General features: G+C 38.6%; 2 protein-coding genes and 1 pseudogene across 2 annotated transcripts; 1 reads left to right on the top strand and 2 right to left on the bottom strand.

Moving 5' to 3' along the window:
• Nucleotides 1-12615: 12615 nt before the first annotated feature.
• Nucleotides 12616-29180, bottom strand: LOC111891209 (formyltetrahydrofolate deformylase 1, mitochondrial). The gene is made up of 8 exons (XM_052769794.1): nt 28925-29180; nt 20912-21089; nt 13742-13892; nt 13588-13661; nt 13350-13509; nt 13177-13275; nt 13014-13100; nt 12616-12920 (listed from the first exon to the last, which is right to left on the bottom strand). Exons 1-8 carry the CDS (start codon nt 29178-29180, stop codon nt 12801-12803), a joined length of 1125 nt encoding a protein of 374 aa, XP_052625754.1. The 3' UTR covers nt 12616-12800.
• Nucleotides 29181-29364: 184 nt separating this feature from the next.
• Nucleotides 29365-41071, top strand: LOC111885819 (hypersensitive-induced response protein 4-like; annotated as a pseudogene).
• Nucleotides 41072-49214: 8143 nt separating this feature from the next.
• On the bottom strand, nt 49215-49844 carry LOC111885827 (uncharacterized). Its single transcript, XM_023882061.2, has one exon. It carries the CDS (start codon nt 49842-49844, stop codon nt 49215-49217), a length of 630 nt encoding a protein of 209 aa, XP_023737829.2.
• Nucleotides 49845-72089: the final 22245 nt, after the last annotated feature.

Raw genomic sequence — 72089 nt, 5'->3', positions numbered from 1 at the left:
GTCCGTGGCACCTGAGGTAGGGATAGCCAAGCTCAAGACACCCTTAATCGAACAAAACAAATGTGGTTGCTGAAGAGAAAGATGGGAGGCAAACATAGGAAGTGAATGGAGACTCTCGAGCAAGACAGTTAGTTTGGAAGTACGACTACAAGATATCGAACAACAAGCAGCTCGGCTCCGAGGTGCCTCCGCTTCATCAGCACCACCACCAGACACTTCCCGCCACAACTAGGGTCAACCTTTTCTTTTTTCCCCCTACTATCCGACATGACTCTCTTTCGTGTACTAAGATGGTACTTACCACTGGAACAATTATGTGGTATCCTTATTTCATATTACTGCATAGACTCAATTATATGCTCGAGGGAACCCTCAAAACCGCTAGATACTTAAGGATCTCGAAACCAGGACAACCTATATAGACGTATCGATCGTGCCAAATGTGTGATTACGTACTACCGCAAATACATCATAGGGATGTAGATGGAAGCAGTGAGAATTATACAACAAGATACAAAATTTATAGAGTACAACCAGTAATGACGATCATTGCTTACGATCTGGATTATCAACGTGCAGCAGGCAAATGCCATCCCGCAAGAATAACAAGCGCGCCCGCGAGACACCGCCCCTGCAGATGGACTCTGCTACATTTCAAGCTACTGTATTGGCGGCAGTAACCGCTGCTATGGCACTAATCAATGCAAACAACCCCAATGGAGGCGAGAATAGCATTGACAACTCCAGCCAAAGGAACAAACATGGAAACCAACAAGTGACAACCTATCAACGGACTCCAAACCCCAAGCTTAAGAGCAGGAAGCTGAGGTCTGGAAATAATAGAAAGGGACATCCCACTTAAGGGTTCTCAAGGAAGCAACATGTTGTTGTTGTTCATGCGACCATGACCCCCATTACACCAACAACCAGGAGACCATATGTTGGAATCCTACCAAAATACAACCAGTGCAAATTCCATCATAATGGAGCCTGCTGGGAGATGCATTGTATCAAATGCAACCGAAAGAATCACACCGCCAAATTCTGTAGAACTTATCCATGCCAGAATCGTCAGCCAAATGAAAACGACAACAATCGCAACAACCCTAACAACAACACCAATGGTGAGACCATTCACACCTGCTATGGGTGTGGAGGAATTGGTCACTTCAGGCGCAATTGCCCCAAGGATAACAATCAAGGAGCAGAAGGATCGGAAATGATCCTGACCTTGGGATAAGGCAAAGCAGATCAAGACCCGACAGTTGTTACTGGTATGTTCCCACTTAACAATTCTTTCGCTTACCTCTTATTCAATAGTGAAGCTGAGCGAAGCTTCGTTAGTAACAAAGTCGAGCACTTACTAAAACAACAATCCCAGAGGCTAAACTAATCCTTAACGGTGGAGATGATTAATGGAAAAACCGAATCAACCAAAGATAATTATGTAGGGAACATCTTAACACTAAACGATCATTCATTTCAATAGACTTGATGCCAATAAATACTAGGAGTTTTGACGTGATAATCGGCATGGGTGGGATAAGCCCCCACCATGCTAAGGCTATGTGTCGCGAGAGGGCCGTTTGCCTTCACCTTCCCAATCACGAAACTCTAATAACCCATGGTGACAAACCTGGCGCCAATTCTCTTCCTATCTTGTGCATCAAGGCACAGAAGTGTCTGCACCAGAAAAACTAAGTTTTCCTCACACTTGTTGTGGACAAGACCAAGGATGAAGTAAGCATACAAGGTATTCCTTTAGCATGCGATTTTCCGGGTGTATTTCCTGAAGAACTTCCGGGAATACCTCCCGAAAGACAGGTCGAATTTCAAATCGACCTTATACTGGGAACTACATCAATTGCCAATTCACCCTATAGGATGACTCTCGCCGAAAAATTCACGAGTTACCCAGTCAATAGAGAAGAATTGTTGCACAAAGGACTCATCAGACCAAGCTCCTCATCCTGAAGAGCTCCGATCTTGTTCTTCAAGAAGACAAATTCTTCAGAAGGTACATCGATTTTAGGGAATTGAATAACCTCCCCATCAAAAATTGATACCCACTCCCTCGGACTAACGATCTATTTGGCTAGCTCCAAGGAGCTAGTTACTTCTCTAAAATAGATCTAAGAACCGGTTATCATCAACTTCGAGTATGAGAAGACGACATTCCAAAAACTGCCTTCCGAACTCGTCTCGACCATTTCAAATTCATTGTGATACCCTTCTGTCTAACGAATGTTCCCACGGTATTCATGAACCTTACGAACCGAGTTTCCCAACCATTCCTAGTTAGCCCTTCATTATTTTCATCAATAACATATTTGTCTGCCCACAAAGTGAGAACGAAAAACTATCATCATCTACGACCAGCCTTGAAAGCATCGAAGCCAGAGAATATCGCGGGGGAAGCACTACATGGATGGATAAAACTCTCCAAGTCGAAAGACAAAGTTTATTGTTATGAGAGTTGAGTTGGGCGCTACCCGGGTGATCGTCGATAGGTTAACCCAATTTGCCCATTTCCAGCTAATACAGATCATGAGACTCTATGAAGTATCAGTATCTATTATCTCGGATCGAGATAACGAGATTACTTCAAGACTTTAACAGTCATTCCAGAAGACTATGGAAACATAGCTAAGTATGAGCATTGCTTACCACTCTCAAACCACTAACCAAAGCGAACGAACTATTCAACCACTCAAATTCATGCTACAAGTCTAGGTGTTTGAGTTCAACAAGTCAGGGGATACCTGGTTTCCCTTGACTAAATTCTCATACAATAACAACTATCGCACGAGCATCAAGAATGCTCCTTTCGAAAACTCTTTATAGTCATAAATGCATATCACTCGGTAGTACTCTCATGAGACCAGAAACCACTAACGAAACAACAGAGAAGATAATCCAAATCAAACCTGGACTTCAAGCATCGCGAGACCGATAAAAGAGCTATGCTGACAAGCGGCGTAAGCCATTAGGATGGCAAGTCGGGGATCGCGTGTTTTTATAGGAATCTCCTGGGAATGGAATGATTCACTTTAGGAACCAAGAAAACTAAACCCACGATACATCAGACTGTTCGAGATTCTTGTTCAGATTGGTCCAAAGACATATAGGCTGTAGCTGCCTGTAGAGCTCAGCAACGTAAACCCTGTGTTCTGTGTCTTGAATCTGAAAAGATGCATATCAGATGAGACTCTTATCATTCCTTTACGAGAAATCGGAGTAAACGAGAATCTCATGTTCGTCAAAGAACCAGTCGAGGTATTGGACAGGGAAGTAGAGCATACAAAACAAAGCCCCATTATGATTGTGAAGGTTCCATGGAACGCTAAGCGTGGACCGAAATTCACATGGGAAACGTGAAGATCATATGAAGTACCTATTCTCTCATTCACGAACCTATCCTTAGAAAGAATTTCGGGACGAAATTCCCTCTAACGGGGGGATGATGTCACAACTAGCATTTTAGCTAGGAAATTCTATTCTCATATAAACATCATCCATTGTAAAAGCCTATACTCTAAGTGAATACAATACTCTATCCTCGTTCAAAATACATCTCATATGTTCAACTAAGTGTTGGAAACCTTAGAAATCCCGGTTCAAGTTCCTTATGAACTAAAATTCTCCTATTGGGCCTAATGGACCAATAAACCTTCAAATTGACTACTTTGGGCCATGATGGGCCATAAAGGGATTTAATTACCCCTAATGGGCCCTAAACCCATTTCTTTTACCATTTTGGGCCGTGAGCCTCCTTAAGAGCCCAATGGGCCGAAAAATGATTTTTGGGCCTCATAAATTAGATCAAGACCATCAATGGGCAAAATCACCTCATCCTCATTTACCTTAGCCCAATCTCGGCCCAAGATCATTCCAAAACAAAAAAAAAGAAATAAACAAATGGAAGGAGGTTGATTTAAACTTTGCCAACACATAATTATCTAGCATATATCTAGATAATCACATACATCTAGACACTTATTACCCTCCATGCAATACTCCTTATCTCTTCTCTTTCTCTTCTTATTGCTCTTGGCCAAGAAGAGCACACACACACACACACACACTTCACTTGCAAAAATTTCTCTTAAGCTCTCAAGAACAACTCCTCCATCATCCCCCAAAAAATTCGAGATTTAGGGTGTTTACAAGAGGATTTTTCACCACAAACTCCATATTTGGGTAAGTTATTATCAAAAACCAACATCTCCTTTCAATGTAACCTTAAGAACTCCTTCTTACATAACTTTATTCCATGATCACACCTTAGAAACTTCATATGCTCGAAAACCACTTCAAGGTGTTGCTAGGACTAAAAATCTCCTCATATCTTCTTCAAAACCTAAACATCAAAGCAAAGGTGTAGATCTATGAGTATATGTATGCTTAGTGTGATTTCTATGTTTATTTACATGTTCTTATGTGATTATGGTGTTGGATCTAGTAAAAAAGAACTGAAAAACCGAGATCTACCTTAGGTTGAATGAAATAAGTATAAATCATATTATTTCATACAAATCAACTCTAGAAAAATAACCAAGTTGGTTAATATGAACTCTTTGGGCTAAAAATCCCATTTTTGGACTCAACATGTTAAAAATATAAGGTTAAAGGGCCCAAAATGACAAAATACAAATTCTGATGGTTGAGATGAGTCAAAACAGTTTCAACAATGTATTTTCTAGAAATATACTCTTTTGAAGGATCAAAATGTGAAATTTTAAGCATAATGGGCCAAAAATGAACTGTTCGGCCCAATAAGGCCCAAAATGCGAGATGTTCAAATTAGAGGAGCTGAAACAGTATCTTTCTGCAAAACAGGGGACTACTAGTGCTCCAAGTCCTTTTCAAGGGTTAAAAATACTTTTCATATTTAAAAGGGACCAAAGATGCAAAAATTTTCTATTTTGGGCCAAAAGTGTAAAACTTGCAAAAATAAAGGTTCCAGCCGAGAAAAATTCATTTTGAGGGACTAAAACTGTTTTTCAAATAATTTTGAGCTGAAAATACCTTTTTCTACAAAGTTTTGATACTAAAGTGTCAAGAAAAATGGTTTAAGGACTAAAATAGAAATTCTTTTATACAAAGGGTCAAAAGTGTAAATTGATCCAAAAGAAAGGGGCTGCAAAAAGTAAAACTCTAATGTTTTAAACAATAAATCCGACATGATGAAATACTAGTACCTCGACTATCGGTGAAATATAATACACCTTCAACACCAAAATTCGTTATCAAACGAATTGATTCGGTCTCGAATCAATAACGAATCCGAAATTAATAACACGACGATACTTCAATACACACGCGGAAACCTCGGGAATTCAATACACACGCAGAAATTTCGGGATGTCAATATACACGTGGGATTACACCAGAGGTCGATACACCGTCTTTGGGCCCGAAAGTTTCAAATCATGCTTGTTGGGCCTAGCTAGCCCAATGACATGATCTTTAGGCCCAAAGGAAACTCGCTTACATGTAGTTGGGCCTTATATGACCTAATTCCGTGTAAAAGGACTTTCAATGGCTTATGTGATGTTGGGCCCCAAGGGTCCTCTGGTACTGCTAGTAAAGTCGAGAATTCACCAAATGCGAGTCGGGCTAAGGGCCCTTCGCATTCACGATAGCCTTGAACGACTTATGGAAATATCGGGGGCTTCGCACCCTCTTTTTCTCCTCGGTTGTGGGGCTATGAGAAGTATGGGTGGTTGGATTAAGTGAATAGTACGAACGACGCCTAAGGGATCGTTTGTATAGTTGTAAACTAGTCGTTTTCATTAATGCGTGTTTATAACAATTCACACTCCATAATTAATCCAATGTCACCTGGACTCATCGAATACACACATCGTAACGGTATAACAAAATATAAAATGCGTAATTCAAAGTATTAGGAAAACATCGGGTTTTCCTAGGGTTTTCAATTCATACACCTACGAGATGCATACCAAGTTCAACCATGTTTTTTTACATTTATAGAAACAAACAAGCATACTTGCGGATCTTCACACTTTTTATACTATACTATTTTCAAAAAATATCGGAATTTGTGGTGGTTTTCATAACGATACAAAACATTGTATTTCAAACATTACTTATGAACTCACCAACATTTCATATGTTGACGTTTTTCAAAATACTTGTATTCTCAGGTAACAGGTAAATCGAAGGGAAAAATGTACTCAGTGATGTCTTGTTGCTTGTTTAACTAGTATCGAACAATCTACTTTTGGGAATGTAATGTTTTGAAACAATGTATTAAATGTAAACACTACCAGTTGTAACATTTCAATGCATGGTGATGAATGATGTTATGTTTCATGTATATTCATTGTGATGGTATTCAATTGAGTCACAATAGCCCTCGGACGTTTGCGCCGTCTGGTTCGGGGGTGTGACAGGTTGGTATCAGAGCTCTGTTTATAGTGAAATAGCATATCTAACCACACATTGATATGCAACTATAAACCAAAAGAGGGACTAACCCAACTCTGAAAAAAACAAGTAAACATAACAATACAACACCCTTGCTTGTATTAGGAACAAGGAACCTAACACCGAACCAAACAAGATAATGCTAGTATCTTGGTTAATCCACGACTGTTCTTAGTTGTATCAAGGATAGGATGTAGCCTGATCAACTACATTCCCTCCAAGGTACAACCATCACATGTCTTGAAGAAATCGTGATAGCTAGGGAACCCAAAAACATATCCCTTAATCTCCAAGAAGGGAACCTCAACTAAATCTATGCAACAGTTGTAGACTTATAGGAGTAATTGGTATGCTATTTGATTCTACTATTCATAGCCCTTCGTGCAATACGCTACAGACGAGTATCATTAGCCAGGAAACCCTACCTCCCTAGTCAAGGAATAGTCGGGTGGCTTGACTCAGAGGAGGAACCACAGGAGGAACACGAAGTAGAACTTGCAGGTGAACCCACCGAGTCAATAGTGGACCTCAAAGAGGAAGAGCCAGAGGGAAATGATGATGATGACTCGGATGTAGAATCCGATGACATCAATCCCCCATGTAAAACCAGAGTATCGACATGTCGTGTGGGCCCCGGTGGCCCCATGCCCTCCCGGGCACACAATATTTGGAGATAGAGTCACCATTAGGGAATACGACCACACTACGGTAGGAACTGAGGTCTCTTTAATTTTAGTCACAGAGGACCAGCTGACCGAGCCCTCCCAGTAGTGGTCCGTGGCACCTGAGGTAGGGATAGCCAAGCTCAGGACACCCTTAATCGAACAAAACAAATGTGGTTGATGTAGAGAAAGATGGGAGGCAAACATAGGAAGTGAATGGAGACTCTCAAGCAAGACAGTTAGTTTGGAAGTACGACTACAAGATATCGAACAACAAGCAGCTCGTCTCCGAGGTGCCTCCGCTTCATCAGCACCACCACCAGACACTTCCCGCCACAACTAGGGTCAACCTTTTCTTTTTTCCCCCTACTATCCGACATGACTCTCTTTCGTGTACTAAGATGGTACTTACCACTGGAACAATTATGTGGTATCCTTATTTCATATTACTGCATAGACTCAGTTATATGCTCGAGGGAACCCTCAAAACCGCTAGATACTTAAGGATCTCGAAACCAGGACAAACTATATAGACGTATCGATCGTCCCAAATGTGTGATTACGTACTACCGCAAATACATCATAGGGATGTAGATGGAAGCAGTGAGAATTATACAACAAGATACAAAATTTATAGAGTACAACCAGTAATGACGATCATTGCTTACGATCTGGATTATCAACGTGCAGCAGGCAAATGCCATCCCGCAAGAATAACAAGCGCGCCCGCGAGACACCGCCCCTGCAGATGGACTCTGCTACATTTCAAGCTGCTGTATTGGCGGCAGTAACCGCTGCTATGGCACTAATCAATGCAAACAACCCCAATGGAGGCGAGAATAGCATTGACAACTCCAGCCAAAGGAACAAACATGGAAACCAACAAGTGACAACCTATCAACGGACTCCAAACCCCAAGCTTAAGAGCAGGAAGCTGAGGTCTGGAAATAATAGAAAGGGACATCCCACTCAAGGGTTCTCAAGGAAGCAACATGTTGTTGTTGTTCATGCGACCATGACCCCCATTACACCAACAACCAGGAGACCATATGTTGGAATCCTACCAAAATACAACCAGTGCAAATTCCATCATAATGGAGCCTGCTGGGAGATGCATTGTATCAAATGCAACCGAAAGAATCACACCGCCAAATTCTGTAGAACTTATCCATGCCAGAATCGTCAGCCAAATGAAAACGACAACAATCGCAACAACCCTAACAACAACACCAATGGTGAGACCATTCACACCTGCTATGGGTGTGGAGGAATTGGTCACTTCAGGCGCAATTGCCCCAAGGATAACAATCAAGGAGCAGAAGGATCGGAAATGATCCTGACCTTGGGATAAGGGAAAGCAGATCAAGACCCGACAGTTGTTACTGGTATGTTCCCACTTAACAACTTTTTCGCTTACCTCTTATTCAATAGTGAAGCTGAGCGAAGCTTCGTTAGTAACAAAGTCGAGCACTTACTAAAACAACAATCCCAGAGGCTAAACTAATCCTTAACGGTGGAGATGATTAATGGAAAAACCGAATCAACCAAAGATAATTATTTAGGGAACATCTTAACACTAAACGATCATTCATTACAATAGACTTGATGCCAATAAATACTAGGAGTTTTGACGTGATAATCGGCATGGGTGGGATAAGCCCCCACCATGCTAAGGCTATGTGTCGCGAGAGGGCCATTTGACTTCATCTTCCCAATCAAGAAACTCTAATAACCCATGGTGACAAACCTGGCGCCAATTCTCTTCCTATCTTGTGCATCAAGGCACAGAAGTGCCTGCACCAGAAAAACTATGTTTTCCTCACACTTGTTGTGGACAAGACCAAGGATGAAGTAAGCATACAAGGTATTCCTTTAGCATGCGATTTTCCGGATGTATTTCCTGAAGAACTTCCGGGAATACCTCCCGAAAGACAGGTCGAATTTCAAATCGACCTTATACTGGGAACTACATCAATTGCCAATTCACCCTATAGGATGACTCTCGCCGAAAAATTCACGAGTTACCCAGTCAATTGAGAAGAATTGTTGCACAAAGGACTCATCAGACCAAGCTCCTCATCCCGAAGAGCTCCGATCTTGTTCTTCAAGAAGACAAATTCTTCAGAAGGTACATCGATTTTAGGGAATTGAATAACCTCCCCATCAAAAATCGATACCCAATCCCTCGGACTGACGATCTATTTGGCCAGCTCCAAGGAGCTAGTTACTTCTCTAAAATAGATCTAAGAACCGGTTATCATCAACTTCGAGTCTGAGAAGACGACATTCCAAAAACTGCCTTCCGAACTCGTCACGACCATTTCAAATTCATTGTGATACCCTTCGGTCTAACGAATGCTCCCACGGTATTCATGAACCTTACGAACCGAGTTTCCAACCGTTCCTAGTTAGCCCTTTCATTATTTTCATCAATAACATATTTGTCTGCCCACAAAGTGAGAACGAAACACTATCATCATCTACGACCAGCCTTGAAAGCATCGAAGCCGGAGAATATCACGGAGGAAGCACTACATGGATGGATAAAACTCTCGAAGTCGAAAGACGAAGTTTATTGTTATGAGAGTTGAGTTGGGCGCTACCCGGGTGATCGTCGATAGGTTAACCCAATTTGCCCATTTCCAGCTAATATAGATCGTGAGACTCCATGAAGTATCAGTATCTATTATCTCGGATTGAGATAACGAGATTACTTCAAGACTTTAACAGTCATTCCAGAAGACTATGGAAACATAGCTAAGTATGAGCATTGCTTACCACTCTCAAACCACTAACCAAAGCGAACGAACTATTCAACCACTCACACTACAAGAAAAACAGCCTTTTACGACGCTCATTGCGCGTCGTAAAAGGCTCAGACGACGCGCAAATGCATGTCAAGGAAGGCCCTGTCATAAAGAGAGACGACGCGCTTTTGCGCGTCGTCTATAGACGACGCGCATTTACGACGCTCATTTACGACGCGCAATTACGACGCGCATTTACGACACGCAATGCGTATCAAGGAAGGGCCTGTCATAAAGGAAGATGACACGCATTCGCGTGTCGTAACCTTATGACGCGCGTGTTAATGACACGCAATGCGTATCAAGAAAGCCCCTGTCAAGAAAGGCCATGTCATAAATGAAGATGACACACATGTTTGCGTATCGTAATTTTAAATGTTTAAAAAAAATAAATTTATATATTTATTAATTTTTAAATTAAATTTGCATTTAATTTCTCATAATAGAAATAAAATACCATATACAAAAAATACAATCCATTGCATAATATAAAATAAAATTTCATACTCAAAAAATAAAATAAATTGCACAAATTGTAATGTCATACAAAGAATCATTCAAATGTTAAACAAATATAATACATTGCTAACATGGGTTATACATTCCTATAAAACTAACAAATAATCATACAACTCTGTTTCTTACTGGAAAGGAATGTCAAACATGATTACAAGTCTCCCTTAATCTTGATTACTCACCTGCTTAAGTAGAATGTTGTTGTTGAGAAGGTTACCTAGCAACAGAGAAGTATACCAAGACATTTGTAGGAGAAGAATACTCTCAATAAGATAATTTAATTAAAAAAATGTAATGATAATGATAATGAGTTCATACCTGTGAAGTAGTGCAGAATGCTCATCATCATATGTATAAAGCTCATACTGCTTTGCAAAAGCATTTCCAAGAGAAATGACCCAATCAATGTCTTGAACAACATCCAAAGTTTCTGCAAGAAACTACAAACAAAAAAAGAAATAAATAATAATGACATGAAAAGTAAGGCTATCAGTCTATAACCTCAACAATAAAACAAAACAAATTATTATTAAAATCAAATAATGATAATACAAATTGTTAAAAATTATGGGACAGCAGGGTCTTCTATGCATGTAGATTGATAAGGTTGTTTCTTTTTTACTTAATAAAATCAAAATGACTTGTCATGCTAAGTGAGAGGTTGGTCACTTTATGTATTAAGACCCTCCCTATTACAATATTACCCTTGTTTATTTTTTTATTTTATTCAACTTTTCACAATCTCATGAAAAAGGCACTATCAAACCCAGAGCTCATATCATAAGCTGATTTCATAAAAAGATATAAAAAGAAAGACTAAAGAGCCAGTACCAGTTGATCAAACCCATGACAATATTCTAAAGAACAAAATTTGACAATATCCTAGACCAAATGACCATTTTTACCTTACATTCTAAAGAACAAAATTTGACAATATTCTTTAACGTGAGAGGATTAGGAGGAAAAAAGAAGAAGGGCAAATAGGTAATTAGTGTCTTAACCAATTATTTCATTCTGTCCAGGTTAAGTGAAAAAGAAACAGCCATGTAAGAGAAAACCAAAACTGTTGAAAATAAAAAATAACTATAAAAACAGTATACAGGGGCATTTTGGCCCAAAACTGTTAAAATCAAATTTTTTAACTATAAAAATAGTATGGAGGGGCAGTTTGGTCCAAAACTGTTAAAATCAAATTTTCTTCACGATTATTTCCTACTGCTTACATGAGACCAGATTTGGAGGTTGAGCAAAAAGAACCATATCAGCAAGTACCTACCTGTACATGGAACCATTTTACTATAAATAGAGTATTTATTTCCAATCGTATTCAAACAGGGAAGCGGGTATTATTATAAGGGAAAAAAGACTTACTCTTGGGGTTTGATGAACTCTCATAGGCCAAGAAGGGAACATGTCAAAAGTAGCCGATGGCCTTGGTACTGTTGTGTATAAAACTGCAACAAAATTACACAGTTAAAAAAAATCTTTTACAATAAATCACATCCAAGAAATTAAAAACAAAACATAATCACACATTAAAAAAGATTGAAGTGGGTAGAAAATGGATAGCTAATCCATATCTTTTGACACTTTCAAACCCTCTTTTTCTAATTAGACATACTAATAAATGTATGTTCTTGAGGGTGTGGTTTTCAAGTAACAGATAAAAGTGAACACAAACTCAAAACTCAAAAACATACAGGACAGTGAAGCAGGTCCATCCCATGACTCCATTAAAGTTGATGACCAGGGAAATCAAAACTATTATTGTTATCTTTTATAAGAAGACTTCAAGTATCCTTCCACTTGTATATTATATATTATGGGGGTGTTTGGCAAAAAAAAAAAAACTTATTGCTTATTAGCTTATAACTTATTAGGTTATAAGCTAATAAGTATGGGGTAACTTATGAAAAAATGACTACTTATTAGAGGTTTCCATCAGAATAAGTTATTTTTTATCCAAACACTTTTTTTTAACTTATATATAGCGGTGTTGAACCTCTAATAAGCTAATAAGTTGTTTTAATAAACTTAGCCAAACACCCCCTATATCAATCAAAATCAACAACAGTTTCCCTATTTAAACAAGTATCACACTAGAAAACACAAAGTTTGACAGAGAAGAAAACTCCAACAACAATGAATTTAAGGAGAACTGAGAATGCACATATATCTTATTATTATGAACACACAATGACTCTTAATTTATCTTATTATTGGATTGGAACAAGAACAACTTAAATTAGAATGAATAATTAAAATGAAATACAAAAACTTTGCAACACAAGGAATATAATGGACTCTGTAGTTTTGATCAGCATCATTTTGAGCTTACTCAAAATACAACAGTCCTGTTGTGTTAAGGTAGAACGCGTAACTCACAATATGACTTGATTGCCTTCATAAGGCATTGTTTTTCAAGATTCTCAGATTTCTGAATAAAACTCAGCAAATTATCCTTGTGCGAGACTCTCTCAACCTGCAAACCCAAACAGAAACTATTTGACTTTTCACCTTAGCATATATATACTGCATACTACTGATACTGAGAAACTTAAAACTCTTTGATTACCATCTGCTCAATGATTGGGCCCCCATCAAGCTCCTCCGTGACAAAATGGGTTGTGGCACCAATCAATTTGACCCCAGCTTCAAAAGCCTGTCATTCTCTAGTAAAAAACATAAAAACATAAAAAGCTTAAAACAGAATTTGGAAATTGGAACACAGAACCTGCCTGCCTAGATGGATTTCCTCCCTTGAATGATGGCAATAAGCCATGATGTATGTTGATCACATCCTTCCCATATCTTTTCAAAAAGTTTCCAGACAACACCTGTCCTGGGTAAATAAACAAATAAGACCTTTTTCCCAATCCTGCTGCTATACTACTACTAGAAAAACATTTACCTGCATGTATCTAGCAAGGACCAAGAAATTTGTATCTTCAACCAACCCCAATATCTCATCTTCTACATTCTTCTCCTTTGACTTGGACAGATAATGATATGGAATCTCATGTCTTTCAAGGAACCGCATCACATGGGTATTCCCCACCCTATCATGATTGCTGTTCAAAATACAGACATATTATACACATCATTTACTGGTCAAAGATAACAAATAAAAAAAAAGTTCCATGCTTTACCTGATTACAGAGCTTATCTGAACCGGAAGTTTTCCATCTTGCCAAGCATGCAGTAGATCAACAAGACAATGGTCCTGCACCAACAACCTCCTTACTAATGTAATACTATTTTTGGTTTTCACTAACAATTTTTTCTAGAAAGAAGAAGAAGAACCTGCTTAGAAGCAAGAAGAGCAATTTTATATTTGGGGTCTACAGAAGGCACTCGAACAAGCGATTTAACTGCATTGAACATCTTTGATAGGTCAAGTAAGTCCTCGTTCATTTGCATCCGCTGCCATTTAATTGGGTCGAACACAAACTCACTGAAAGACAATTTATTCTTACTTGTTACTTATCAACTTCATGTCAAGTTGGGATTATTAGTAGATTAATATACTTGCACTTGTAAAACCAACATACAGGGGAAAAAATCCATTCATTGATTGGGATAAAAAAAAGAAAGATGCCCAACGTATACAGGGGAAAAAATCCATTCATTGATTGGGATAAAAAAAACATACAAAAGAAATACGAACCTCCTTTGAAGTCATTCAATCTGGCTAATGCAGAAAACGGATCGTCGTCGGTATCAGCAAGTGATGACTATATTCCTTTTTCTCTATTTCTTCACATCACCATGGCACCTCCGACCCACCACGACCGTCGATGAACACCAACAGCAATCCCTTAAAATGTTATGAAATTAAGGCTGACCCGCCACCGACTGAATCGCCACAGTAGCATATCGCCTGGAGAATCCAAATAAGAAAGAAGAGGTGGGGAAAGGAAGCAGATGGCAGAAGGAAAGGAAAAGAAAGAAAATAAAATAAAAGGAGTCGAGACGAAACCTGAAAGTATTCCACTGGACCAAGAAAAAACCCTAAATCTTCTCATTTTCTGCAATCGATTGTAATAATCACATCAACATGGCACCTCCGACTCACCACCACCGTCGATGAAGACCAATCGGGAAATCGAAGCAGATCTTTACCATTTGCGTTCATAAGAGGTCGGAGTGGATATTAGCGAAAGCAGCGATGGTGGAGAAAATGAGAAAGAGTTAGGGAATCGATGCCCTCTACCAATTAGATCACACGGGACCAACAGTTTTTCCTTCCTCCCAACCCCGAAAGACGTGGAATCAATGCCCTCTATTTTTGGAAGTCGGATCGATGGATACTCGTCCTTGTTAGATTTTTTTAGGCTTCAAAATTGATAGATTTTTTTTTTCGATTCTTTCAAGTTTGAATCAGAAAATGAGAAAGAGTTAGGGAAATCAAGAGTGCAATGCTCGTCCTTGTTAGGTTGAAGATGAAAGATAGATAGAAGATAGAAAAAAAAAGGCGGGTTTTCAAAATTTAGGGGATTTCATTTCCCCCCTTGTCTACTAAAAGCGCGTTTCATTAAAATTATAAAGCGACAGGTACAGACGATGCGCGTTTAAGATAAAGCGCCCTCCGTGTTTTTAATTTTTTTTCTTGAGACACCAAATTAAGGGCACGCAATAAAGCGTGACGTAAATCCTTAAATTTTTTGGAGAGATGACACTATTTTAAGGGCACGTCCTTTTGCGTATCGTTAATTATCGCATGTCGTAAAAAGCGCGTCATTAAAGATCTTTTTTCTTGTAGTGTCAAATTCATGCTACAAGTCTAGGTGTTTGAGTTCAACAAGTCAGGGGATACCTGGTTTCCCTTGACTAAATTCTCATACAATAACAACTATCGCACGAGCATCAAGAATGCTCCTTTCGAAAACTCTTTATAGTCATAAATGCATATCACTCGGTAGTACTCTCATGAGACCAGAAACCACTAACGAAACAACAGAGAAGATAATCCAAATCAAACCTGGACTTCAAGCATCGCGAGACCGATAAAAGAGCTATGCTGACAAGCGGCGTAAGCCATTAGGATGGCAAGTTGGGGATCGCGTGTTTTTAAAGGAATCTCCTGGGAATGGAATGATTCGCTTTAGGAACCGAGAAAACTAAACCCACGGTACATCAGACTGTTCGAGATTCTTGCTCAGATTGGTCCAAAGACATATAGGCTGCAGCTGCCTGTAGAGCTCAGCAACGTAAACCCTGTGTTCTGTGTCTTGAATCTGAAAAGATGCATATCAGATGAGACTCTTATCATTCCTTTACGAGAAATCGGAGTAAACGAGAATCTCATGTTCGTCAAAGAACCAGTCGAGGTATTGGACAGGGAAGTAGAGCATACAAAACAAAGCCCCATTATGATTGTGAAGGTTCCATGGACGCTAAGCGTGGACCGAAATTCACATGGGAAACATGAAGATCAGATGAAGTACCTATTCTCTCATTTACGAACCTATCCTTAGAAAGAATTTCGGGACGAAATTCCCTCTAACGGGGGGATGATGTCACAACTAGCATTTTAGCTAGGAAATTCTATTCTCATATAAACATCATCCATTGTAAAAGTCTGTACTCTAAGTGAATACAATACTCTATCCTCGTTCAAAATACATCTCATATGTTCAACTAAGGGTTGGAAACCTTAGAAATTTCGGTTCAAGTTCCTTATGAACTAAAATTCTCCTATTGGGCCTAATGGACCAATAAACCTTCAACTTGACTACTTTGGGCCATGATGGGCCATAAAGGGATTTAATTACCCCTAATGGGCCCTAAACCCATTTCTTTTACCATTTTGGGCCGTGAGCCTCCTTAAGAGCCCAATGAGCCGAAAAATGATTTTTGGGCCTCATAAATTAGATCAAGACCAACAATGGGCAAAATCACCTCATCCTCATTTACCTTAGCCTAATCTCGGCCCAAGATCATTCCAAAACAAAAAAAAGAAATAAACAAATGGAAGGAGGTTGATTTAAGCTTTGCCAACACATAATTATCTAGCATATATCCAGATAATCACATACATCTAGACACTTATTACCCTCCATGCAATACTCCTTATCTCTTCTCTTTCTCTTCTTATTGCTCTTGGCCAAGAAGAGCACACACACACACACACTTCACTTGCAAAAATTTCTCTTAAGCTCTCAAGAACAACTCCTCCATCATCCCCCAAAAATTTCGAGATTTAGGGTGTTTACAAGAGGATTTTTCACCACAAACTCCATATTTGGGTAAGTTATTATCAAACACCAACATCTCCTTTCAGTGTAACCTTAAGAACTCCTTCTAACATAACTTTATTCCGTGATCACACCTTAGAAACTTCATATGCTCGAAAACTACTTCAAGGTGTTGCTAGGACTAAAAATCTCCTCATATCTTCTTCAAAACCGAAACATCAAAGCAAAGGTGAGCTTCATACCCCCTATTTTTCGGTTTTTATAAGTTTTGTGGGGGGGGGGGGTAATACAAGCAAATGTGTAGATCTATGAGTATATGTATGCTTTGTGTGATTTCTATGTTTATTTACATGTTCTTATGTGATTATGGTGTTGGATCTAGTCAAAAAGAACTGAAAAACCGAGATCTACCTTAGGTTGAATGAAATAAGTATAAATCATATTATTTCATACAAATCAACTCTAGAAAAATAACCAAGTTGGTTAATATGAACTCTTTGGGCTAAAAAGCCCATTTTTGGACTCAAAATGTTAAAAATATAAGGTTAAAGGGCCCAAAATGACAAAATACAAATTCTGATGGTTGAGATGAGTCAAAACAGTTTCAACAATGTATTTTCTAGAAATATACTCTTTTGAAGGATCAAAATGTGAAATTTTAAGCATAATGGGCCAAAAATGAACTGTTCGGCCCAATAAGGCCCAAAATGCGAGATGTTCAAATTAGAGGGGCTGAAACTGTATCTTTCTGCAAAACAGGGGACTACTAGTGCTCCAAGTCCTTTTCAAGGGTTAAAAATAGTTTTCATATTTAAAAAGGACCAAAGATGCAAAAAATTTCTATTTTGGGCCAAAAGTGTAAAACTTGCGAAAATAAAGGTTCCAGCCGAGAAAAATTCATTTTGAGGGACTCAAACTGTTTTTCAAATAATTTTGAGCTGAAAATACCTTTTCTACAAAGTTTTGATACTAAGGTGTCAAGAAAAATGGTTTAAGGACTAAAATAGAAATTCTTTTATACAAAGGGTCAAAAGTGTAAATTGATCCAAAAGAAAGGGGCTGCAAAAAGTAAAACTCTAATGTTTTAAACAATAAATCCGACATGATGAAATACTAGTACCTCGACTATCGGCGAAATATAATACACCTTCAACACCAAAATTCGTTATCAAACGAATTGATTCGGTCTCGAATCAATAACGAATCCGAAATTAATAACACGACGATACTTCAATACACACGCGGAAACCTTGGGAAATCAATACACACGCGGAAATTTCGGGAAGTCAATAAACACGTGGGAATACACTAGACGTCGATACACCTTCTTTGGGCCCGAAAGTTTCAAATCATGCTTGTTGGGCCTAGCTAGCCCAATGACATGATCTTTAGGCCCGAAGAAAACTCGCTTACATGTAGTTGGGCCTTATATGACCTAATTCCGTGTAAAAGGACTTTCAATATCTTATATGCTGTTGGGCCCCAAGGGTCCTCTGGTACTGCTAGTAAAGTCGAGAATTCACCAAATGCGAGTCGGGCTAAGGGCCCTTCGCATTCATGATAGCCTTGAACGACTTATGGAAATATCAGGGGCTTCGCACCCTCTTTTTCTCCTCGGTTGTGGGGCTATGAGAAGTCAGGGTGGTTGGATTAAGTGAATAGTACGAACGACGCCAAAGGGATCGTTTGTATAGTTGTAAACTAGTCGTTTTCATTAATGCGTGTTTATAACAATTCACAATCCATAATTAATCCAATGTCACCTGGACTCATCGAATACACACGTCGTAATGGTATAACAAAATATAAAATGCGTAATTCAAAGTATTAGGAAAACATCGGGTTTTCCTAGTGTTTTCAATTCATACACCTACGAGATGCATACCAAGTTCAACCATTTTTTTTACATTTATAGAAACAAACAAGCATACTTGCGGATCTTCACACCTTTTATACTATACTATTTTCAGAAAATATCGGATTTTCTGGTGGTTTTCGTAACGATACAAAACATTGTATTTGAAACATTACTTATGAACTCACCAACATTTCAGATGTTGACGTTTTTCAAAATACTTGTATTCTCAGGTAACAGGTAAATCGAAGGGAAAAATGTACTCAATGATGTCTTGTTGTTTGTTTAACTAGTATCGAACAATCTACTTTTGGGAATGTAATGTTTTGAAACAATGTACTAAATGTAAACACTACCAGTTGTAATATTTCAATGCATGGTGATGAATGATGTTATGTTTCATGTATATTCATTGTGATGGTATTCAATTGAGTCACAATAGCCCTCGGACGTTTCCGCCGTCTGGTTCGGGGGTGTGACAGCTTCAGATGTTGCATAAGAGGCTGCTTGGATGAAGAAATTCCGTGGAGATCTAGGCATGGTTCCTTCCATTCAGGACCCCTAGAAGTCTTATGTGACAATGAGGATGCAATTGCTTTGGCAAAAGAACCCAGATCACATAAGAAGACCAAGCATATAAGCTGGAGATTCAACTTCATTCGGTATAAAAGTTAAAGATGGTGAAATCAGTATTCAAAAAGTTCACACAGATCAAAATTTAGCGGACCCTTTAAAGAAGGCCCTTCATTAAGCAAAGTTTGAAGGACATGCTTTATGGATTAGACTTTTTTATTCTAGTGATTGGATTTGATCTATGTATTAGTATTGAATATTGGAACATTTTTGTAGCATCACCTATTGTAATGACTATGATATATATGGCATATGATCTTTTCATTAAATATTTGTTGAGTTCTTTATTAATATGTTTAATCCTTGAGTAAATTTATTCACTCTAAATCCATAGTCGGTTATTATTGAGAGAGAAATAATGAAATAAGGGTAATATGAATTGGAATGGTTGACAAAGTGTTGTAACCAGTTTCATAGGTACTTGATAGAGATTAAGTATTGGATTGACCCATTCAAGATCACTTCATGGATTGTTGTCATGAATGATGCTTGATAACATGTATTATTTGTGTATCCTTAACACCTGAGATACATATATGGGTCTTAAGTGTGGGAAATGTTATTCTTAGATATAGTCAAACATTGTTCTTTAACCAGGCAGTTATAAAATCTATTTACATGTATGATGTGAACAACGCAAGAGGCGTATGTAGTCAAGATGGGATTTGTTCTGCTTATTCATTAAGAGTTATACATCAAAGGCCCGATGTAAAGTTGGCACTTATATGACATTGCTTGCGATCTATATCTCATGTTCAACATGCATTGTTTGCGATCTATAAGTCTTGCGCAAGTGGGATTAAAAGATCTAATATGCTCAACAGTCATATTAGAATGATATTGCTAATTAACATATGATACTAAGGGTCACACTAACAACAACTTGATACAGTTGATTATTTATTAGAAATTATTTTTAATAAATATTCATAAACTCTTATAATAAATTCATAAAATATTGATTTCATGGAAATAATTGTTTTACAATACAAGTAACACATTATTTCATAAGGTATGAATTAATAAGTCATGAACAACTTTTTTGGACTAGTTGAATACTTTTGTCTTTTACCTAAAGATAAGGTTTATATTTTATAAAACTTTGGTTTATAAAACTTAAAATCTTTCTCTATTATTTTAGTCAAAACTGTGGCTTCTGACTAGGGTAAGAAGTCATGGTTTTTTTAATTAAAATAAGGAAAAGAATGCATGGGTTGTAAAGCATGGGAGACAAGTAGGCTTAGGTGCATGGAGAGCTTAATGGGTTAAGGACTTGTGGGTAAAAATTTGGCTTTATGAAGGCTTGAAAAGGCTTTCATTTTGGCCTTAGAAAAACCATAACCCTAGCTTTCCCTGTCTCTGCCTTTCTTTCCTAGTCCTGAGTTTTTCTTCTTGACTATTGCGGGTTTGACACTATTCAATACTAAATATCTACTCGTGGAGGGATGGGAGGCAATAGATTCATCTTAGGCGGTAAGCGAAGGAACTGTAGGGCTTAGGGCAGCCTTGGAATTTTCTTCAATAGGCTCTAGGGGAGGTGAGAAGAGAGCCAATAGCTATTATAGAAGGACTTAACAATTCATGGCATGAATTAAAGTTGAAGGAAGAAAGACATGAAATTCTAGAAAGATGGAATCTATGAATGAGCTCTTTCGTCTAAGCCTAGAATGAAAAGAGAACTTCGTATTTTGCTAACTCTCTAGGAGTCATGTTTAACCTTGAATGCTATTGATAGATTCTATAGCAATAGTCCCTCAGACTCGAAAAGTAATAACGAAAATGGCTAACCCAATAGCAGATTCCGTAGCTGCCACCGTTGGAACCAATGAAGCAAATGATTGACCCATCATATCATCCGAAGAAACGGAAAATACCAAAAAGTTCGAATTCACAGCTAATAAGATTGATTCAGTTGGCATTGACATAATAGGAATATTTCGTCTATTAAGGAGGATTCCCCGAATACCTGAAATAGACATGATCATAGAAAATGTGAAATATTTGATAGGATCCATTTCGGGAACTTAGAATGTAAGAGAAATTTAAATTTTAGAACTCCAGAACCTCATTAGAAAACATAGTTGATTAAATCGAGGAGATTGTAAATCTCTTCCCATAACTAACTATGAGTTCCATTTGATTGTGCTCCCTATCCTATTACTCATCTATAGGGCTATCACCCTAGATTTCCCTGTCTCTGCCTTTCTTTCCTAGTCTTGAGTTTTTCTTCTTGACTATTGCGGGTTTGACACTATTCAATACTAAATATCTACTCGTGGAGGGAGGGGAGGCAATAGATTCATCTTAGGCGGTAAGAGAAGGAACTGTAGGACTTAGGACAGCCTCGGATTTTTCTTCAATAGGCTCTAGGGGAGGTGAGAAGAGATCCAATAGCTAGTATAGAAGGACTTAACAATTCATGGCATGAATTAGAGTTGAAGGAAGAAAGACATGAAATGCTAGAAAGATGGAATCTATGAATGAGCTCTTTCGTCTAAGCCTAGAACTAGGCAAGAGCAAGGAATGGACTTTAAGTGAGTGAAAACCGGAAGGAGGGGACATCCTCTATCTTTATCTCTAGAATTGTTCCTGCAAAAAGGCATAAAGAGTTCTTACGTGGTGCATGCTCTCTTGAAGATAAAAATTGGGTTTTCTTCTTCAAGCTTAAGAGTTGATCAAAGAACTCGCATTCTCTTCAAGTTGATCAATTTTTGGGGTCTAAAAGTTCATCCATCTTCTTCACCATCCAAGCCTCCCAAAGATGACCCAAAGTTCGTTAAAGGTTGTTGTTACTTCTTCCTTCTATGGTTGTGTTTTTATCTTTCCAATTCTTGCAAGAAGACCCTTGGTGGGTTGTGATCTGTCATTAAGTTCAAAATTTTAAAGACTTCGGTTGCTAATATTATGAGTTTTTGGAAATAATTTTTGAACTAAAACCCAACAATCCAATGAAAACCTGTCTCGTATCGATCTCACACTAAAATCACCATTTTTGTAAGTCTTCCACATCCATGAGTAAAAAAATTATGAAAGCTGTACACTAGCCACCAAGGCATTTAGTGCAGTTAACTGTCTTAATTCCTTACAATTTCATTCTTTCCTCTACCGACACCAAGTTCCAATAGAGTAGGAGCCATTAATCCTATCATTAATTTTACAATTTTTTTGAAGCTTCAAATACAGCTTTGCGACAACATCTTTAAGCACCATATTATTGAACCACACAACCTTCCAAAAGTAAGCTTTATCTCTAGCCCCCAAGTTTTCTTTCAAAAAATTTATCAATGGAAATGCTCCAATTTTCCAACTCCAAACTACTTTTAACAATTGATAACCAAATACCCAGAAGGGCTTGTTTTGCTAATGGTTTGGCATCAATTCCAGATAACACATAGGTAATACAAAAATTCCAAATACTATTAGATTCACATTTAGACACCATAAGCATTTGGTAAGAAGAACAACATTCATCATTTTAAGGCAACCAATTGTAACGTCCGTAGATCCGGGCTAGTCAATTTAGAGATAATAGGGGTCGAAAATGACTTTTAGACAGAAGATTATTTAGAAAAAAATAATCTTAACCAAGTTGTAGAATACGTCTCAAGGTTTCCGTACATATAAAGAACATTGAAATCCGAGTTATAACAAAGAAGTTATGGCCCGTCGAAGTTTTACGGCAAAACCGGCACGACAACGGGAGACGTAAATAGTGAATTTACGATGGAGGACTTTTTAGCCTTAGAAATATAAACAAAAGTTTTAGTATACTTTAAACCAAGAACATAAAAAAAAGAACGCCCAAATCTGACTTCGTATGAGGAAGTTATGAATTTTCTAAGATTTGGCTAAGCAGTGCACAGCCCGAAACTCGAATTTTAGATCGAGCGGTTTTTGGCCTACGCGACCTAAATGAGAATTGAAGATCTAATTAATAGGAACTCAACGGTAAAAATACAGACGAAAACAGAGTCTCTATGTAGAAGTTATGAATTTTACGTGGACATTTAACAGTATAATCTTCTCGTACTATTAAATTTAAGATCGGTCAAGAATTAGCCGATGGAGTCAAAATGAAAGTTGTAGATATTATTTTTACCTACGCGTGGATATAAAGAATCTTATTTTTACATACGGAGCTCGTATGTGAAAGCTATGGATTTTAGAAGTCGGAAGTGTGCTGTGCGAAAATGAGTGATGTGACACAATCTTGGCCATTGGTTTCTCCCCAAGTCTTGCCACCAGATGGTGACATGTGGCACCAAGTTCAGCCATATTTCACTCTATAAATAGAACCTCCCCCACCCTCATTTTCTTCACACCTTTCTCATTCTTTCTTCTCTTTACTCTCTCTCTCTCTCTCTCTCTCAAACCTCTCTCTAGCCTCGAACCCCCCCCCCCCCCCCCGAAAAGCCTAGGGAACCTCCGTAGCACGAGGCGGAACCCCCAGAGTGCTCGACGGCTCCGAGAAGAAGAGATTTTGAGCTCGGGAACGCTTCTCCAAGCAAAGCCCGGTTTTCTATAAAACTCGTTGTAAGTGAGCTACGCCTACGCTATTTTTAATATAGCTTTTATTTAATTATAGTAACGTTATTAGGAACATATAATAAGTACTTGTGCTATTATTATGGGTTATATAAATATTGTTTAACGCTTATATAATAGTAATAATAGCTAGACTATTAATTAGTCCCGACGAATAATAGACTAAACTCTAGTGGTGATAGTACTAGGTTTCGTCGAAAGAAGTTATTTTTATGAAGCGAAGCGTTGTCTGAGTTCGGAATCAATGCCTTTTCAAGTGAGTGCATAGTTACTTTCATCTTAGACATAGATATGAAGTATTTTATATAAACTACGTGCTATGTTTGCATATTATCTGAGTACTTGCTGTCTATGCTAGATGAACGATTTTATAACATGTTTTAAATGATTTAAATTGTATATGTATTTTATATCTATGAAAATGTTGGGGGTAAAACATGGGTAGATGTAATAGATGAAATATGAGTTGGTTGATGAGGTGAGAGGTGAAATAGACCATGAGGTGAGGGTGAGAGGTGGACGATGTGAGAAGCCTTGTACCCAAATGCTGGCCCCGTCATCTAGCAGAGTATAGATGACAACCACGAACTATTTTAGACAATCCAGTGGAACACTAGCAGGCTCTCAACCTGTAGGTGTTGTGAACGATGTGTTCACCGGTGTACTCTAAAAACCCATTGACATGTATTGCGAGTGGATTCTCGGAAACGATATTGTCGATAAACGAGATAACCCTGGCAGCTAAACATAAAGAACAATACTGACAGATGCGCCTCATAGAGAATGTCACAATTATGGCAGCTGCGCCTAAGTGATAGAACTAGTAGTTGTGCTTGACAGCTGTGTCATTGACAACGATGGACTTCATACCTATTCCTTAGGATAATCCTTAGGAATGAATGAATGAGAAATAGATGATTCTTAGGGTAGATCGTTAAGACTAAAGAAGATAATGGGGATGGGTAATTGGGTTAACTGTTTGATGATTAAACATAATAATTATATTATTGTGGGTTGAAAACCCTATGTACTCACCAGGTTTCCCAACCTGGCCCACTCAGTTTATTTATATCACAGGTGTTGATATGAAGTCACATTACACTGAGAGATTAAGGAGATATAGATCACTAGTGTAAATGAATGTAAGTTCTGTTTATGCTTATGTTTCTGTATTTACCATGACATCCCAAATGTTTTAAAATGAATAAAAATACTTTTCTTCGGAAATGCTTTTATAACGTATTTATCATGTTTTACTGGGAACAAATTCCGCAACATTTTTATTAAAATAGGTACTCCAATTTTTATAAAGGATAAACAAACTCAATCTTTTATGGCCGTGAAAATGGGGTTGTCACAGTTGGTATCAGAGCATTAGTTTAAGTGAACTAGGAATAAGGATTTATTTCTAGACTTAAACTTGGAATTCTAAGCGATGAACGTGAGGAGTGTGTCTAATATATTTTAGGAAGTACACCTGAATAGACATAAGCACTAGCTTAATTAGGGAAGATGCTTAAAATGCTTTTATGTGCTAAATGATTTGTGATGCTCTATGCTATCGTTTTATCAGATCTATGGTCTGTTGCTGATCAGATCTGGAAATTTTATGTGCTTAGGTTTCTAAACATTTAATTATGATATTAGAACTAACATGTAACTTTTTGGAGTAATACGGAGGAATACGCGTCTAAATCTTCCTCTATCTATATTCTCGTCTCAATACACCGAACGCCTACTTTGGTGTATAGAATGTCATGATAAGGACTCATAGCAGACTGAGCAAATGGAGGAAATGAGAAGGCTTACGATAGTGAATGGTACCTATCGGAAGATATTTTAAGAGTGATATCTTGCCTTAAGAATGTATCTAACAAATAATATGTCTAGTACCGGAGAAGTACACTTTCGATTTGTAGAAAGAAAGATTTTTGGTATAATCCACGAAGTTATCCCATCGTCTAACATTTCCATCACCAACCGAGTTTTTGTGATAATAACTTAGAGAACTTCAAGATAATACTTGGGACGAGTATGAGTAGGTGTGAATGGTAGTAGAGGCCTATACTACCGGAAGCAAATGACTCACACTTGGATCAGGGAAAGTCACAAGGTTACCAAGAAGCTAGTAATTGCTTCCGTTTTATTCAGGTATGTCATTACCATCATTTCGGTAATGACTAAGAAGATGATTGTTATTCCGACCCTAGTGGTCATACCAAATTGAGCCTGACTATGACGAGTATGTTACGTGGTTTAGAGAACCAAGTTTGATGTAGCATCTGACTTAAGCCGAAAGATTGAAATGAAAGATAATCAAAGTGATCGGTAGAGGTATCGCTATAGTTGCGTGTAGCTAGAAATGCTACCTTTTAAGATGTGATTAGAACATGAAGAAATGTATAGTCTATTCTGGAAGACTCTAAGAGACTTGAGTCTAAGCGTGGGAACATACGATGGTAAGTCATTAGAATATGACACATCAGTCCATTGTAGTAATAAAATAACTTATCTTAAGTTTGATAAGAAGAAGGAGCAGTCTCCAGTAAGGATCAAGATTTTGACTTGAGGTCATAATCTGGAGTCTAACGTGAGATAGGGAGCAAGTGCAAGATCGAGCACCACCTTCAATCAGGAAGTCTTAGAGTTAGATATTCAATCGAAGAAAAATAAAAGTTACTATTATTACTTTGGATGAAGAGATAACGTATGGAGTCATCAAGTGAGCCCTGTTTCGTTGATGATTCCGGAACGTAATCATCCTTAGGAGAGATAATTGTAACGCCCGTAGATCCAGGCTAGTCAATTTAGAGATAATAGGGGTCGAAAATGACTTTTATACAAAAGATTATTTAGAATAAATAATCTTAACCAAGTTTCAGAATATGTCTCAAGGTTTCCGTACATATAAAGAACACCAAAATCCGAGTTATAACGAAGAAGTTATGGCCCTTCGAAGTTTTACCGCAAAAACGGCACGACACCGGGAAACGTAAATAGTGAATTTACGATGGAGGACTTTTTAGCCTTATAAATATAAACAAAAGTTTTAGGATACATTAAACCAAGAACATAAAAAAAAGAACACCAAAATCTGACTTCGTATAAGGAAGTTATGAATTTTCTATGATTTGGCTAAGCAGTGCACAACCCGAAACTCAAATTTTAGATCAAGCGATTTTTGGCTTACGTGACCTAAATGAGAATTGAAGATCTCATTAATAGGAACTCAACGGTAAAAATACAGACGAAAACAGAGTTTGTATGTAGAAGTTATGAATTTTACACGGACATTTAACAATATAATCTTCTCATACTGTTAAATTTAAGATCGGTCGAGAATTAGCCGACGGAAATAAAATGAAAGTTGTAGATCTTAATTTTACCTACGCGTGGATATAAAGAATGTCAAAAAATGAGCTCGTATGTGAAAGTTATGAATTTTAGAAGTCGGAAGTGTGTTGTGCGAAAATGGGTGATGTGGCACAATCTTGGTCATTGCTTTCTCCCCAAGTCTTGGCACAAGATGGTGACATGTGGCACCAAGTTCAGCCATATTTCACCCTATAACTAGAACCTCTCCCACCCTCATTTTCTTCAAACCTTTCCCATTCTTTCTTCTCTTTACTCTCTCTCTCTCTCTCTCTAAAACCTCTCTCTAGCCCTGAAACCCCCCGAAAAGCCTAAGGAACCTCCCTAGCACGAGGCGGAAGCCCCGGAGTGCTCGGAGGCTACGAGAAGAAGAGTTTTTTAGCTTGGGAACGCTTCTCCAAGAGAAGCCCATTTTTCTATAAAACTCGTTGTAAGTGAGCTACGCCTACGCTATTTTTAATATAGCTTTTATTTAATTATAGTAACGTTATTAGGAACTTATAATAAGTACTTGGGCTATTATTATGGGTTATATAAGTATTGTTTAACACTTATATAATAATAATAATAGCTTGACTATTACTTAGTCCCAACGAATAATAGACTAAACTCTAGTGGTAATAATACTAGGTTTCGTCGAAGGAAATTATTTTTAAGAAGCGGAGCGCTGTCTGAGTTCGGAATCACCACCTTTTCAGGTGAGTGCATAGTTACTTTCATCCTACACATAGATATGAAGTATTTTATATAAATTACGTGCTATGTGTGCATATTATCTGAGTACTTGCTGTCTATGCTAGATGAACGATTGTATAACACGTTTTAAATGATTTAAACTGTATATGTATTTTATATCTATGAAAATGTTAGGGTAAAACATGGGTAGATGTAATAGATGAAATATGAGTTGGATGATGAGGTGAGAGGTGAAATAGACCATGAGGTAAGGGTGAGAGGTGGACGATGTGAGAAGCCTTGTACCCAAATGCTGGCCCCGTCATCTAACAGAGTATAGATGACAACCACGGACTATTTTAGACAGTCCAGTGGAACACTAGCAGGCTCGCAACCTGTAGGTGTTGTGAACGATGTGTTCACCGGTGTACTCTAAAAACCCATTAACATGTATTGCGAGTGGATTCTCGGAAACGATACTGTTGAAAAACAAGATAACCCTGGCAGTTGCGCCTAAAGGACAATACCGACAGATGCGCCTCATAGAGAATGTCACAATTACCGCAGCTGCGCCTAAGTGATAGAACTAGTAGCTGTGCTTGATAGTTGTGTCATTGACAACGATGGACTTCCTACCGATTCCTTAGGTTAATACTTAGGAATGAATGAATGAGAAATAGCTGATTCTTAGGGTAGATCGTTAAGAGTAAAAATATAATGGGGATGGGTAATTCGCTTAACTATTTATTGATTAAACATAATAGTTATATTATTGTGGGTTGAAAACCCTATGTACTCACCAGGTTTCCCAACCTGACCCACTCAATTTATTTATATCACAGGTGTTGATATGAAGTCACATTACACTGGGAGATTAAGGAGATAGAAATCACTAGTGTAAATGAATGTAAGTTCTGTTTATGCTTATGTTTTTGTATTGACCATGACATCTCAAATGTTTTAAAATGAGTAGAAATACTTTTCTTCGGAAATGCTATGATAACGTATTTATCATGTTTTAATGGGAACAAATTTCGCAACATTTTTATTAAAAGAGGTACTCTGAATTTTATAAAGAATATATATACTATTAATCGTTAAAAACTTGAGGAACAGTAACTTTTTTTCTCCTTCATATTTGGACATGAAAGTTTTCGTTTTCGTTATTTTGACACTGAAAAGTTCCGTTTATCGTTGTTTCGCACACACCGCCATACCTTTTTCCCATATTTATCTTCTCTTCCTCAAAGCTGGTTGCTGCCTCCACTGACTCCATTACACCGACTCCAATATTTTTGCCCTCGACACCGTTTTCCTTCTTAATTTTCATTCTCACCTCCATCAACACACCCTTGCCAACCTTGCTTCCCTCAGCCTTCCTCCGACAGCCTTCCAATCGAACGATGAGGTCGACTACAAAAATTAGAAGGAAAATCTTTAATGTAATATATCTGATACACCCCATTAATATCATCATCGGCGACTTCTTCACGCGTCACACCGCACAACGCTCGTTTTGGTGGTTTCAGATGTGTCTACGTTGACGTTCATATAGATATAATTACGTAACAAAGTATCTCTCCAGATATTTTCAGAGAAAGTAATTCAGATACAGATAGAGTGGGTGAGAATTGAGATTGCAGCAGGCGATGGGGAACGCATCGTGTATTCTTGTGGGTTGCATAGACCAACCAAGTGTAGGGGTTGTTGAAAAATGGAGTCGATTCGAGAAATTGGCTGAGCTAGGTCTCAATTTCTTTAACCCTTGCTTCGGTTAATGTAACATCCCGAGTTCAGGAGATCAAATTCAGGGTTCAAAGTGTAAATGTGAAAGAGCAACTCGGCGAGTCTATGGGTGGACTCAGCGAGTAGGGTTGCGATTCTGGTCGCGTGTTAAGTGGCCAACTCGGCGAGTCGGTGGCTGGACTCGGTGAGTTGTTGTTGTGTGGAGAAAACCCTAATTTTGGAGGATGAGCCCTATATAAAGGACATTATGCCCTCTCCCCAGCCTCTTTACCCTCTCTGGAAGTCCAGATACCCTAGGGAGCGTTTGTAAGTGGTTTGAGAGAATTTGAACCTTGGAGAAGATATTTTGGAAGAGATCTTGGAGAGTTAAGAGGCTTGGAGCAAGGGGCTTTCCTAGGATTCGGATTTCTCTTATCTTGGAGTTTCCTTTTGAGGTATTATTTCGTTGCTTGGGCTTTTATTCTTCATTTTGAGGTTTTTAGAAAAGATAGCATGTGGTGTTTTGAGTTGGAGGTTAGATCTGAGGTTGCTACCTCAGATCTAGAATGGAGAAGGTCTAGAGTGCATTAAAGTCCCTGCTCTTGAGTGATTGGTGAAGCCATCTTGTCCCAAACCCTAACCCTAGAGTGTTATATGCTTATATCTCTTTGGATTCACGTAAAGTTTGCCACTTTACGTGATGGATGGGTTGTAGAGCGGTAGATCTATGGGTTGGATCATTTGCATGGCCTGGAAAGCTTCTGTATGGATTAAGATCCAGAGGTAGTCGGCGAGTCACAAAGGTGTACTCGGCGAGTTACTTAAAGATGGGCAGGAACTCGGCGAGTTTGAAGAACAACTCGGCGAGTTGGTTGAAGATAGCCTTGGACTCGACGAGTTTGTTCTTGGACTCGGTGAGTCTGGTCGTGAGGTCCTAACCTTCTTCTGGTTGAGCCGTGAATCGGTGAGTCAAGGGAGGACTTGGTGAGTTGAGTGCGAGGGGACTCAGAGTTGTGGGACTCAGCGAGTCTCGGGGTGACTCGGCGAGTTGAGTTGCGGTGTGGGGAAGTTCTGAGCATGGGGACTCGACGAGTCGATGGGGTGACTCGGCGAGTAGGGTCAACCAGGAGGGTTGACTTTGACGAGGACTTTGACTTTGACCAAGAGTTGAGCATTTAACTTCCAGGAGTATTTTGGTTGTTATTGGTGATTATTAGTTTCGGTGATTCAGTGGTGGAGTTCGTGACGCTGGTCGGAGCAGCGTGGACTGTTCTTCAGTCGGCAGTAGCAGGTGAGTCTTCTCACTATACTTTACCTAGAGTGGTAACAGAGTTATGTGATAGAGATATTATATGCTATCTATGTGATGTGTGGCACTGCATTATTTCTACGTGATTTATGTTGTGTGTATATCAGAGTGAGGATCGGAAGGTCCACAGAGCTAGGACCAGAGGGTCCGCAGAGTTAGGGCCCAAGGGCCCATAGAGTTATAGCCTCGAGTGGCTAATATATGTTATATGTGGTATTTTTAGAATTATGTGCCAGTGTAATTGTATGTTGTTTATGTGTTGAGATTTATTGTGATATGTGATTTAGAGTTCTCAGATTTAGGACCTTTGGGTCCATAGAGTTAGGGTCAGAGGGCCCACCGAGAGTTGGGACTGGAGGGTCTCATTGAGACAGACTGACCAGAAGGTCAACAGAGTTATAGCCTTGAATGGCTAATATGTGTTAGAGTGGTATTTTGGGGAACTCACTAAGCTTCATGCTTACAGTGTTTTGTGTTATGTGTTTCAGGTTTGCTCCGGATCACGGGACGTCACCGGCTCGATTGTACACACCAGAGGAAGCGGTTGTTTTGAAGATCCTGGTTTATTAATTGTTTGAACAAAAGAGTCATGTATTGTAATTTATACAAAATGGGAATTTTATGAAAAGTATTAAGGAGAAATGTAATTTTAAATGAAAATTTTGTTTTGAAAAATTTCGGCGTTACAAGTTGGTATCAGAGCCTTGGTTTGAGGGATTCGGATGCACCTTCGGGTAAATATGAACTCAAACTGAGGAAGTAAGAAAAGTTTTCAAAGAAATGAAATTCTAAAAGTGAATAAGAGTTCAAAGAGAAAGCAAGAAAGAGCAGTGTGTACAATCAGCCAGAGCCCGAACGGTGATTTCCCAAAATACCCTTACTTTTGTGTTATGGGATATTTATGATACATTTTATGAGATATTATGCATGCTAGAGGCAGGCTAGGTATTTCATATCTTAGGACTAGAGTGGCCTGACTTGTGATGCCTTAGCCTAGGAGTTGTTGTTATATGTGTTGTGCTTTTGAGTATGAGTAAGAGTATTCAGTTGGAATCCTCTTAGGGGATTTGAGTAGAGGAGTAACCTAGAAGAGACGCCTAGATGAGTATTGTGGTGCTTATCGAAAGAATAGTTAGAACCCACGAGGGGTAGAGTTGTAGAGTTCAGTGGTGCTTTTGAGAATGAGCAGAGCAGGCGGAGTCATCACCCAGGGTGAGTTCTATGTATTCGTCGATGCCCTAATGTTACTTGCTTCGTGCTTTGTGGAACTCTCGATGATGGGACTCATCTACCAAGTGAATATGACGATATTCAGGAGGTAGATGGCTAGCATCATTAGGAGCTCTTCAGCAGCTGATGGCGGAGAAGTGGGAGTGACCTTAGCCAGATGAGTACGCTGGCGGAGTAGAGCATTTCGCTGAGGAGTAAGCACGCGTGGCAGAATTAGTGACCGAGAAGGTTGAGCAGCTACTTAGGGACTCTGGAATGGTCCGTTTGTAAAGTATGGGTAGATGTGGCAGGTAGTATGGGCCCGTACTACCAAAAGCAGAGGTCCCATACTCGATACAGGGAGTATTCTGAAGGTTCTAAGTGGCAGACTGAGGAGTAATGTTATGGTTCGAGTACCATACATCGGAGCAGATTGGGGAGTAATGTCATGGATCGGGTTCCATGATTGGTATGTGATTGAGGGGTAATTTCATGGTTTGAATACCATGATTTGCATCAGATCGAGAGGTGATGTCGTGGTTCGAGTACCAGGACCCGTGACAATTAGTGTTATTGGTTCTACCAGTTACCCGTGGTAATTGGTTAGACCGAGATCGGTGGTGAAAGAGTATGGGGCTAGAGGGCCATGATGGACGAGTTTTAGTGAAGTATCCCTTAATGAGGAAATCGAGTTAGCCCCGAGGGATTGTTGATGAGATGCCAATTGGAGTCGCAAGACTCAGGAAGGAGTAGATATGGCAGTTATAGAGGATTATAGCCTGAGTTGAGCAACCATCCGATAGAAGAGATGTCACCTTCTGTGATCTAAGTGGTGCTATTTCCGTTTCTAGTGAGAAACATAAGAGGTGTGAGATTTCGGTTTGGGGGTTTAGGAGTAAAACCCTGCGGATTGACATTTATGTCGATTTTCCTCCAGTGTATCAAGCAGCATGTCTACCGCGAGGTAAGGATATATCGTGGGCATGTAGTCGGTTGGGACTGAGGTCGTCAAGGACCACGTTGCACCCTATTTGAGCATAGTAGGGCATGTGGTAGCAGTATCAATGGGCAATCCAGTTGAGTATATCAGGGCGGCAACTCTTCTGTCTATGATGGATATTGAGTATGGAAGTGGAGTCCCAGTTCTTGTGAGGATTCAAGTGATGGAACTTGGGTAGAGTAGTTGAGGGCGAGGAGTACGCTGAATTATGGTTTCAGTCTAAGAGTTAGTGATCTTACTGGATAGTTGAGGTATTCAGTATTGGAATGGTATGAGGCTTCGAATGGCTAGAGACAGTCGCAATGAGAATCCCTGAGGATTTCTTTGGAGATTTAGGGTATTTGAAGTTTCTTGATCTCTAAGTGGGGGAGAACCGGGTATTTTATTGAGGGAACCAGAGATTGTGCAAGAGAGGTTAGGGGTTGGATATAGGAATCTGGTGGTGACCAGGGCCGTTTCAAGGGGAAGACTCGTAATGGTGGTGCGGGCAGTCAAGAACTTCTGGGTCGAAGTATGGGTTGCATATATCCCTTTTTGGATGGGTAGGGGATTATCGAGCGGCCAATTTTCGGGCCGGTGTGTGTATTTCTTGCGTGGATTTTGAGCAGTAGGGGAAAAGGGTTTCAGAGGATCACCAGTGTATTCTGAAGCGTTAGCGCTTTCTTTGTTTCCAATTGAGTGTTTGGGTCCACTGAGGTTGCACACTGGGTAATGGAGAATTATTTATGGAATTCATAGGAAATGAATTGTTGTATTTGTATGGTGCTGGGAGTAGGAGAGTAGTGTTTGAGGCAGGATATCGTGATGTCCGTAATGGTGATCCGTGGTGACCGGGAATAATGTCCCAAATTTGGAGTTATTTAGAGCCTTGAGTTTGAGACGACCAGTGGTATATCATGTATCTACGGTTCCAGTGGGAGCCCTTCGAGTATTGACAGCAAGAGGGATTATTTTAGAAGATGGATCTCCGCAGAGGTAAGTAATTTTGTTATAGTGGTTGCCGCCAGAGTCTATGATGCATAGGTAGGACAAGTGTGTGTAGCTATCTATGATAGTCTACGGGCATGAGTGAGTGGACATAATGTGGCGTTGGGATGAGTTGAGAGGATGTGGTGAAGCTACGGGGAGCCGTAGTATTCACTAGTCAGACGGTGTTGTGATGCTACGGGGAGCCGTAGTATTCACAAGTCAGAGAGAGGGAGTCGTGGTACTACGGAGAGCCGTAGTACCCAGTTGACAGTTAGTGTTGTGGTGCTACGGGGAGCCGTAGTACTCACTATTCAAAAGTCGTCGTGTTATTTCGGGGAGCCGTAATACTCACTAGACGGCAAGAGAGTGTGATGTTGGGGTGTTCCCCTATCGATGTTTGATGCAGAAGAGTTGTAGGCTTGAGCTGCCTTAGTATAGAGTTTTGGAGCCTGGTGGTTGAACCAAAGGCGGAACTGGGGGTCAGAGTTAAGTCGATCCTCGGTTGGATTGTATTTTTCGTATGAGGAAAAGAGAATTTTGTGACTTGTGAGTCACTAGGCCGGGATTATGGTCACGGGGAGGAAGCTAGTGAGATATTTTGGATCACGTTATAGGTGATCTTTGGGGGTTCAGCTGTGGAATCAAAAGCTGAACTGGTACTCAGTATCGAAGTGGGATATGAGAAATGAGCTAGAGTTTGTCATGGTGATATCTGAGGACACTTCAGAGCGAGCGGACGATTCAGACGCTCGAGGACATGCTTCGGGCATGTGTATTAAATTCAGAGGGAGTTTGGGCACGTATTTGCTCTTGGACGAGTTTTATATACAATAGACTTCATTCGAGCATCGGTATGCCACCTTTTGAGCTGTTGTATAGGAGGACGTGTCGGACCCCCTCCCCATTTGCTGGGGTGAGGTAGCGAATGGACCCGAGAGTCCTTACGAGCAAATCCAGAACATGTGCGATACATGGAGTAGTGGCGAGGTTGACAAGTGGATTTCCTTGGGTAAGGAAAGAGAAAGGTATGTAAACCCGGGAGGGAGTGTTGGTTCACAGAAGTGAAAGCAGTAGTGAGAATGGATGATTTGGAGTATGGTGGTTGAACACTGTGTCTGTGCCAGTGGTATGGAAGCACATCCGGGTTGGGTGTCTGTTGAGGTTGCGGAAAAATCTCCGGTGACTTAGAAACAGAGGAGTTCGGAAGGAGATGCAAGAATAGAGCCTTGGATTTAAGTATGGTTGTGATCTGGAGGTTATGTTTATAGTGGTAATTCATCCTGGGGATGTCGGATGGTATCGTCAGTGTGTCGGGTTTTTCCAAACCGAGGATGTAGAGCAGGCCAGCATGTGTATGCGATTTTAATGGAGAGCTCATGTGAGTTGCTCAAGGACTGCAAGGTGTGTAATCCTGTCAGCACGGAAGGAAAAGAGTTAGATTCCGAAAGGAAGCGGGATAAGTCCCAGCAGTCGGCACCGGGTCAGGATCCGGTGCTTCAGGGTGATATCTAGCTTGGTAAGGGCTTAATGATTGTTGTGATTTGGAGTGATGAAAGTATCATCGGGTGATCATTTGGCTAATAAGGGTTGTAATCAGAGAAAGAAGCCGATGGCCGGCTTGATTCGATTGTCGCGACTCTGTGAGAAGCAGTCAGACCTTATAGGGGTTTGGTAACAATGTTTGAAGGAACCTGGTCCGGTTAATGCCAGGAGGTGCATTGCGAGAGTAGTTCTGGAGTTGTGTGCCGCAGGCTCCAAAAACGAAGCCTAATTTAAGTGGGGGAGAATTGTAACATCCCGAGTTCAGGAGTGCAAATTCAGGGTTCAAAGTGTAAATGTGAAAGAGCAACTCGGCGAGTCCATGGGTGGACTCGGCGAGTAGGGTCGCGATTCTGGTCGCGTGTTAAGTGGCCAACTCGGCGAGTCGGCGGATGGACTCGGCGAGTTGGTGTTGTGTGGAGAAAACCCTAATTTCGGAGGATGAGCCCTATATAAAGGACATTATGCCCTCTCCCCAGCCTCTTTACCCTCTCTTGAAGTCCAGAAAACCCTAGGGAGCGTTTGTGAGTGGTTTGAGAGCATTTGAATCATGAAGAAGAGATTTTGGAAGAGATCTTGGATAGTTAAGAGGCTTGGAGCAAGGGGCTTTGCTAGGATTCAGATTTCTCTTCTCTTAGAGTTTCCTTTTGAGGTATTATTTCGTTGCTTGGGCTTTTACTCTTCATTTTGAGGTTTTTGGAAAAGATAGCATGTGGTGTTTTGAGTTGGAGGTTAGATCTGAGGTTGCTACCTCAGATCTAGAATGGAGAAGGTCTAGAGTGCATTAAAGTCCTTGTTCTTGAGTGATTGGTGAATCCATCTTGTCCCAAACCCTAACCCTAGAGTGTTATATGCTTATATCTCTTTGGATTCACGTAAAGTTTGCCACTTCACGTGATGGATAAGTTGTAGAAGGGTAGATCTATGGGTTGGATCATTTGCATGGCCTGGAAAGCTTCTGTATGGATTAAGATCTAGAGGTACTCGGCGAGTCACAAAGGTGTACTCGGCGAGTTGTTTAAAGATGGGCAGGAACTCGGCGAGTTGGTTGAAGATAGCCTTGGACTCGACGAGTCTGTTCTTGGACTCGGTGAGTTTGGTCGTGAGGTCCTAACCTTCTTCTGGTTGAGCCGTGAATCGGTGAGTCAAGGGAGGACTCGGTGAGTTGAGTGCGAGGGGACTCAGAGTTGTGGGACTCGGCGAGTCTCGGGGTGACACGGCGAGTTGAGTCGTGGTGTGTGGAAGTTCTGAGCATGGGGACTCGACGAGTCGATGGGTTGACTCGACGAGTAGGGTCAACCAGGAGGGTTGACTTTGACGAGGACTTTGACTTTGACCAAGAGTTGAGCAGTTAACTTCCAGGAGTATTTTGGTTGTTATTGGTGATTATTAGTTTCGGTGATTCAGTGGTGGAGTTCGTGACGCTGGTCGGAGCACGTGGACTGTTCTTTAGTCGGCAGTAGCAGGTGAGTCTTCTCACTATACTTTACCTAGAGTGGTAACAAAGTTATGTGATAGAGATATTATATGTTATCTATGTGATGTGTGGCACTGCATTATTTCTATGTGATTTATGTTGTGTGTATATCAGAGTGAGGACCGGAAGGTCCATAGAGCTAGGACCAGAGGGTCCGCAGAGTTAGGGCCCAAGGGCCCATAGAGTTATAGCCTCGAGTGGCTAATATATGTTATATGTGGTATTTTTAGAATTATGTGCCAGTGTAATTGTATGTTGTTTATGTGTTGAGATTTATTGTGATATGTGATTCAGAGTTCTCAGAGTTAGGACCTTTGGGTCCATAGAGTTAGGGTCAGAGGGCCCACCGAGAGTTGGGATTGGAGGGTCTCATTGAGACACACTGACTAGAAGGTCAACAGAGTTATAGCCTTGAGTGGCTAATATGTGTTAGAGTGGTATTTTGGGGAACTCACTAAGCTTCATGCTTACAGTGTTTTGTGTTATGTGTTTCAGGTTTGCTCCGGATCACGGGACGGCACCGACTCGATTGTACACACCAGAGGAAGCGGTTGTTTTGAAGATCCTGGTTTATTAATTGATTGAACAAAAGAGTCATGTATTGTAATTTATACAAAATGGTATTTTTATGAAAAGTATCAAGGAGAAAAGTAATTTTAAATGAAAAAAATTGTTTTGAAAAATTTCGGTGTGACAGTTAATATCTCGCCGGTGTTCTCTCCACCAAGATCAACTCGCTTGAAGTCAAAATCGAGAACAAACCCAAGGTTTTCTTTTCTGTTCCTTATAACTCACATGATCTATGAAATTACCTTCTCATGTATCGATTGTTATTTTTTGACCTATGTTGTGAGTTTAAACCCTTGATAATCATATGATCTGCGATAGATTATCATGTAACTATCATATGAATTGGTAGGTTGTATATTATGATTTAGATCATACAAAGCTAGAGTTAGGGTTTTTTTTTCTTGGAGTTGGCAAGCATAGTGAGTTATTTCAAATGTTGAACTTCAAGTATCTTTCTCTTTTGCAGGACAACGTGTTTGTTCAAATAATTTCTTCAATTCCATACCGAGTAGTAAAGCAAAACGCTATTGATGCATTTTGACATCCCCATTTTTACGGCCAGAAAAAACCGATTTTGTTTATGTTTTTTTGAAAATCAGAGTAACATTTTAAATAAAGTGTTGCGGAATTTGTCCCAAAACAAATTATGATAAAGATTTATAAAAAGCATTTCCAATGAAATGTATTTCATTAAAAGACTCGGGATGTCATGTTCAATACAGATCAAAAGCATAAACAGTACAATATAAGGCTTACTACATTATTTCATATCTACATGCCTATATCTGTAATCCTTCATCCAAAACATCACATCTATGCTTGAGCGCCACTACCTGTAATACATGAAACTGAGTGGGTCAGGCTTGGGAGCCTGGTGAGCACATAGGGTTTTCAACCCACAATAAATAATTTTATTAATTTCATCAATCAACAATAACCCGATTACCCGTTCCCGTTATCCTCACTTTACGTCCCTAAAAACCTATCATAAGGGACCTAGCCTAAAGATCATCATCGGGATCGATACTACTGCTAAAGGGGTTCCTCAGCAATAAATGTCCTACGGGAAACCATGAGGGGGATGGAGTACACCGGTGAACACATCGTTCACAAACACCTACAGGTTGCGAGCCTGTTAGTGTTCCATTGGACTGTCTAGAAGAGTCCGTGGTTGTCATTCATACTCCGCTAGATGACAGAATCAACAACAACATCGAGGCCTCTCATCATTTTTTCACACATCGTCTATTACATCTACCCATGTTTTACCCCAACATTTTTGTAGATATAAAATACATATATAGTTTAAATCATTTAAAACATGTATAAAATCGTTCATCCAACATAGATAGCAAGTATACAGATAATATGCACAGACAGCATGTAATTTATATAAAATACTTCATATCTATGTGTAAGCTGAAAATAACTATGCACTCACCTGATAAGGTGGTGACTCGGTACTTGGATAACGCTTCGTTACTCTTAAAATAATTTCCCTCGACAAAACCTAGTATCATTACCACTAGGGTTTAGTTAAATATTCACCGAGACTAATTTAATAGTCTAGCTATTATTATTATTATTATTATATAAGCGTTAAACAACACTATATAACTCATAATAATAGCCCAAATAATTATTTTAAGGTCCTAATAATGTTACTATAATTAATTAGAATCTATACTAAAAATAGCGTAGGCATAGCACACTTGCAACGGGTTTTACAGAAAATCGGGCTTCTCTGGAGCAGCGTTCCCGAACCGAAAATCTCTTTTTCTCGGAGCCTTCTGGCACTCCAGGATTCACCTCTAGCACTTAGAAGTTGCTAGGGATTGGGGAGGAGAGGTTTGGAGTATTGAGAGAGAAAGAATGGTGAAGGTGTGATTTTTGGGAGTGATTTACGCCTCTATTTATAGGCTGAGTTTGGTGCGAACGCATCGCGTTCTTGAATGCGGCGTGTTCCCTAGACGAACGCAGCGCATTCGTTTCCATGTGTCACCATCTTGTTCCAAGCCGTGCAGAAGAAGGTGCGGCCCAGATTGCGCAATGTGTCACTCACAGATTACCCCAAAAACTAATTATCTTCTACAATCTGTAACTTTCGCATACGAGCTCCATTTTTTACGTTCTTTATATCCACGCGTAGGCGGAAACGTACTCTACAACTTTTGTTTAGACTCCGTCGGCTAATATTGATTTAATTTAAAAGTTATATTATTAACAGGCCAGGACAGGATTGGTCCGTTAAAAATTCATAACTTCTTCATCCGACGTTCGTTTTCGTCTGTCTTTTTATTGTTATGCTACTATTAACGAGATCTTCGATTCTCGTTTAGGTTGTGTCAGCTAAAAACCGATCGATCTAATATTCGAACTTCGGGCTGTACACTACTAAGCCGAAATTTCGAAAAATCATAACTTCCTCATACAAAGTCAGATTTGGGCTTTCTTTTTATGGACGCTCTCAGTTTAACGTATTCTACGACTTTAATTTAGATCGCTAAGGCTAAAACTCGCTCTATCGTAAATTCACTATTTACGCTTCCCGGTATCGCGCCGGTTTCGTCGCGAAACTTCGACGGGTCATAACTTCTTCGTTATAACTCGGATTTCGGTGTTCTTTATATCTTCAGAATCCTTGTTTCGACCACTACAACTTTATGTAAATATATCGGGTTTATATCACACTTTAATTTTGACACTTATTTTTATCCTTTATTAGTTATACATTTATAATTAAGTTATAAACACACAAATACATATAATCCACATAGTATTCAAATATTTCATCTTTATTACTTCAAAAAGAGTTACAATAGTTGACCTATACTATTACATTGTCTAAAAATGTTTAGCCCTGAAACCCGGGCGTTATATGCATTCTATGAGTTACAGAACCCTCGTGAACAAATTCAATCCTATGTTTTCAATGGTGATCTTATTAGTTCTTACAATCATGTCCATTTTGCTTCTACAAAAATTCCTCCATGGTTTCTATCTCATAAACCAGTGGTATTTTTTCTGTTGTACGATCTCAGGTTCCAAGGATTACTTTAGATCAACTCTTTGAACAGAAAGATGAAGTCGCAAAAACCGTATTGCAGGAACTCGAGAAGGTAAATTCATATCTTGTATTAGGTTTTCTATTTTTTTTTAAAATGATATATGATTTTGTGGGATCACTGTTATTAGGTTATCGAAGAATACGGGTACAACATAGAGCACATAGTGATGATGGACATTATACCTGATCCTTCTGTGCGTAGAGCAAAGAATGAAATCAATGCAAGTCTTGCTTTTTTATTATGCACTATGCACTATCACATTCTTTTCTTTTTTCCATTAAGTTTGTATGGGTAAAGTGGTTGAATGGGTAATCATGATTGTGTTGTGTATACATGAGGTATTTTTCTTTTCTAGACTGAATGAATGAGACTACATGACCAACAATGATTTATGTTCCACCACCGATTTATGTTCCTCAACTTGGGTTTTTCTAATTGACTAATTCTCCAACACGCAAATGGGAAACTTAATTTTTGGATGGGATCGAAATCTACCATCGGAAAAGCTATCCGCCGTCCCGACGCCCCTCCAAGGGTAGGGTTTATACAGATGATAATGTTGTCCTATTTATGCAAATATTCCACTATTATTGGTTGAAATCAGTTATCCTAAAAAAGACAATAACACTTTTGTAGTTATTGGTTTACAGAAAAATCTTGCATTCCTCCTCGATTTGGAATATTCGATTGGTCATTTGTGATATACAGAGAGATGAAGGAAGATTCAAAAAAGTATTTGGAGAAAAGCTATTTCGATGTGTTGGGTCTATGCTGTTCATTGGAGGTGCCACTGATCGAGAACATTCTTAATCCATCTCAAACGAGAACAACAAATAAAATTCCCAAGTTTTTCTTCTTTCTCTTTCTAATTGAAATTCATACTAATCCGCAATTGCCGATTGGTTTTATATAGGCGAGGGCAGCACTTGCAGCAGCATCAAATCGTTATCGATATGTGGAAAAACTAAAACCCGTAACGATCCTCAGGTAGGATTAATTGTTAACCTTAATTCAAGAATTTATTTTGCCTCACTTTACCTATTCAAATTCAATACCAATTTCGACTTTCTAGCATGCACCATGAATTCATTGAATTCCTCGATTATGTACGAAATTGGGCATATTTATGGTAACAAAAAGAAACTCAAAGATCTTAACAAGTGATTTGTGGTCTATTTCAAATTTAGCTTTTGATCAAATCAAATATGTTGGGAACTAAGGGGATTTATGTTTTATTTAGGAGTGGGCCTGAGTAGAACATCAATTCATATTAAGACTCAATCATATTTCCATTTCTAACTTTCATCTTCAAATTAGGGGGTTACGTTTTTTCTTAGCATTACAGATACGAAATATGTGTATTTTACTTCCCAAAAGCAATTTTGCTCAGAGTTGTGTTTTACTTAATAATCTAATGATTATCTTATTTAAACATGGTATCAGGTAGTAAAGGCGTTAATGGATCTTCTTCCCAAAAAACAAGAATTGCAGAAAATGGAGATTTAAAGACACCCAAAATGGATACCACCAGTAATGTTAATATCTCAGGTTGAATAAAAATGTTGAAGATTAGTTGTTATTCGCCTCACTTTTTTTTATTCCAAGTCTCATCATGTTTATGAAATCTCTACGCATAAATTGGAGCTAACTTGAAACAAGTAGCTTAATCAAGGTTAGTCTTATTTACTTGAATTTGGTAAATTGGTGAATATAGTCACAGTCAGGCGGCTTAATTTCTACACTTGATTGGTAAATTTTAACATGAGGTGAAACAAAATCTTTCCCACTTACATTTCCAGATTCATGGAAACAAGAAGATCTACGTGGACTTCCTTGTCAATTTACAGTAAGCCCCCTCCTCTTACAAATTATGTTAATAATCTACACAAATATTAATTTTCTTGCAAATATATCACTAGGTTGAATGTAAATAACTCTTCTATAGAGAATTACCAGAGATGAATGACTCCATTGCTGATAAGCTTCTTACTGGATGCACCACTATCGATCAGGTTATAAACTTTGTTTATTAATCATGTTTTGACTTTTTACACAATTTCATTCGTGCTTTTGACTAAATGTTGTTTACTTATGTTTTTTTGGTTAGGGAGTCATTCTTGGAGAGGTGTGTGGAACTTGAGCGAACAGCTAAAGATCAACCAACAAATAATGCAATACTTGATCAGCTTCGAAAGGAATTTAGACAGGGGTAATGTTATTATGATATCAGAGTCTACTGTTTTTTTTCGTTTATGCGTACAACAATTATTGTTTGTATACAATTCGATTTTACTAAATGAAAATGTTGTCTTTACCTTCCACAATCTTTAAATTTTCAGGGAACATTCGGTTTACTACAGAATTAGATCTGCATTGCATTTAGAACTGACACAAATAACGTGATTGATTACATTGGAGAAGATGGGTCATTAGTGATTTTAGATCCTTTAAAACCTCATAAAGATTGAAAAAAGTTGTTTCAATTCAACCATGTTTTTTATTCAACTGACACTCAAGGTAATAATAAAATTAAAACATTTTTCCACAATTCTAGAGCCTTTTATTGACAGAGGAGGTTTTTGTTGACAAGAGAAAAAAAAAATAACAGAGCGCCAACGGCGCGCATGATTCCCCTCTAGTTATAATTATTAACCAAAACATCGAAAACTTTACTTTTTTGGTGATAATATGCTTCCTATATTTACTTCTCTATGATTACGACTGATATAATAAAAATTACCTTTCTTGATTGTGGCTTAATACATTATATCTTATAGAAAAAATAGTTGGCTATTGATTTACAACATTAACTCTATATTCAAATATCCAATAAATAAACGAATAACTTACTACAATGTTTTTGAAATTAAATTTCGCATTACATATATGTTGTTGGAAAGGGAAACGATGCTCGGGCAACAAACGTCGACAATGGGCCAACGAAAGGATTTGGCAGATTGTTGTCCGTTGTTCCTTTAAAGCCCATTATTTTCATTTCTTTGGGGTCCAAGTAGCCCAATACTAGCTTTAGTCAATGTCATATGTGTTGATTTACTTCGTTGTCACACATTACATCGTTTTTATTGTGGTGTTTAACATAGGCCTACTACTAAAGTTATGTGTTTGCGTCAATATCAATATGCAATTTTATTTAGCTAAATTCGAATTTAAGTTACTTTATTGAATATAGTTTTACATATGTTTTTAAGCTTTCTACTCAAACTTGTTTTGTAAAACATAGTTTTGATTAATGTTTTTGAGTTATACAAGTCTGTGAATGAAACTTAAATCTCTTTTGAGTTGAGCAATATTGGACATAGGGATTTTCACCATATTTTTAAAGAAAATGTCACCATAAATCGTGAAATATCCAAGAGCTTCGAAACGGTTAATCCTCCACCAAAATACTCAATAGAAAATGTATTGGGGTTATCACTCAGTATTATAGACAGATCTAATAGTACAAGTTAAGTTTATATACCTCTACAATTCGATATCACGTATATAATTTCTAATGATATTAAAAAAAACATTAAGATGTATTAGATTATATCAAAAGCATTTGGTTAAAACGATTTTGAAAAATGATTTAGATCATATAATATAAGTCAAAACAATCTCAATATCTCATGGTTTTAAGTAGTAATTGATGTGAACATAGTGGGTGGCGAATTTATGGTTATTCGGATGAGGCAAGATTTTAGTAAAAATATCCACATATTGAGTCGAGGATGGAACATGCAAGACCCGAACTTGACCCAAAGCAACTTGTTCTCGAACAAAATGTATATCAATCTCGATATGTTTTGTTCGTTGATCTTAAACTGGATTGGAAGCAAATATAAAATGGCTGATGTTTTCACAATAAACAATAGTAGCCTTTTTAGGAGAATGAGACAACTCACAAAGGAGATTGCGTAACCAGCAGGTTTCAGCAACAACATTAGCAACATCTCTATATTCAGCTTCAACACTCGATTGGGAGGTGGTCCTTTGACGTTTGGAGGACCAAGATAGTAACTGGTTATTAAGAAACACACAATATCCAGAGGTAGAATGCCTGGTAGAAGGGCAACCAGTCCAATCTACATCAAAGTATGCAGTAAGATATGTGGACGAGTAGGAGTACAACTAAAGACCATAAGACGTTGTACCTTGAACGTAGCACGACACTCTCTTAAGGGAGGCCACTCCTTGGGATCATGCATAAAGAAACATAACTATTGAACTGCATAGGTAAGATCTAGACGAGTAAAAGTAAGATATTGGAGAGCTCCAGCAAGACTGCGATATGAAGTTGGGTCTTGCACTCTTGGTCCTGTACCATTGAGTTTGGTGGATAAGCCTATAGGTGTAGTGGCAGGTTTACAGTGCAGCATGCTAGCTCGGTCAAGAATTTATGAAGCATACTTTTGTTGTGAGAAAAACAAACCCTTGGAGTCATGAACGATAGAAATACCTAGAAAATAGTGAAGATCCCCAGGTTAGACATAGAAAACTCAACACTTAAAGTGGTGATGATCTAAGAAATACGAGCTTGAGATGAACCTGTCAAAATAATATCATCTACATAGAGAATTATGTAAGAAATCTGAGAATCATGTTGATATATAATCAATGAAGAGTCAGAGCGGCTGTGGACAAAACCCATGCAAGAGATGAACATGGCAAATCTATGAAACCATGCCCGATGTGCTTGTTTGAGACCATAAAGAGAGCGTTGCAAGAGACACACATGATTCGGTTTGGTAGGATCTTTAAAATCAGGAGGTTGATTCATATACACAGTTTCTTCAAGATTACCATGTAAGAATGCGTTCTTGACATCTAACTGACATACGAACCATTGTTGAGTAATGGCAAGACTAAGAACTGTACGAATTGTATCAGACTTAACAACTGAGCTAAAGGTTTCCTCACAATCAATGCCCAGTCATTGATTGTGCCCATTTGCAACTAGGAGAGCTTTGTAGCGAGATAGAATTCCATCGGCTTTGTATTTCTTCTTAAATAACCAAATACAATTTATAATAGTTGCCTCCTGAGGCCGAGGAACAAGTACCCAAGTTTTATTAGTAACAGGCGCACTGTATTCATCCTGCATAGCATGTAGCCAGTTATGATCCTGGAAGGCCTGAGAGTAGGTACGAGGAAGAGGGGGGTCAGACTCGACATGGAGATTTAACTTGTGAATCAGTTTAGAAATATGGAGTTTGGATCGAGTTTTCATGGGATGTGATGAAAAGGGAGCATGAGGAGGAGTGAGTGGAAGATTAGAGGACGTATCCGAAAAGGATTGGGAAGCATCATTGTTAATGGAAGTAGGATCATCAATTGGAGCACGCTCATCGATTGGAGTGGGTTGATCAATTTGAGTGATAGGTGACATTAAGAATTTAGAGGAGAAGATATTTTAGGTGTCGGGAATATCAAAGTAGTCATAAGATGGAGATTCATTGGGAGTCATAGATCCAAAAGGAAAGATTGACTCATAAAAAAGGACATGTCTAGAAATAATGATTTGCATATTGGTGAGATTGAGACAACGGTATCCATGATAATTGGATGTAGGGGTGTCAAACGGATAAAATTTTTGGGTTTCGGGTAGAACGGGTATTTCCTTAAGAAAATAATACCCGATACCCGACCTATATTGTAATTCGGGTTTTCGGGTTTCGGGTATTCGGGTTTGAGGTCGGGTCGGGTAATTATCGGATATACCCGAAACTTTCTTAAATGACACTTATTGATAATTTATTTATTTATTTATTTTTATTTTTACATATTGGTTGGTTTAATAAAGAATCGGGTAGGAAAATACTCCATACAATTAACAAGTACATATATAATAATAATACAAATCATTATAATATGTTATGTACTTTTTTAATTCCATTTTGTGTGATAGTGAGAAACTGAGAATTGTGATGACGGTTCAGGACTTTAGCTTTAGCGTCGTATTCCCTTTGCAAATTTGCGTCAACTGTCAAGCCGTCGTTCATAAGAAGGAAACAAATGGTTTTGTTTTATGTGAAGTGTGCGTACGTGACTGCATTGTATATTTGATATTATTTAAAAAACGAATTCGGGTATTCGGGTATACCCGAAAATAAATATTCATACCTAAAACCCGACCTATATTATTATCAGGTTAACCTATTACCCGAATGTTCATATCCGTTACCCGTTCTACCCGACCCATTCTACCCGAATTCAGAATGGGTCGGGTGGGTAGAACGGGTTTCGGGTTTTTTTGACAGTCCTAATTGGATGAATATCCAAGAAAGATACAAGGTGTGGTTGGAGGGGCAAGTTTGTTAAGAGAGGGTATGTGAGGGTAACATAGGCATCTAAAAACATGCAAATAAGTATAGGTAGGGTTTTGTTAAAGAGTTTGTGATAGGGGGTATCGTTCTTGATAGAAGTTGAGGGAAGGATGTATTGGGTTTTAAGTACTATAACACTCATATGGTGCACATACAACCCTAATAGCTTTGGATCTAAGTTTTCTCTATTTATACATGCAATAAAATTTCCAAAGCATGAAGCCTGCAACTAGCATACAATTTTGGTACATGAATCATAAAACTAGTTAGAATAATACATATTTATTGTAGCTTGTAGTTTCGGCCTTTCAAGAGCTTAGTACCTCAAGTGTGATGCCTCAAGTGGTTCACAAACACCATGAACAAATGAGGACTTTGAGTGAGAGGTTAAGCACCACCAAAGTCGGTTATGATCCTCTTAGAATGCATTAGGTCAACCGATTTTGGCTAAGGGGTGACATTTATATAGTGTAGGATTCCAAGGGTCATGGGTAAACCCTAATCCATACACTTGAGTTATGATCCATATCTCATGTGGGCTAACTCTTATGGATACTTACATAAATTTAGCCCATCATGGATCAATAGCCCAAACAATATAGATATGTCACTGATTTACATAATCGATCATTGTTAATTTAATTAGTCTCTTTTGATCACTAAATCAATTCCAAATTAATTCTTGATCAATACTAATTAAATATTATGATTTCTTAATTAATATATTATACTTGTAATATATTAATAAATCATAAATAACCTCTTTCTTAAATATTCATCCTATATGATTGTTCTGGTGAAGGTAACCCAAATGGACCATGCTACTCTCGGGTCGAGTACATACCAATTATAGTTATGGGTTTAGACACCTAATCCAATAGGATGTTGAGGAGATGGATATCCATGTGAAGAGCTTCAACCCAATAAGTGGGTGGAAGGTGAGCATAAAAAAGAAGCGTACGAATGACATTGTTAATGGTGTGTGACATGCCTTCACATTTTTCATTTTGTTAGGATGTATAAGGACAAGATAAACGAATGTGAATACCGTTAGTGGTACAAAAAAATTTTGAATTCCAAATTATCATATTCTCCACCATTGTCACATTGAAATGATTGGACATCACTCTTGAATTGCATTTGAACATATGAACGAAAGTTAAGAAATTTAAAGAACACCTCAGATTTAGTGTGTAAATGATAAACCCACAAAAAATGACTGAAATAACCAAGTAGAAGTAGATAAAGGAAAAGGTAGGCGAATATGTTTGCCTAGCTGACATAAGTTATTGTTTATATGACTCAAACAAGAAATAAAATTATTGGAAACAAGGTGTTTAAAAACTTGATGTCCCGGGTGACCCAATCGTTGATGTCAAAGCGAAGGATAAATGGAAGTGAGAGCTTGCGGAAGAGTGGAGGTGACGGGATAGAGGTCACCCGTACTGTTAAATTTGAGTTAGTTTGTTTCGCGTGGTAATTCTTAACAGAAAAACCAAAAGCGTCAAATTCAATTCTACATTTATTATCAGGAGTAAAAAGACAAACATAAATTAAATTTTTTTATGATATTTGGTGTGTTGAGAGTGTTTTTGAGAGTGAGAGTACGATATGGGTTTGAGTTAGGAAGAATGGAACGATTGATATTTTGAATAGGAATTTTAGAACCATCACCAACTAATACATATGAGGGTGAAATGTGTTTGTCACTAATAGAGTTGAGTATAACTTTGTTTGAGTGCATATTAGATGTGATAGCCGAATCCATGTACCATCCAGTAGAGTTAGGATCACTTAGTTGCATAGTGTTAAAAATTTGAGGCAACGATGTAGTTTGATCCGTATTGGATCCCGAAAACCAAGTCCATGAGGGTGAGATGGGCTGCTGATGAGTGGTATTAAAAACCGCCTGAGGGGTGGTTACTAATCAGTGTGGAGCGAAGGTGAAATCTGGACCGAGAACCGATGGGCAGGCACTAGAGTCGGAAAGGGAAGGAGGCCCGGTCATGCAGCAGGGGCTGCTGAACGTTGTTGATGCTGTTGTGATGTTGTGGTCGGCAAAGGGTATCACCTGAAAGCCAAACCATGGGGGGCATTAGGCTGATGTCAAGAGAAGGAAAAATTATTTCTACGATCTCCTCGATTATTAGATCGTCTGACACCACGATGATTGCGCCCTCAGCTGCGTCCGCCACGAGAATTGTTATTGCTACAAAATTGACGAGAGTGTTGATTAGTATTTGAGTTTTCAGCAGCATGAACAGTGGGAGAAGAAGAGTTGTCAAGATGTGTACCCGATATAGATCTCTATTGAAGTTGATTCATAGCTTTCTCTTCAAGCGCAAGTATTGAACGAGTTTCCAAGAAAGTAAGGAACGAAGTGCGATGACGGAGGATACTTGCAATATGATCTAAATGAGAATGGAGACCATTGATGGTATAACTTACCAGATTCTTTTCAGGGACGGGAGCTTCATTTTTCTCGAGCAATTCAGCAAGGTTCTTGATTCTGGAGCAGTAGGCGTTAACAGAGGTATCTCGTTGAGAGATATTGTGCAATTCTTGATCCAATTGCATGTCTCGAGTATCCTTGTTGTCATGAAACAGATTTTCCAGAGCACTCCATAGATCAACAGCAGTTTGATTCTTCTTGTGTATAGTCTGGGTCAAGGATTGAGTCATAGTACCAAAAATCCACATCTTGACAAGAGAATCAACACGAGTCCATTCCTTTTTGTCAGATCTGTCCGCAGCTTTGTCATCTGGTTGGCTGAGATGATCGTTAACTCCAAAAGTGACACATTGGGTTTCAAATACGTCATGCCATGCATCATAGTTCATACGTTCCAGATCAAGAGTGAATGGAATGTATGCCTTGATGTTTGTTATACTGTATGGCTTATCAGAAGAAGAAGACACCATATTTGATGTCACCATGATAACATGGAAGAAAAAGAAAAAAAAAACAAAATGAGTGAAGGATCAGTCGACAGAACATAAGAGGTCGACGATTAGGATTGAGAATAAGGGTTTTTAGGGTTTTATCTATGATATCATGTAATCATAATATTTTCCCATAACCCTTCTCTCATTCATTAAATAGTATATAAACTGTAAAACAATACATGAGGACACATATTACACGAATGGGCCTAAACAACTAAAGAGCCTAAACAACAAGAATAAGACTAACAATAAAGTCCACTAACACATAAAACAAAAAAATACGTTTAACAACAATAATGTTAGTTCATCTATCGTTTTTATGAAACCTTAGATAAGTTCGAGAAATTATAACAAACACTTCGAGTTCATAGAGAAAATCAATAAAGCGCAAACCAAAATAAAAATAGAATAAATATGGAGTACTATAATTGAAATTGAGCTATTACGATTGATTCATCAACACTGATCATATTTGAATCTAGGTATCCTATGCTATTCCTGGCCTCGTATGCTTGTCCAACGGTCACTAATCCATCCCCGATTATAAGAACATGAATGGAGCAAAGATGGTGGTATGATGGTGAAAGACTGCACGTAAATAGAGAGCGGTGGGAAAGTGGCGACATTGTTTCTTTGGTGTGGTTATGTGGCTGCTAGTTTTATGGAGATAGGTTATGTCAATTGAGGGATTTTAATTTAGTTTATTTTTTATGTAATTAAAATTAGTTTAAAATGATAAAAGAAATCCAAATGGGTATAAAAGTCAATTTTCAGGCATAAATGACCAACCACACAAGATTTAGACACCACAAGAACCTTCCATGTAACGAAAGAAAAAGTCAGAGATGAAAGTTAAGAATTTGAGAAACTACATGAACCATTTATGTAGCTTTGTCTATGTTTCTAGATATATTTTTATTTTATTTTTATGAGCCATACTCAATCTAATCAAAATTGATTCCTTTCAAATCAATTCAAACCCTATAAAAGAGTCAACTCAGTAGTATGACTCGATTGGAGTGTTACTTAGTCAAATATCGTAAGTCCTTGCTTGAATTTGTATTGACTTGAGTAAACTCATGAAAATTTGTCCTTATGATTTTCCTTTAAGTGAAAAATGTATGAGATTTTATATACCGGATATAGTTTTGGGGGTAAATAGGGAGAGAGAGTGAAGATGAAAAGATTTGGGAGTTTTTGGTTGGGTCCAAGGTTTTGAAAACCGGACCGGAGACCGAACCGGTCGTCTTACTGGTTCGATGGTTCAGGTGGTCCAACCGGTCGGACCAGTCTCAAAAACCGGAAAAACCGGATGATGTCATACTTATATTTAATTATATAAAAAATACAAAAAATAAATAAAAATAAATATTTTTTAAAATTTCCGGTTTTGACCGGTTTTACCGGTTCAACCGGACCGGTTTTTACCGGTTCGACCGGTTTTTACCGGTTTTCACTGGTTCAAACGATTACCGGTTTTTTGGCCTCTAAGAACCGGATCCGGGACCGGTTCCCGGTTGAACCGGTCGAACCGGCCGGTCCGGTCCGGTTTTCAAAACATGGGTTGGGTCAGAGGGGAGGTATCTAATAATAATGATGAGATGAAGCGTCATTTAAGAAAAGTCTTGCAGTTGATACCAAGTGGCCACTTTGTAAGTAGTTTTAACAAATTTCTTCTCTCCAACATCTCACCATTAAACCCTAACCTTGACCATTTTAACGGTGAACTCAACATCTTCCATACTTGGTCTGACCCTATCTTGGGTGTACACTAGGGTTAGAACAATAAAAACTACATTGCGCCATGGTCCCCTTGTTTGATCACTCGTACCCCATGGTTAGCCTTTTATGATTGTACTCCCATACTTAGTGATAAGCTAAGGGTTTCGTGCATTGATTCCTCGGTTTCCAAGGATATAACAATGAAAAGTTAGAAAGTAAATCACAAGTGGGAAGAATGCGATTATATAGCTAACATCTACTTCACTTTCTCTGAATAAGCATCGATCCGCTGTTCATGGAGGATTTGAGATGGTTTTGGCTCAAGGGTGTAGCTCTTGACTTTATTAAACTTTTAGGATACCTCTGCAAATATCAATTGATTTATCTCCGGTATAGCTTCAAATTTTTATCATGAATAAGCGTCTACTAGAGAACACAATAAGAAATTACTAAAATTAAATATTTAATGACAAGAAATTACCAATATTGATATTTATTGGCCTATTTAAATTCTACTAATGGTAAGAATGAGTCGCCTACTCTGAGGGGTATCCGTGGTTTCAGAACTTACTAATCTTTTTTCTTGTGTTTTTTTGTGCGGTTCAATCACTGTTGCTTTGTAATTCATATCACATATAATAGTTGGAATAATTATTTATTTCTTTGTCAATCATTAGTTTATAATAGTTTTGAGAAGAGCTAATGTTATCATATTTGAATTCATTTTACTATGTGTCTTAGGTTTTAAACATCACATGTGATGGATGCTCTTTGATTGTTCATAATTTTTTTAGGTATGCAATACATGAGGTTCATGTTGTTAACTACAGTTATTTTGCATGTTAATATATCGCTAGCAATTAATAATTTCTTACACATTGATTTTTAACATAAAATTAGTTATAAATTTATTTGTATAAAGGGGAATGTAACACTGCATTTCAGGTTTTTCCCTTTTAGGACCTTCATTGTAAATTATTTCATTTTGGTCCCTAGCCGAGTACGTTGGGCGTACTCTATAAGTACGCTGGTTGTACTGTCTTGAAGGGTTAGACGCGGAGGCACCTACGTATGTTGTGATGGGTTTGAGCCATAAGAACATTCCTATGTGCACATGGAAACCCTAATGCTTGGATCTAGGTTTCTCTAATGAACATGCTTTTCATCCAAGACTTGCAAACCCTAGATCTGCGATATACAATTCGAAATTGACATGATAAAGTCGATCTAGATGATTACCTTTTCTTGAAAGCTTGAATCTTGTTATCCTTGGAGCTTAGAGTCACAAGTGTCACTCCTCTAATGGCTTACAAAAACCAAGAAGCAAGAGGATGATTTGGAGAGAGGTTGTGGGCACAAATTCGGCTCTAGGAACTCCTTAGGGTTGATGGTAGCCGATTTCTATAGTTCCTGGGTTCTTTAAATACTTGAGCTGCTAGGGTTACAGCCTGAAACCCTAATTGGATTACTTAGGGCTTAAGCAGTCCAAGGATCCTTCTAGATTAAGGCTTGGACGAATTCAAGGAGTCCATACACCTTAATTTCATCCACCCTATGATCCATAAAGATCCACAGCTTAAAACCAACTATCACACAATTGACAGTTCCAATCCCCTTTATTTAATTAATCTCTTTTAGCCACATAATTAATTCTTAATTAATTCTTGTCTAATATTAATTAATCTATATGATTTCTCCTTTAATATATTAATCATATAATATATTAATAATTCATAATAACCTCTTTATTTATAAATCATCCTATCATGTTGCTATGGTGAAGGCAACCCAAAAGGACCATGCACAACCGGGTCAAGTACTTATCAAATATAGTTACGGGCTTAGCCACTAATCCAACAGTCTTCCACTTGGATAAGTCTAGTACCTATAAGTATAAACATAGTCCGATTAACAATCGTAGCTCTCAAAGACGCTGTTGAACACTGATCTTATCAATATCCTGTCCTTTAGATAAGGGATCGAATGATCCTCTATTCTAGATATCGTGCGGACAATCACATGGAACAAGGTCATACTTATTGTCCACCAGTTTGTTTCTAGATCTCAGATTCATTTGACATAGAACTTAATTGAACACATTAATTCAGTCCTGACCGGGCCTGACACATAAGTCAAACTAAATCATCGAGGGGCCCTGATATCGCTCTTACCCTCTTAGGATAAAAGGAACATATAAAATTCGACTTATATGCATTTACTATTCACTAATTAAATCATACACAACAATGCGTTTTATGACATCAAGTTACTGATGCGTTTTCGCATTATCAATGCACAACCAATCAGCAAACAATAAACCATATATCTAGGTTTTAAGACCACATGATATTATCATCTTGCGATCACTCGTGATAAATTCCATGAAGTGATTCCAGCAAGCGTGGGTTTATTCCAATGCTCAAAACTTGTTCATAAGCACTCATGAACGTTGTAGCAAACCTTTGATATGTCTAATAACTTTCAGACAATCTACACACCTATTCATGACAGGTTTCATTCATACCTACTTCCAACATATGAACGACTGTGGACCATTCGAATAATTCGAATATTCTTAAATAACTCAATTATTCAGGAAGTCAAAACATGCAAAGTGAAACAATAGTTAAACAATTAACATAAGACAATAACTTTACTTATAAATAATACTCCTTTATTTAATCATCAAATGTCAATTACATTTATCTATTACACGTTTCTAAAATATCTAATCTAAACTAATATCTTCCTTCAGCCCAATGCTCCTAGCGTGCTGCAAGTGCTTAACCCTACTCAGTCCCCTCGTAAGCGGATCTACTAGGTTATCCTCTGACGATACCATCTTAACTACGAGGAGTCCTTCTTCTACCCGATGTCGAATAAAGTGATATTTTCTGTCGATATGTCGAGATCTACCATGATCCCTCAGTTCCTTGGTCAAGGCAACTACTCCTTCATTAGCACAGAAAATTTCCATGGGCTCCTGTATGGCTGGCACAACTCCAAGGTCTCCAATGAAATTCGTCAGCTATATTGCCTCTTTTGATGTTTCGCTCGCTGCAATGTGCTTTGATTCGTACGTTGAATCAGCTATGGTTTCTTGCTTGGAACTTTTCCAAGTCACTGCTCCTCCATTAAGGGTAAAGACCCAACCGGACTGCGAACGGTAGTTGTCCCTGTCAGTCTGAAAACTGGCATCACTATACCCTCGCACTTTTAAGTCATCACTCCCACCGAGGACTAGAAACCATTCCTTGGTCCTCCGAAGGTACTTAAGAATATTCTTGACTACGGTCCAATGTGCTTTTCCAGGTTTCCCTTGATATCTGCTAACCATGCTCAAAGCAAAGGCCACATCAGGGCGAGTACAAGTCATAGCATACATGATTGAGCCAACTGCAGAAGCGTAAGGTACTCGACTCATCTCTGCTTTCTCGGCTTCAGTACTCGGACTTTGAGTCTTACTCAACTTGGCATTACTTTGGATTGGTAACTCCCCTTTCTTGGAATTCTCCATACTAAAACATTTTAGTACCTTGTCCAAGTAAGTATTCTGACTAAGTCCTATTAATCTTTTACTCCAATTTCTCACTATCCTTATTCCCATAATATATGCAGCTTCTTTGAGGTCCTTCATAGCGAAGCACTTCCCGAGCCAGGATTTAACTTCCTGCAGTGTCGAGATGTCGTTTCCTATGAGCAGTATGTCATCGACATACAATACGAGGAAGCTCACTATACTCCCACTGGCTTTGAAATATACACATGATTCATCTTCACTTCACAGAAACCCAAACTCTTTGACTTTCTCGTCGAAACAAAGATTCCATCTGTGAGACGCTTGCTTAAGTCCATAAATGGACTTCTCAAGCTTACACACTATATTGGGATGCTTCGCATTGACAAAACCCTCTGGCTGATCCATGTAAACATCCTCAGCCAACTTCCCATTAAGGAAAGCGGTTTTGACATCCATCTGCCATATTTCATAATCATGAAATGCAGCAATGGCCAACATCACCCTAATAGACTTTATTTTCGCAACTGGTGAGAAGGTCTCATCATAGTCAACTCCGGGAGTTTGAGTAAAGCCCTTCGCAACCAATCGCGCCTTATACGTGTACACATTCCCATCCATGTCGGTATTCTTCTTGAAGATCCATTTGCCCCCGACCGTCTTACGTCCGGGCACATGATCAACCAAATTCCAAACTTGGTTGTCATACATGGATTGAATCTCGCTGTCCATCGCCTCTTTCCATTTTGCAGACTCTGGGCCTGCCATGGCTTCCTTATAATTGTTAGGTTCGTCTAGATTTATTAGTGTACTATCACTAATATACATGTCCCCTTCTATAGTAATATGAAAACCATATAACTGGGGTTGAACTCTAACTCTTTTGGAACGTCTAAGAGGTAAGGACTCGTCAATCGGCTCAACCGGAGTTTCCTCTTCGGGTTGAGTGCTAGCGTTAGAGGTTCCTTCATTACTCGACTCTTGAATCTCTTCAAGATCGATTTGTCTCCTACTGTCCCCTTGGCTTATGAGTTTTCGCTCTCGGTGGTGGGCGTCGAGACCACCAAATAAAAAAAACCTCAATACGATGGCATACAAAAATGAATTGTAATAGCGGTAAAAGGGATCGAATCCACAGGGATTGGTTCGAATCAAATCTATGCATTCAGTTCTCCGAAATAAAAATATACAATGATATGGGGGTTTTCAAATGTTAAATGCGATAAAAAAAACTATTTTATAAAAATAACAAAAATGGAAAAATACAAAATCTATAATATAAAACGTTCCAATATCGGGATAAATCACAAGTTCAATTAGTTGACTAATCATCATAATTTTGTGGTGCAATAAGTTTAATGGATACTAATTTCGCTATAGCAATCTAAGAAGCTTGAGATCACCTAGGCTTTTCTTAATTAATACAATGGTTAGAGAAGCTCATAACACATTTTCTTAGTTAAAGTCATAATTTCCATGAAGCATATAATTAATGAAAATTAACTAGCATTAAGATTTAAAAGTCACCAAATCCAAGATGAGTCAAAATGCTTTCACTACCATGTTGGAGAAAATATTTTCATGATTGTGTGAAAGAAAAACAATCACAAAAACCATTTGTTGCTTGTTAATTTGAAGATCTATTACGTAATCAAGAAATTAACCAACTAATTAAACATTCACATATCTAAACTCATGATTAAAGACATATGAACATCAATAGATGTTTCACTAGAAAATATTTCATAGCATGCCATCAAAACCATATAAAACTATTCCTAATCAATTAATTGTTCCATAGATTCACCCAATATTGAAAATAAAAACTAACACATAATAATAATAACAATAAAAATGATAGAAATTATACCAATACCGATTACGAAACGAAGATGACAAAGCTTCTTGAAATCGTCACTTCTTGTTGCTCCAAAAACTTCATCCATAATCCAAGTATTAATACAAAAATTAACCTAATCTAATTACAAAGATAAAGGAATCACAAGACAATAAAATCAATGATAAAGATATCAATGATAATAGTGTTTAGTTTCCAAAAATAAAGAAAGAAGAATCCAAGGGAGAAAAACCCCAAGAAGAGGCGTCGCCCACTTCTTTTCTTCTGCCGATGAAAAAATGAAGATGCCCTACTGTTTTTGTGCCCTTGATTTGCTGCGTTTCCAAGTTACACAATAAGCCATAGTGGGCTCAACTAAATGAAACATGGGCTGCTGGATTAAATCTCAAAATGGGCTGCCATATAAATTAATTGGGCTATTTAAATGGGTTGCTGGACAGCCTTCTGTACTGTTGTTCGTCAGACCAAAAACCCGACCAAAACATGTCTGAATCAGCTCATTTTTTGTGAGATTGAAGATCAACGAGTTATGAAGACTCCTGTAAATTTTCAGCTCAATCGGACATCGTTTGCCCCTCCGTCTGATCGCTTGAAGAAAGCCGCGCAAAGCTGTCAAAATCCGAAAAATTAATTTATATCGCTTTGTTTTTCTTTTCGCTCTCGGATTTTGCTATGAGATTTCAATCGTGGCTGCAAGGCATTCAATGTGGCTTTAACAATGCTCCAAAATACCACCTTGCTCGTACAAATCTGCACAAAAATTGCTTAAACGAGTAAAAATATTCAAAACAATAAATCTAACGATTTAATGCAAAAAGAATATTAAAAATGCTAAAAGTAAAAGAAAACGATTGCTAAAATATATACAAAAAATCAAGCTATCACTTGGAAAACCCCTCTCCTCACAACGAAGACAACATTCTCACGCGGTCCATAGAAGAGATATCCAAAGGATTTCTGCGGGTAATCGATGAAAATATATCGCTCACTACAAGGTTCGAGCTTGTCGTTAGTCTCTCGTCTTACGAAAGCCTCGCAACCCCAAACCTTGATATGTGCCAACGAGGGATCTTTCCCTGTCCACATCTCGTGAGGTGTTTTGGCAACCTTCTTCATAGGGACTAAGTTAAGGATATGGGCGACAGTGGCTAAGGCATACCCCCAAAATGAGATAGGTAGTGAAGCACGACTCATCATGGAACGAACCATGTCTAACAAGGTTCGATTATGCCTCTTAGCTATACCATTCAATTGTGATGTCCTTGGTGGCATTAATTGCGAAACTATTCCTCATTCCTTGAGGTAGTCGTGGAATTCAAGACTTAGGTACTCTCCTCCCTGATTGGATCGAAGCATCTTGATTTTCCTGCCCAATTGATTCTCCACTTCTTGTTTAAACTCCTTGAACTTTTCAAAGGTTTCTGACTTGTACTTGATTAAGTAGATATACCTATATTTGCTATAGTCGTCGGTGAAAGTCACATAGAAGCGGTTCACATACCTTGTGGTGGATCTAAAGGGCCCATACACATCGGTGTAAACAAGACTCACACACGTCATCGTCCCTAAGGTCGAATGACTCCAACACTCCATCCTTTTAGAGTTGGGCTATGTGTTTCTTGTTGACATGTCCAAGACGACAATGCCACAAGCATGCTTTATCCATACTATTGGAAGAATCGATACATAACACATCATTTCCTAGATTATCTACAACCATCACAGTTTCATAAATTCCATTACAAGGTAATGCCTCGAAATATAAAACACCATTTAGATGAGCATAAATAGAACCTTTCTCATTATCAAATGAATATCTAAATCCTTGTCTAAACAAACCATGAAATGAAATGATGTTTCTTGCCATATCTGGCGGATAGCAACAATTATTTAAATCTAATCCTAATCTATTATTAAGCGCTAGAGAATACACTCCAATCTTGGTGACATGCGACGATCTTCTATTCCCCATGATTAGATTTATCCTTCCATGCTCCACATCCCTATTTCTTCTTAGTCCCTATAAATCAGAACATATGTCAAAACCACATCCTGTATCAAGAACCCAAGAAATAGCATGTGATTAGATTAAATCGTGTAAATACCTGCGAAATATGGCCTGATATTCCCATCCTTGATGGCTTGTAGATATTCCGGGCAACTTCTCTTCTAATGCCCTATCTTGTGGCAGTGGTGGCACTCTTCCTCCTTCGGGTTAGAGTTGGGCTTAGCAGAACCAACTTTGGTTCCACTAGAAGAGGTACCATCATCGGATTTTCCTTTGTGGTGGCTCTTTGAAGGAGCCTTCCTCTTCTTTCCCCTCCCTTGACCAATTACCAAGACAGGTGCAACAGTGCGAGTGGGAGTCGATGCAACAGACTTGTCCTTGAGATTGCTCTCAGTAGTCCTTAACAAGCCTTGAAGCTTGCTCAAGGTGACCTCTTCCTTATTCTTGTGGTAGGTCATGCGGAATTGGTTGTAGCAGGGAGGCAAGGAGTGAAGGATAATGTCAATTGCTAGCTCTTCATCAAAGTTAACATTTAACTTGAGCAGGCGATCAATATATCTCTTTATCTTTTGCAGATGAGCGGTAAGGGAATCTCCATTACCCATTTTGGCAGTGATCATCGAAGTGATGATCTCATACCTTTCTCGCCTCGCACTTTGGTGGTACCGGTCCACCAAGTCTTGATGCATCTCGTAGGGATAGTAGTCCTCGTAGGACTTTTGTAGTTCAGCAGTCATAGTCGCTAGCATGATGTAATGGACTTTCGTGGAATCACGTTCATGGGCCTCAAAGGCAGCTATTTCTTCGGGAGTAGCAGCGTTGATGTTCACCTCCTTCAGCTCCTTATCGAGGACATACTCTTTGTCCTCGTAACGAGTGACCATTCGGATGTTACGGATCCAATCATTTAAATTGGACCCGTCAAAGATCACTCTCCAACACAAATTCATGAGTGAGAACGAGCCGGAGGAGTTCGAGCCGGAAGCATTGTTGTTGACGTTCGACATCTGAAATAGAAAAGAACAAAGTTTGATTAGAAATGAATCCCCAATTAAACACCCAAAATGAGAAATTAGGGCTAGGATCCAACAACATTATTTACATATTAGAAAAGGGATACCGTAATCTAAAATGCAAATAATTTGAAGGTAAGTGAATAATGATTCACTAATTGTCCACCATGCAAAACAAAAAAAAAAGATTAAGTTATAAATGTATTGAAAACTCCTATATTCCTTTGAGATTCATTGAACTTTTCAATGGCATGTTTCAATCTCGATATGCCCCTCAAGTTTGTGACTGGGATGCCGAGGATCGCAAAGCGGGTGTGAATAACAATGCACATGTACATGGTGCCCTCATTGTTACAGTTACCCATTCGATGTGCTGGTTAACCACACACGCTCCATCGAACTATGACAAACAATGAGTCACCCTTTGCCACCTTTGCTTAGAAACCAATTAGTGTGCCGGTTAACCACACACGCTCCACTAACTTCATTGCAAGGGTACAAAGTGTAATTTCATGGAATTGCATCAATTGACTTTGCGTAAAGTAACTAAGACTGGGAATTTTGTGAAAACGTTTAGTTACTTTAATTATTCATAATACTTATGAATGAGAAAGGGTTGCCCTATCCTATCCGTTCGGCTAACGACCCTCCACCAATCAAGGAAGCGGTGGGTGAGAGTGGACACCCATTAAATGGCCATTTTATAGGCTATAACCTTATACCCTCTTATAGATTGGCTTCGTGAATGAGGCATACTAACGGTAAGACTAGCATATATATATATATATATATATATATATATATATATATATATATATATATATATATATATATATATATATATATATCAATCTTATAATATTATAAAGTGTAAGGTTGAATTTTAAACTTGTAAAATTCTAGGGTTTGAAATTTAAATAGTTCAAATTAAACATTTTAATCAGAAATTTTAAATTTCAAAACTTGAGGACAAGTTTTGAACTTTTTCAAAACACAAAGATCAAATAGCAAATAATTTTCAATTAAGCATTTAATTTAATAATTATCTAAATTTGACATAGTCAATATTACTTGCAAGATAATTCAACTATTAATTTAAATAATCAAGTATTATCAAATAAAGAAATTATTATTTAAACAATTCGTAATTATCTTTTGTTTTGATGAGGATATTGATAAAAAGGTAATAAAATTCGGATTTTATTAGACTAAAACAATTTAGGTAATTATCCTTAAGCAAAACAGCAAGAAATCCCGAAATTCCCTCTATCTGACGCTCTGACTCGCCGATTCCCCTTATGGACTCGTCGAGTTCATCCTACTCATCGATTCCACAATGGGACTCGCCGAGTTCATCAGTTAGAGAGCAAGAAAAAACGATTTTTAAGCAAGAATCAAAGCACAAAGCATCAAATTCAAGAGAAACCAATCAAGGCTCTGATACCACTGATGGGTTTAAGCCATAAGAACATTCCTATGTGCACATGCATACCCTAATGCTTGGATCTAGGTTTCTCTAATGAACATGCTTTTCATCCAATACTTGCAAACCCTATATCTATGATATACAATTCAAAATTGACATGATAAAGTAGATCTAGATGATTACCTTTTTCTTGAAAGCTTGAATCTTGTTATCCTTGGAGCTGAGAGTCACAAGTGTCACTCCTCTAATCGCTTGCATACACCAAGAAGCAAGAGTATGATTTGGAGAGAGGTTGCGGGCACAAAATCGGCTCTAGGAACTCCTTAGGGTTTATGGTAGCCGATTTTTGTAGACCCTGGGTTCTTTAAATACTTGGGCTGCTAGGGTTACAACCTGAAACCCTAATTCGATTATTTCGGCCTTAAGCAGTCCAAGGATCCTTCTAGATTAAGGATTAGACGAAATCAAGGAGTCCATACACCTTAATTTCCTCCACCCTATGATCCATATGGATCCACAGCCCAAAACCAACAATCACACAATTGACAGTTCCAATCCCCTTTAGTTAATTAATCTCTTTGAGCCACATAATTAATTCTTAATTAATTCTTGTCTAATAGTAATTAAACTATACGATTTCTCCTTTAATATATTAATCATATAATATATTAATAAATCATAATAACCTCTTTATCTATAAACCATCCTATCATGTTGCTTTGGTGAAGGCAATCGAAAAGGACCATGCATAACCGGGTCAAGTACTTATCAAATATAGTTACAGGCTTAGACACTAATCCAATGTTGGACGTACGTGGTACTACATTGGGCGTACTCTCATAAGGGGAAAACCCAAATTTTTAGGGTTTGTGCCATATTGAATCAACTTATGTTCCTTTGGGAGCTTCTTATGACCAACCTTTACTTGTCCAAACCTTAAGAACAAAACCCTATCCCTCATTTGAGTGTTTATGAGCCATTGTGTGATCTTATGGTGTTTTTGGTTCTCTTGAAGGAAGTGAAGCTTGGTGGTGAAGCTTTGGTGGGGTTGGAGCTAGAAGATCCATAGTCTTCATCAACTTTGCAAGCTGTTTAAGGTATAAAGCTCCTAACTTGATGGTTCCTTATGATATATCTAGTTTAGCTCCTTATTTGTGCATTTTCTGGTCCTTTACGCCTTGCTTCTGATTATGGGTTACTCTAGAAGCCAAGGATGGTAGATCTTAGCATTTTTGAGGTCCATTGTTTATAAAAATGCAACCTTTATGTCTTATTTTGGTACATGCATGATTTAGGGCTCTTATTATGGGTCTTAATGGTCAAAATCGAGTGTTGGGTCCTTTTGAGCCAGTGCAAAGGCTCCAAGTTAATAAAATTATAAATTAGGACGTTCATTTAGAATTGGATATGAAATTTGATTGCTGAAATAAAGGATTGGAAACTTAAGGAAAAAGTTCTTAATAGGCACGTACGTTGGGCATATTCAAGAATACGCTACACATACGTGCCCGTGTATACGACCATGCATGTAACCAAGTACGTCGGGTGTACGTCTGGTTCGCGCATCGTACCAGGTCTGAATTGGGCTTTGCGATTTTGGGCCTTGTTGGGCCATCAACCCTTTTGACTTTAGGGCATTGTTATGTTCTAGGCCTTATTTTGTTTGGGCCCACAAGGGGTTTTGGGTATCTTTTAGAGCTTTAGGCAATATTGGGCTTTTTGGTGCTATTGAATTTGGGCCTCAGACTTTTGGCCAAGTAAGGAAAGGGAAAGATGGTCTTTTACTCTGAGTGTTGGAAAATTAGACTAGGAACCCAATTATGGGTTGTGGCCCGATTATTTATTGGGTATTATTTCATGGTGTTACTACGGGGATTTTTCTGGAACAATAATCCAAGCTTTTATCTGAGATATTCAAAAGATTGAGGTGAGTTTCCTCACCGTTCTTGGCGAGTCGAAGGCACCAATGCCAGCCTATGGTTTATTATGATTAGGATGCTAGTTGTATGTGTGACTCTTGCATGTATGTTATGTGATATGTATACTAGGTGGGTTCCGATGCTAGGAGAGGCTTGATGAAAGTATTGTATGTTATTTATCTTAGTGATTTGTGTATGTGTTTTATGTGTTTGTATGAATGCCAGGCGGGGCCCGTGCTAGGCGGAGCATGATGAATTTGATGAGGCGGGGCCTATCTCATATTATTGACAAATCTGTTCCGAGTGGGGCCCGATGGTTGGTGGGCATGGACCATTGTATGTTTGATATGTATGGTATGAGGTATCTTGGGGAACTCACTAAGCTTCAAGTTTACGGTTTTCAGTTTATGTTTCAGGTACTTTCGGATCAAAGGGGAAGAGCTCGGGATGATCGCGTCGCACACACCTTATTGTTCCACATTTTTTTTGATTTTGATGTATTTGGATGATTGTTGATATACTTTGATTTCATTATTGTTTTATGAAAAGTATTTGGATGATGGTTTTATTTAAAAAAAAATGAAATTTTTGGTCTTGCATTTTAGGACATTACAAGTTGGTATAAGAGCCTTGTTTTGAGGGATTCATGCATACTCTCAGACGTGTAAGAACTCAAACTGAGGATTTGTTAAAATTTTATAAAAAGGAATGTTTTATAAAAAGAACTATTCAAGCAAAAGTAAGGGGCGTGGTGCATGAAATCGACCAACCTTAAGTAAGTTTCCTAAATACCCATACAAGTTTTATGATTATGCTTTGAATTATGAATCTGTGAATCACATGTTAGATTAGGATTGAGGATCTAGGAGAGATTCCTTTATACGCCTACTATATGATCTTGTAGACTTCCGTGCTAGTGCTGATCAATCAGTGATAGGATGGATTGATTAGAAGGTTAGGTTTTAACTCTATTGCATAAATATTGTTTGAGTCCAACCGTTGTAGTGTGAGACCTATCATTCGAAGAATTATCTGGTGTTGATGATATGGAATTGTACTCGTGAGCTGGTTAGAAGGTGTTAGGGGGAGTTTCTTCTACAAATCATGCAGGAGAGTAATGTGGGGGTTGCCCTAGGAAAACCTAGGAAGAGGCTCGGTGCTGGGAGCATTGTCTTGTTGAGGGTTGTATGTGTGGATAAGGGAGTAACTTGTAGGATTCAGGGAGACCCTTGAGGAAAGTATGGATAGATGCGTAAGGTAGTATGGGCCCGTACTACTGGAAGCAGAGGATGTGTACTCGAGTTAAGGAAAACTGTGATGATACTAGGAAGCTTGTAAAGTATGGGATTCATCAATGATTATATATCTATGAGTTCTGATGATTTGAATGGTATATTTTCAATATGGTGGTCACTTGAAGAGGATTTGGTAGCGGTTGTGGTGCTGGTAAGGGTTTAGGTTTGGGCTCTGGAGGTGGATAGTTGGATGATTAGATGCGAGAGTCATTTCGTTAGAGATTACCCATAACATTATTGAGAAGACTCATGTGATATTCAGCACAGTCAAGGAGGGTATCATGGAGATTCTAGATCACTGTTTGGCCGCTTTTCATTCTAGGATGGTGGAGATGATGGGAGCTCGCACTTTGAACTTCTGTGTGTGCTAGGCATGTGAACCCCAAAGTTCTTCAGGGAAGAAGGACCCGCTGTGAGCAGGCGTCGGTAGGAAGATGTTAGGAATGCCTTTCGATCTAGTCTTTTTTCTGAGGAGGAAAAGATTCGACTTGCATCCTGTCTTCTGAATCGAGACTGATGGGAGGAGGTTGGACATGCCCTAGGAGGCGAGGTGATTGAGTCCTTGACCTGGGAGAATTTTGTGACGAGATTTCAGGCTGGGTTCGCATCAATGATTGAGGTACATCAGCTAGCGAGGGGGGTTCCAGGACCTTCGCCAGACTACTGAGACGATAGCGGGGATCACTGCTATGTTCTATGAGAGGGTGTTACTGGTTCCGTAGTATGTGGCGGACGAGGAGATGAAGAAGGTGTGATACCATGAGATGTTGAGGAGAGATATCAGGCAGTTTATGTGTCGATCCAATTGCAAGACACCGGAGGATATGATTGATATATATATATATATATATATATATATATATATATATATATATATATATATATATAAAGAGAGAGAGAGAGAGAGAGAGATTGACTTGGAAATGGAGAGGAAGAGGAAACCGAATCTGGTTCGGGGTCCACAGGGTTCGGGTAAGAGGCCCAATGTATTTGATTCGAGATCAAGAGGCCAGTAGGGCTAGGGCCGCTATGTCAAGTGCGACAACACGCACAATGGTCGTGCATAGTGGATGGTTCTAGTTTCTTCGAGTGCGGCAAGACAGGTCATTGCAGTAGGGATTGCACTACTACCACCACCACTACCCATGTATCTGATATGATTTTCTTCCATTAAAATCAGGGGGCATAAGAAGGCCAATTACCCGAGTTTGCCAGCAGCAGGACCAGTGGTACCACCCTCTCCAGTGACTTTGTGGATTACTAACAGCCGCCAGGGTGTCACACCCCCAAACCAGAACGGCGGAAACGTTCAAGGGTGGATGACTTTATTTATAGTATCAAAATAATGAATATAATAGTGAAGAAAGCAAACACAACCATCATCAATATAATTGAAAAAGTTACATCATAGTATATGTTTACATGTTTTCAAAAATCAATTACAGCATGATGACAAAATATGTTTTTGAACTTGACGCCTTAGCGTCCTTGTCCTCAAAGCTGAGCATTTCCTGTTCACTGAAATCCTGAGAATACAAGTAGTTTTGAAAAAGTGTAACAAATTAAGTTGATGAGTTTATAAGAGTTTTATTTTGAAATGAAATTCTTTTCCTTTGTAAAAGCAATAAAGTTGTTCCAGAAAATCCGATATTTTCCTTAAAGTGTGAATTGAATGTTTCTATGTTATGAAATAGTGCATCCTAGAATTCCCTATAGTTTCCTTCTATAATCTCCAAGTATATATAAGTTATATAAAATTAAAGTTAGATAAAAAGTCGAATGTAATGGGTCTGCCCTAAGCCCACAACCAAACAAGGAACATGAAATAAAGCGGACCCACCATTTCTAAGTCAATCACGACTAAATTCTATATAACTCTAGCATATACACCTAGTAATTATGGTTGAAAACTAACAATTCTAGACAGAATGTTGTCTTAAAAACCAAAGACCGAGACTATGCCCATCATAGTTCATCAAGTGGTGGTAGTGGACATAAACTATACATATCATAATTCACCAAATAGTGGTAGTGATAGTGAACATGAATTATGCATATTATAGTTTATCCAAAAGTGGCGGTGGTAGTGAACATAAACTATACATATCATAATTTACCAAATAGTGGTAGTGATAGTGAACATGAATTATGCATATTATAGTTTATCCAAAAGTGGTGGTGGTAGTGAACATAAACTATACATATCATAATTCACCAAATAGTGGTAGTGATAGTGAACATGAATTATGCATATTATAGTTTATCAAAAGTGGTGGTGAGGGTGAAATCCCTTTTTGTTATAAGTTTGTAGTGTAGATGAAACATAAACTATACCTAATATACTTTATCACATTGTTTGTAATGTATATACGCCCTAATTGTACCGATTATAATTAGCATATTTGTTTGTAGGGGTATAGTAGACTTAACTATACTTATTATAGCTTATCATAATTATGCGTAGTGGTAGTAACCCTTTTGTATATGTATACCTTTAGTAATGTGTTTGTTATGTAAATGAATCATAAACTATACCTATTATAGTTTATCAAAACAATTGTTGGGGTAGTGAGCATAATCCATACTTGTCATAGTTTACCAATGTTTGTATTTCAATGGATATAACCTTGTACCATTTATATATTTACCATACTTATGAAGGTAAGAATCCATTTGTTTTCTGATGTATGTCTATATACCAAGACAAACTGACATATATTGTAATAACCTATATTCACATAGTGATACACACCTTTCTCAACAAGTTACAAGTTGTAAATGAAATAGATCAATTTATCTAGTGTTAAGCATGTCTTTTCTGTTCTTGGAAAATTTATAGAAAAATAATAAAAGGTCTAAATCAAAATCCTTAAATTCTGAGAGTTTGGAAAATGAGTCTAGTTTGTTCATAAATTTCCTCATGATTTTTAGTGATCTGCAACATGTGTGAAAAAAGTCTATAATCACAGACTGGTCCAGATTTTCTCTTGAAATGATAGGCAGTTTTGTAAAAATCACCATAATTTGTAGAAAAACTGTATGGAGATGTGCAAGTAGCCATTTTAAAGCTACGAACTTGAACTACTTGCACCTAGTACATTTTTGAAAATTAAAATGCTTAAGTTGTCCAAAACAGTCTGTGAATCGAGTCCAACTTTTCTGATGAAAGTTGTTAGAAGAATTTAGTTGTGTTCTTGGTGTTTTAACTTGTATTCCTCCCCCCCCCCCCCCCCCCACTTAAAACTTAAGAAATCATGAAAATATAGGGGTAAGAACTCACCTTGTGTGAGTTTTGTGGATGGATGTTGAGAAAAAGGAGTATTCAACTCAAGAACACTAAGAAGATTGCCTTGAAGATTCGATATTCTAACACCAATGTGATGGAATTTAAGTAAGTAATCTATGATTGGAGTAGAATGAAGTGTAATAATCATAAGAAAGATGATTATGCTTCCCAAATGAAGGAGGAAAGCCTTGGAGTATGCCTTCAAGTTCTTGAAATTTAGAGAGAAAGATGAGAGAATTTGGAGTGTGATTCTTGGAGAAAAATGAGAGAATGAATGAAGTGTGAGGAGAGAGGATGGATGTTCCAGCTCTAAGAATGTGGGAAATTGATGGAAATGATGAGAAAGGACATTGACATGACTAGGGATGGTGGGGAGGGTGTGGGTTGGTCATGGAGTGGGTATGGGTGGTTGCTTGTGTCATAAACTGAAGAAAAGTCAACACTCCACCTCTTGTACTTCACCCACTCTTCTTGGATAAGATTTATCCCAAAAAATGTGATTAATTAATAAATATGGGGCCTTATATGTAAAATAAAGTTTTTGGTGAAAATCCCGCGTTAAAATAATTAAAAACGGACCTAAAATGCAAAACTAGTCGAAAACCGGGAAGAAATGGCCTACCTACGAGACCTCTCGGTATTGGGCCGAGGTTCGGTCCCTTTTGGTTTTGGACCGAAGGCGAAAGTGGTTTCGACCCGAAATGGAGCGAAGGCGAAGGTAGAGTTCAATCCGAGAGGACCTTCGGGTTCGGTCTATGCGAGGTTCGGGCCCGAGACTTCGGGTTCGGTTCATGGCAGCTTCGGTCCTTCAGCAGTTCGGTCCCTATAGGGACCTTCAGTTCTAAGAGGGTTCGGCCCTTTAAGAGGGGTTTCGGGTCCTTAAGTCTATTTTACCCATATTTACCCTGTTTTAAGCGGTTTTTGACCCGGTTAAGGGTCGGGATGGCCCGAAAGACTATAAAAAGTTAAAGGAACTTTTGAGAGAGATTTGGGAGAGATTTCACATACTTAGAGAGATTTGGGAGAGATTTGAGAGAGATTCTAAATAGAGAGAGATAGAGTGAAAGAGATTAGGAAAGGCTTCTTTTGTGACCTTTTTGAGTGTTTGGCTTCGCAACGCAAGGTTCGTAAACCCTGTTAAGCCGTGTTTAAGGATCTTACACACTCCCGATGAGTATGCAACATTCTTTTATCGGTTTGGTACATTACTTACCATAGTTTTAGGTTAAGGAAATCTAGATATACGAACTTTTCAATTGATGATTTCTCATTAGAATAGCGAGTTGTATAGTAATTACCTAACGTAAGTCCTAGTACACAAGGTTTAAATGAGTCGACCGATTTGACTTGTTGACTTTAGTTGACTTTGACTTGACCGGAAACTGACGGTTGTTACATCATCCCCCCGTTAGAGGCAATTTCGTCCCGAAATTAGCACTTTGCACGGGACTTCGAGAGTTCGGGAAGAGATGTGGGTACTTTTCGGAGTACAAGAACTTGGTATGGCGGGGACCAATCCACCTGATGTTAAATGATGACCTTGGAATTTCTTATTGTAACTTGAGCTAAGTCGGTTTAAAGGAGTTTTTTTTTGGAATGATAGTGTATTCTACGTATGCCTTTATAGTCTTTGTTTTATTCTCGTTATTACCACTATGAATATTTCAGGTTGTAGTTAGTGATTATTAGCACAAAAAGGTTTTCAACAATTAATGACAAATTTGGTAGTATAAGCCCTACCAGTTCTTTTATAATCGCTTGGTGTAAACTAGTCGTATATCATTAAGATTGCAAGGGCATTCGGATGGGTGACCCCGCCTTAAGCCCACAACCAAACAAGGAACAAGAAATGAGGTGAAATCACATGTTCTAAGTCCATAGAATCTTAATGATATATGACCATAATGTTCACACTAGCCATCATAGATTCACTAGTAAAAACCCTATGTTTTTATATACGTGATAAGACTTATTTGGGTTCATCGCGTTTTTTGATATTTATGGTTGATAAACCCTATCTTGACATTCTCTGCAAGCCCCAATGTGATGGAAGCTACACTTGTTACATTTCGGAAGGGTTCCGACGTATCGATTTATGGGTGTGGGAGTGGCACGGGTGGTGGCAGCACGAACAACGATGATATGTTGCTTATTGGTGGGGTCTTGGGCCGATCGATTCTTCTCGTTGTCCCAAGACTTCCTTTTATTGTTTCCTTGGCCATCTAGCTCAGGGGTGGTTGCCATAGTGCCATGGATGGCCCTATGGTCGATGAGTTGGTTTGTCAATTCCTTGGCACTGCCAAAGGTAGTTGGTCTTGAAGCCAACACGCTATTTTGAATTTGGGGAGACAATCCCCAGAGGTATCGTTCCACCTTCTTTTCCTCAGGAGTGACCATCAGTGGAAAAGGAGTGCTAGATCACAGAATCGGTCAGTGTAAGTTGCAAGGTCAGAGCCTTTCATCTTGAGATGCCACAACTCTTGCTCTATTTTTTGTACTTCGCCCCTTGGGCAGTACTCTTTCAGCATCATCGTCTTTAAGTCTTCCCAGCTTAACGAGTTAGTCACTGCAAGCGTCAGTGACTTAACGTGGCTTTTCCACCAAGTAAGAGCTCGGCCAGAGAAAGTGCAAGCTGCAAATTTTACCTTGCTTGCTTCGGGACATGCACAGACCTTGAAGACTGATTCCGTCTTCTCGAACCATTGCATCAGAGTGATAATGCCCCCGCTTCCATTAAAAGAATCGGGTTTGCTATTGATGAAGTCCTTATAGGAACATTCCCTTATACGCCCCGTACTATCCCCATGGTTAGATTTTGTGGCACCAGATCCAGCACCACCGGTACCATTCGTACCAATTTGCGACGTTGCGGCAGCTACGATTGCGGTTACGACAGCTTGGAACATTACGGGATCATACTGCGGAGGTGGTGGCAGAGGTGGTGGTGGTGGTGCGCTGCTGGAAGGTCTGGACTTTTTTCTTTGGCGGCATAGATCTTATAATAGGTCTACATCTCATTAATGTAAGGAAAAATTTTGACAGCGCCCCGATTCCCTTGAATAGTGTACTCTCCGGAATTTGAAGGATTCGGATGTCTCTATACATATATAGGGGTAGTCGTTAGACACATGCTAGTAGTCCAATTCTATACTGATATGTCAGTGACGTACACCCTACTTGTGGCGGGTGATGTTCTGTGGATCATAGAGTAAAGACATGAAAGTCCGCATTGCCCTAACCTCCACCTTGACTTCTGTTCTTCGATGTTCTGCTTTCATCATGCATTTTCTCTAATGCTTGTTTGACGTTCCCATTACTCTACGATTCTTGGCTCAAGTTGTGGTCACTTCTATCTGCAGCCACTGATGTGGTTCCTGGCCTGTCATGTCCTCTATCCAGGTGACAAAGGCGCCTTGCGGTGATCTCGGTGATAGCGCTAACCTTTCTGATTCGGTTGACTGGTGCTCGTATTTTTACATTCCGGCGAGCGATGCGGTATACTATGGAAAGATGGCCCTGTCTACTGATCCTTCTCTATTGAGGTTGTAGAAGCCTCTTTCTATACTCCAGAGGGGGTGTTTGATCTGGTTCTAGGTTCTATCTCTTTAAATCTACGGTTCATCGAAGTGTCTGACCATGGAAGTTTCGTCGGGGTGGGGACACTGGAGGGTGTGTTGCAGACTTCGGGCTCTTCATCTATTACTTCTTCAGGATCCTCTTCAGGATTTTCTTTGTTCTAGCCACCATCATCCCAGTTAGGAGAATAAAGGTCTCTCGGTAGTTGGGTTCCCTCTATGTTGTTTGCGCGAGAACAGGGGTAGAAGAGATAGTTAATAGACGTCTAATCCTATAATTACTTATAGGCGTGATCCTTATTAGTTACTCCTATAATCACATAGTGCACACCAGTTATACATAATCTTGAGATGGAATAGACCTTCGAATAAATGACTCTACTCTAAATCCACAACCAGACAAGGAACAGGAAATAGAGCAATAGTCATAGATTCTAAGTCTATAATATTTTTAATTATGTATAACCTTAGCGTATGCACCAGCCATTATAGACCTACTAATAGGGGTCTTTAGTTCTCGCATAGGTTAGTTATAGTACCTCAAAGTACTCCTACAGTACTTTAATGTTTGTCTTATGTTCTCGATGTTTCTTTGTAGATAGAATTCGTAAGTTTTT

The sequence above is a fragment of the Lactuca sativa genome, chromosome 3, assembly GCF_002870075.4.
Source record: "Lactuca sativa cultivar Salinas chromosome 3, Lsat_Salinas_v11, whole genome shotgun sequence".
Lineage (NCBI taxonomy): Eukaryota > Viridiplantae > Streptophyta > Magnoliopsida > Asterales > Asteraceae > Lactuca > Lactuca sativa.
The sequence above is the reverse complement of the archived record's forward strand: the minus strand, read 5'-3'. Positions and strand labels throughout refer to the sequence as shown.

Excerpts from the sequence above, each read along its gene's own strand:
- LOC111891209 (XM_052769794.1), bottom strand. The coding sequence starts at position 29,180 with ATGGGGTGTATCAGATATATTACATTAAAGATTTTCCTTCTAATTTTT. Across the intron at positions 21,090-28,924 it reads TATGGGAAAAAGGTATGGCG|GTATTCGGGGAATCCTCCTT; the intron begins GTGTGTGCGAAA and ends TGTCTATTTCAG. Across the intron at positions 13,662-13,741 it reads CTCTTCTTGCTTCTAAGCAG|GACCATTGTCTTGTTGATCT; the intron begins GTTCTTCTTCTT and ends TTGTTGGTGCAG.
- LOC111885827 (XM_023882061.2), bottom strand. The coding sequence starts at position 49,844 with ATGGTGACATCAAATATGGTGTCTTCTTCTTCTGATAAGCCATACAGT.